Source organism: Bubalus bubalis, chromosome 6, assembly GCF_019923935.1.
Source record: "Bubalus bubalis isolate 160015118507 breed Murrah chromosome 6, NDDB_SH_1, whole genome shotgun sequence".
NCBI classification, from domain to species: domain Eukaryota; kingdom Metazoa; phylum Chordata; class Mammalia; order Artiodactyla; family Bovidae; genus Bubalus; species Bubalus bubalis.
The window spans coordinates 57,428,896-57,500,984 of NC_059162.1; the positions used below are offsets into that span (position 1 = coordinate 57,428,896).

Genomic DNA, 72,089 nt, shown 5'->3' on the forward strand with positions numbered 1-72,089 from the left:
GAATTATGCTTCTTGGGCTTCCCAGGAGAGGGCTTCCCAGTGGCTCAGTGGTAAAGAATCTGCTTGCTAATACAGGAGACACAGGAGACTCAGGTTCAACACCTGGGTTGGGAAGATCCCCTGGAGTAGGAAATGGCAATCCACTCCAGTATTCTTGCCTGGAAAATCCCATGGACAGACAAAACAGTCCATGTGGTGTTGCAAAGAGTTGGACAGGACTGATACGAACCATGATACAGCCTATAAGCCATGCCGCAACTAGAATGTATCCCCAGCTGCTAGAGAAAGCCACTCTGTTCTCATCCCAGCTCAGATAAGGTTCACCAAGGGGGTACATAGAATGCTGAATACGGATTCTATTGCTGAGATCTATAGCTGTACAGTCTGAAACAAAAGCTTGTGGCTCAGAAAGGGCTTCCCAGGTAGTGCTAGTGGTAAAGAACCTGCCTGCCAATGTAGGAGACATGAGACGGGGTTCAATACCTAGGTGGGGAAAATCCCCTAGAGTAGGGCATGGCAACCCACTCCAGTATTCTTCATGGACAGAGGAGCCTGACAGGCTACAGTCCACTGGGTTGTAAAGAGTTGGACATGACTGAGGGACTGAGCATGCACGCTTGCCTCAATTCTACTTTTCCTTTTTTTTTCCTCAGGTGAGAATACTAGCTAAGAGAAATTGACTTGCCAAAGGTCATGATACTACCACACAATTGCACTCATCTCACATGCTAGTAAAGTAATGCTCAAAATTCTCCAAGCCAGGCTTCAGCAATATGTGAACCGTGAACTTCCTGATGTTCAAGCTGGTTTTAGAAAAGGCAGAGGAACCAGAGATCAAATTGCCAACATCCGCTGGATCATGCAAAAAGCACGAGAGTTCCAGAAACACATCTATTTCTGCTTTATTGACTATGCCAAAGTCTTTGACTGTGTGGATCACAATAAACTGTGGAAAATTCTTCAAGAGATGGGAATACCAGACCACCTGATCTGCCTCTTGAGAAACCTGTATGCAGGTCAGGAAGCAACAGTTAGAACTGGACATGGAACAACAGACTGGTTCCAAATAGGAAAAGGAGTACGTCAAGGCTGTATATTGTCATCCTGTTTTTAACCTATATGCAGAGTACATCATGAGAAATGCTGGACTGGAAGAAACACAAGCTGGCATCAAGATTGCCGGGAGAAATATCAATAACCTCAGATATGCAGATGACACCACCCTTATGGCAGAAAGTGAAAAGGAACTAAAAAGCCTCTTGATGAAAGTGAAAGTGGAGAGTGAAAAAGTTGGCTTAAAGCTCAACATTCAGAAAACAAAGATCATGGCATCTGGTCCCATCACTGCATGGGAAATAGATGGGGAAACAGTGGAAACAGTGTCAGACTTTATTTTTCTGGGCTCCAAAATCACTGCAGATGGTGACTGCAGCCATGAAATTAAAAGACACTTACTCCTTGGAAGGAAAGTTATGACCAACCTAGATAGCATATTGCAAAGCAGAGACATTACTTTGCCAACAAAGGTTCGTCTAGTCAAGGCTATGGTTTTTCCAGTGGTCATGTATGGATGTGAGAGTTGGACTGTGAAGAAGGCTGAGCACCGAAGAATTGATGCTTTTGAACTGTGGTGTTGGAGAAGACTCTTGAGAGTCCCTTGGACTGCAAGGAGATCCAACCAGTCCATTCTGAAGGAGATCAGCCCTGGGATTTCTTTGGAAGGAATGATGCTAAAGCTGAAACTCCAGTTCTTTGGCCACCTCATGTGAAGAGTTGACTCATTGGAAAAGACTCTGATGCTGGGAGGAATTGGGGGCAGGAGGAGAAGGGGACGACAGAGGATGAGATGGCTGGATGGCATCACTGACTTGATGGACGTGAGTCTGAGTGAACTCTGGGAGTTGGTGATGGACAGGGAGGCCTGGTGTGCTGCGATTCATGGGGTCGAAAAGAGTTGGACACGACTGAGCGACTGATCTGATCTGATCTAAATGTGCAATTCCTAGTGCTTTTTAACATTTGCATATATGGAAGTTAGTGTATTGGGAACTTGTACTGGGGCTTTGGGTAGGGATGGGGGAGCATTGCTGGAAACATCAATGGAAATTGTTCTTTAGTGAAACTGATAAAAGGTAAGCCACGGTTACTGTTCAGTTGATAGTTTATTTATTTGTAAACCTAATGTGATACCCACGATTTTAAACGTTAGGTTGAAGCGTTGTATAACTTTTTTGTTTTTTAACTTTTCCAAGTAGAATTTTGCCTTGTTCAATTTATAAAAGTATCAGCTGGCTGTAGCACCGATACAAATAATCTGAGACCCGAAAGATGGCTGGGAGGTAGCCGTCCGGCTCTCTCATTTAACAGGACAAAACAGAGGCCCAGAGAATTACCTCGGATAAACGGCTTTTAGCTGTTTACATTTACAGCGAACTTTCTTCCAGTCGCGATTGCCTTGTGTTTTTTTCAAATTTCCCCCTTTAAAAAAACAGAAGGAGGGCACTTTTGATGATTCAAGCCTAGTGTCAGAAGATTTGGAATGCATCGGCCTTATTTCCCTTTTCGGGTGAACTCAACGGTTAAGACTTTTGGTAACTATACACAAGTGCTATCCTTCTCTTAAAACAAAAGGTTGGGGGTGGGGGAGTTTACCGGGAGAAGCAACTCAGAGACGGGACGCCTCCCCCGTGCCCCGCCCCTCACTCCTGACAACAGTAGCAGACGCCGGCGCTCGCTTTCCTGAGCTCGGCCAATTGGCTGCGCCGCTGCGGGCCCGATCGTAGGGGCGGGGCGGCCGTTGCCAGAGAAGCTGCTTGCTGGTTACCAACCCGGTTTTGTCTCGCTTGCTCCCCGTTGGGCATTCTTCCACTCAGGCCGTACGAGGAATTCGCCTGCTTCCAGAGTCACGTCCTTGCCTTCCTTCCTAGCTTTCATCCACTGCACTGCCCCCCGGATCCTGTTCCCTCCCTGCTGGCCCACCCAGGGCTGGAGAGCACAGGTATGCTCGCCAGGGTTTGCACCAACGTTCACCCAACGTCAGCCTTCTGCGGACCCGGCGGCGGCCTTACGTCACGGCGGCGTGATGACGCAGTGGGGGAAGCGACGGCCTGCTTTTGGAGAGGAAAATTTGGGCTTGCGCGGCGGAGGGTCGGTTACCGCGGGTGGCTTTAAGGGTCCCGGGTTGGGCCGTGGCCGTGGCCGTGGCCGTGGTGAGTTACAGAAGTGAAAGGCCCTCGCGTCCACCCAAAACTAACCTCAGCCCCTTTCTGCCTGCACTTCCCACTCGCAGCCTGGGCTTGGGAAAGGCGGCGAGGAAGGGTGTGGTCCCTGGAACAGCCTGGCAGATCGTAGTGAGGTGGGCTTGTCCAGGACGGAGACGTGATCCAGAAGGCCCTGGTAACGGCAGCGCTTCTTTAGGAAATACTGCCCGTTTACGTATTCGGCTGATTTTGAAGAGCCCGCTGTATAATAAGCCAGACTCTAGTAGGCTCCGGGGCTCCTTTAGTAAAGAATACTTCAGGCCTCGGGAAATCATTCCTTTTCCAGGGTCCTAGATTTCCAGCCTCTATTCTTTTAAGTGTGTGGTTTGGACAAGTCACTAACTTCTCTGGTTTCAGTTGCCTTATTCGTAAAATGAGGGATAAGTCACTTTCGAGTGGTTGTAATAAGATTTAAGTTAACCAATGTCAGGTTTTGAGTAGGTGGTCGGTAAGTGGTGCTTGTTTAGTGAGAAAACCATAGCCAGACTTTGGCTGGTGTTGGGGAGAAAGTATTGCAAAGACAAAGTTTCCCTATCACCTCACACACAGTTAGGTTTCATGTGTTTTTGGATGAATGAGGGCTTCCTTGATGGTTCAGTGAATGAGGTTCTTGGAGTAGTTTTAAGTGTCACTTGGTTATGGTTTAAGGAATAGACTGCAGAAAGCCTGTCTACTTTTAAAATGAGTTAAATATCCTCCTGCTTACAATAAGATTGTCAAGGTCATGTTTGTTATGGTCCTTAACAGCCAGGTATCCATTTTCTTGCTTCTCTTTTTCTTATTTCAAAATTGATGTGTATTAGTAAGGTAGTTTTTGCATCGGAAACTCCCAAAGGTATGAGAAAATGGCTTTGTTTATACCGCTGCTAATCACTGCTTAGTTTGTGCAAATGATTGAGACCCTAGAAGCTGGGTATAGCAATGAGGTTAACATAACATCTATTCCCTTGGGCACAGTTCTCTTGGAAGTCAATGATTGTTCCCCTGGGCCCTGGCTTAGTAGAACTCAGTCAGCTTTTTACAACACTGAAGATGATTTGTAATAATTCTGCAAGAATGATTTTTGAAAGAATTATTATGAAGTTGAGTTGAGTCTGTACAGATAACTCTGAGAAGGAAAAAATAATACGTTTATTTTTGAAAGGTTTTTTTGATATGGACAGTTTTTGAAGTTTTATTGAACTTGTTACAATGTAGCTTTTGTTTTATGGGTTTTTTTTTTTTTTTTTTTTTGGCCATGAGACATGTGGGATGTTAGCTCCCTGACCAGGAATTGAACCCATACTGCCTGCATTGGAAGGTGAAGTCTGAATCACTGGACAGCCAGGGAAGTTCTAATACACACTTTTAAACGATTTTCTTCCAACTGGTCTAAGTTAATTTTTGTATTTAACGGGATAAGCAGTCATTTTCTGCAACTTAAATGTTGAGCATCTATTCAGATGGTCATGAGTAAATGAGGGGTTACATTTGATCATTTCCATACTGATCTTTTGCTTTTCCTGTATTCTAATCCCTTCATTGTTTTCTGTGGGGTTTTGTTTGTTTGTTTTAATCACCAGCAGGAGCAACTTTTGATTTTTTTCAAAAATTTTTGTTGCAAAACATTGTTGAAACATTCATCTCTCTTGGGACCTATTTCTACTCTCCTCCATATGCCTAGTCTGTTTTCCAAAACACCACTGGGTTTATCTTTAAAAGATGCACTTCTGATCTGGCATTCTCCTGCTTAAAATTACTTAATGGTCTGTCTTAACCTTTTGGGGAAAAACTCAAGCTCTTGAACTTTGCATAGAGTTACTGCTTTCATATGTCCAGTCAGTCTCATCATTTGCCAAGTGCCCTTTCAAATCATGTTCTGTCATGATTCCTTGTTCTTGCTGGTACTTTACTCTCTATCTGAAATGCCTTTTTCTTTTCCCTTTTGCCAGCCTCAGATGTGTTCTGCTGGACTCTACTGCGGATTCACCTCTGGGAAGTCTCCCAGGATCCTGCTTGTTGCTTTCAGGGTACCCAGTGAGTCCCTTATAACCTTTAGCACACTGGATTTTAGTTGTCTGCTCTCTGTCTTCTCTGGGGCTTCCTAGGTGATGCTAGTGGTAAAGAACCTGACTGTCAATGCAGGAGACATGATACATGGGTTCGAGCCCTGGGCCAGGAAGATCCCCTGGAGAAGAGCCTGGCAACCCACTCCAGTATTCTTGCCTGGAGAATCCCATGGACAGAGGGACCTGGCAGGCTGGAGTCCATAGGTTCGCAAAGGGTCGGATACAACTGAAGTGATTTAGCACGCTCACAGTCTTCTCTCAATTTAGACTTGTCTGTGCCTTCAAGGAGCTCAGTCTTACTCATCCTTTATTTCCTTGTACAGAACAGTTTTCATTTTAAAAATATAAACAATTTATAAGAGTATTGTTAAAACACTTATAAAAGAGAAGTTTGTATGTTACTTTCAGCTGTGTAAATTCTTATATTTTAGTATCTGCTGGCTTTTGCTTCAAAACTGAGTTCCACCACTTCCTTACTTATAAACTCGAGCAAGCTATTTAACCTTTCTAAAACTTGGTTTCTTCATGTGTAGCTTTGGGATGTTAATAGAAACTGTGTAGGGTTTTTGTGAGGTGATGTTATAAGGTAAGTTAATGCTCTGTTGATAAATGGCAGCATGTCCTCATGCTGTTCATGTGTTGAAGGGAAAGAAAATGTTTTATTTTATCTGATAAAAGGATACTGATTATTTAGGGTGAAATGGTACTCTGAAGACTTTGGTCCAGTCTTCTGGGTAATTAAGTTCTCTATGAGGCCTGCTTGATCTCTTAACTGTTTCAGGTTGAATAATAAATTATTTGCTCACCATCACTTATATATTGGATCCTGACCTATGCCTCTCACTGTGTTATGTAATTTTTTGAGGGTAAAGAGTGACGAGTATATTGCCCTAACAGATTTAGTAGCCATTTTAAAATTTTACCCTTTATAGAGCAATTAAATTCTAAACAGTATAATTCTGAAAATATTATTAGATGTTTAGGATTCTTGGTGGACTGAATCAGTCAGAGGAATATTTTGAGAAGGAGGGAGGACTTGGGCCTTGAAAATATGTATGTATCCTTTATTTACAAATCAGACACTCTTCCTGTCAACTTTTTTCTTGATATTATCCAATCTGCAACCCTTTTATGTTTAAATTCCTTTATTCATTGGACAGAAGCATTAGCTAATTTTCAAAGTTAATCTCTCTATAATTAAAAAATGTTTTTTTTTTTTCAATTTTGATGGCTTTCACTCATAAGATCTGTTTTCCATCTCTGGCTATTTTTACCCTGCCTAATTCCAAATATCTTTTTTTTTTTTTTTTTTTTTGCTATGGAGTCCAAAAAGCTATACAATTACATCTCTAGTAAACTTTTGACTAGTGTTTAGTGAGGGAAATGAGTAGCATTTCTGTATCTACTTGGTGTTCTTTGCCAAATATTTCCTAGTGAATATTTCAAAATCTGCATGCTTTTGTTTGACGCTAATGGGAACTAGTTTTCCAAGGGTTAGTATTTGGCAAAACAAAATGAAATATGCAAGATTCATGTGCTTTTCTTTTCAAAGAGATTAGTTTTGAATGCATATTTGAAGCTGATAGAACAATATAGGTGCTATGGAAGGTCATGGACTGTGATCTTTCCTTTCTGTGATCATGGCAGCATCATGGTCCCTGAACAGCCATTGCTCAAATGCTTGTTATTGGCCAAAATGGAACATAGTTTAGTGAATGTAGCTGGGTTGCCAGAAACCCATGACCACTCCTGGAAAAGGCTTTAAATATATGCCTTTTGGATAGAAGGCTGAAAGTCATTTCTATATAAGAAATTTAATTCTTTAAACATTAAAAGTATTTTAAAATTGGTGTTCTTTAGGGATTTGATCATTAAAAGTGTGTGTGCAGAATATGTGTCTTTGTTTCACCATGAGCAAATTGGACAAAAGTTTAATACATTTGTAAATTGGCATTTATTCTACACAATTGATAACATTTCCTTGTGAAATATCTGCTTTTTTTCCATGCAAGAATACATTTGGTGCACCAAGATGATAGCCTTTTTTATAAAGGCAAGACTTTTTATGTTAAAGAAAATTATTACATTTTTCAGCATACAAATGTTTCTGCTCATAGTATTATCACAACACAAAAATAGTGGAGTACCTTGGAACCTCTCAACTTTATTTTGAGAAGTTCCTGTATTCCTATATATTATAAGTGAATAATCCTATATTCATTTCCCACAAAGCTAAGCAAGAACTCATTTAAAGTACTAATACCAAGCTGAATATTTTTTTTAACATTTCTTTTTCTTTATTTATTTGGCTGCATTGGGTCTTGGTTGCCACATGTAGGTCTTCGTTGCTGCATGCAGGATCTTTAATTGAGGCATTTGGGATCTGGTTCCCTGACCAGAGATTGAACCCAGGCCCCCTGCATTGAAAGTGTGGAATTTTAGCCACTGGACACAAGGGAGTTCTCAAACTGAATCTTAACTCATAGAATGTTTTCAATAAATTGAGGATCCTTATCCTCTTATACTGATTTGTAAACTTTTGTTTTAAATGTATGAACTATTGTTCTTTTAGTGATCCCCTAAAAGATGAATCAAAGGGTGAATAGTTATAAAAAGCATCAGTCTTAATTCATCATATTTGTAAATTATGCCAAGCCTTGAGCCCTCTCCTTCAGTTATTACTTAGCTTTTACAAGGCTTATAGGTGCTGAGGATTCTAGTAAAGAAGAAATTTTTCTTGAGATTCCATTGTACAGAGAGACAGATATTTAAACAAGTTAATGGACAAAAGATAAGTACCAAAACTGAGCAAATGAGCAGATGATAATTTCCTTGATTGCAGTGACTTATCCAAGCATATTCATTTTCATCTTTAGGTTTGGTTTTTCATTTGATTTTGTATATTCATGAAAGAAAGCGAAAGTGAAGTCTCTAAGTTGTGTCTGACTCTTTGCGACTCTGTGGACTGAGGCCCACGAGGCTCCTCCGTCCCTGGGATTCTCCAGGCAAGAATACTGGAGTGGGTTGCCATTTTCTTTTTCAGGGGATCTTCCCAACCCAGTGATCGAACTCTGGTCTCTCACATTGTGGGCAGACTCTTTACTGTCTGAGCCACCAGGGAATGCCTGTATATTTAAAAAATTTAAAAAAAATTTTTCTGGACTGCCAATAGCTCAAAATATTGTTATGTCCTAATAACAGATGTTGCATATTTGTAGCAGTCACGTAGATCATCTTAGACTATATGTATCTTATTCTGCATTTCCATTTGACATGAGTTGCTAGTGTTTAAAAAGTATGAGCATGCTTTCATTGGCCTATATCCTAAATATCTCTCTGATATATAGAACCTTCAGACAAAAAAGAGATACATTTTTTACAGACATTTTAAATGATTTCTGAATTGCTAATTAAATATTGTGAATACTTTTCAACCTTTAATTTCACATCTATCTAAAGATCTGAAAATTCTTGAACATATGTATTTTATGATACAGAAAATTAAAACGGATGCATGTTGATGTATGGCAAAACCAATACAATATTGTAAAGTAAAAAAAAATAATAATAAAAAAATTAAAAATAAATAAATGGCAACTTCAAAAAAAAATTACAAGGAGGTAAAGTATCTCTGCAAAATGCAGAAGACCTTAAGTATGATGTTTGATTTTGTATAAACAGAATCAGGGAGACACATTTCCATATATTAGAATTGTGAAAAACAGTCTTAATGATTGCCAAAGCACTAATTCATTAATTAAAATGGAATAGCTTTGAAGAAATTCATAAATGTCATAAATTTAAAATTCACATTTTAAAATGACATCTCCAAATTTGAGAGAAAACAATTAGATTATTTAGTAAGACTTTGATGTAACATCATCTGTCCATTCAGTATCACCAAAGAATATCCTAGATTGAACTTTTTTTAAAAAATAGGATTTATTTGTAGAAATAAGTGAATTTAATGTTGAAAAGTCTACTTAAAAAAAAAACCTTTATCTTTGCAGCTACTGTTGCCAAATACTTTCAAAAGTATCTTAAATTTTTACTGTTATAGGCATGAATAACATTCATTTCTTATTGACTAGATCTAATGAAAAAGGTCAGTTTTCATTCCAATCCCAAAGAAAGGCAATGCCAAAGAATGCTCAAACTACGGCACAATTGCACTCATCTCACACGCTAGTAAACTAATGCTCAAAATTCTCCAAGCCAGGCTTCAGCAGTACGTGAACCGTGAACTTCCAGATGTTCAAGCTGGTTTTAGGAAAGGCAGAGGAACCAGAGATCAAATTGCCAATATCTGCTGGATCATCAAAAAAGCAAGAGAGTTCCAGAAACACATCTATTTCTGCTTTATTGACTATGCCAAAGCCTTTGACTGTGTGGATCACAATAAACTGTGGAAAAGTCTGAAAGAGATGGGAATACCAGAACACCTGCCTGCCTCTTGAGAAACCTATATGCAGGTCAGGAAGCAACAGTTAGAACTGGACATGGAACAACAGACTGGTTCCAAATAGGAAAAGGAGTACATCAAGGCTGTATATTGTCACCCTGCTTTTTTAACTTATATGCAGAGTACATCATGAGAAACGCTGGGCTGGAAGAAGCACAAGCTGGAATCAAGATTGCCAGGAGAAACATCAATAACCTCAGATATGCAGATGACACCACCCTTATGGCAGAAAGTGAAGAGGAACTAAAAAGCCTCTTGATGAAAGTGAAAGAGGAGAGTGAAAAAGTTGGCTTAAAGCTCAACATTCAGAAAACGAAGATCAAAAAAAAAAAAAGCAAATGAAGATCATGGCATCTGGTCCCATCACTTCATGGGAAGTAGATGGGGAAACAGTAGAAACAGTGTCAGACTTTATTTTTTGGGGCTCCAAAATTACTGCAGGTGGTGACTGCAGCCATGAAATTAAAAGACACTTACTCCTTGGAAGAAAGTTATGACCAACCTAGATAGCATATTGCAAAGCAGAGACATTACTTTGCCAACAAAGGTCCATCTAGTTAAGGCTGTGGTTTTTCCAATGGTCATATAAGGATGTGAGAGTTGGACTGTGAAGAAAGCTGAGTGCCGAAGAATTGATGCGTTTGAACTGTGATGTTGGAGAAGACTCCTGAGAGTCCCTTGGCCTGCAAGGAGATCCAACCAGTCCATTCTGAAGGAGATCAGCCCTGGGTGTTCTTTGGAGGGAATGATGCTGAAGCTGAAACTCCAGTACTTTGGCCACCTCATGCAAAGAGTTGACTCACTGAAAAAGACACTGATGCTGGGAGGAATTGGGGGCAGGAGGAGAAGGGGACGACAGAGGATGAGATGGCTGGATGGCATCACCGACTCGATGGACGTGAGCTTGAGTGAACTCCAGGAGTTGGTGATGGACAGGGAGGCCTGGCGTGCTGCAGTTCATGGGGTCGCAAAGAGTCAGACACGACTGAGTGACTGAACTGAACAGAACTGAATGAAACTTAAATTGATAGTTATTCCATGACTTTTATGTCCATTTTCTAGTCTGTTTGGATCAAGATATTATTTTAATACTTCAAGAAATAGACTAATAGTAATTTATACATTCTTGTGAGCATGTAGAAAATAGTGACTTTTTGGAAACTGGCAGTTGGCAATTGTTGAATGATTGTGCTATGCAGTTTTGATATAACTTTAAATTAGTATCACAACAAGTAGCAGCTACAATTTGAGTTTTGCTGTGAAATATTTTTCTTTTAGGCATCTTTAGGATTTTTATCTTATAGGGTAATAACAGAAAAAAAGAATTACTGAAATGTTTAATAATGAAAATATTTCCTAGGTTTCAGCTTAAGTGGAGAACTTGCTGTGGAAGCCACCGATAAATCCATTTAATTTATGGAGGAGACTGCAAATGATGGAAGTCATTCAGAAGAACTCTTTTCCCATTTTGAAATTAGATCAGAGAAAGAACATTTACCACAGGATGCCAGTGAAAATCATCTCAGCTGGTATTCTCAACAATAGCAGGGGATAACTTAATTTTCTTTGTTTCAGGGTTTCATATTTTGTCCATATTGTAAACTATTTCAATTAAATGTAGCATTCTTTCAAGAATATCATCTAACAGTCTAGTAATTAATATTTAATTTGATTACAAAGTACTCATGTAGCAGAATGTGGCTGTTTTCAAATTTTAATGACAGCAATTAAAATTCAAAACATTACCTATAAAAATTTATAAAGTATATACCTTTTTACGTAAGATAAATGGAAATATAAATACCATGTAATATTGGAAATATAGTTAATGAGTACTAATTCACTGTCATTTGGTATATTGCTATCTAAAAGATACCTGTCATACTTTGCTTCTTTGGTATGGGGATGCACTTGTTTTTTGTATGACTCATTGCTCCCCAAAGTGACAGTCTTAAAAATACTGTGGTTGTTGCTATGGATGGTATAGTGCAGCTTTTAGTTATAAATGAAAATAATGTTTGGTCATATATAATTATTTTTTATTTTCTGTACATGGTTTTTAATAATGATAATTGTCTTTTGTAGCCAGCATCTTCCTTAGGCCCATCATTTTAAGCCAGTGGTGCTTAAGAATACGATGTATTTCTTAGAGACATAGCCTTTAAGATGCCTTTCATTGTTGTTGAGCCATTATATTATGTTCCATAGAAGAAAAGTGGTGTCAATTAAAGAAAGACACAGTGCTTTCTGGGAATGCTTGGAATTTTATTTATAAATACTGTAAAAGCCTCTTCAAACTTATACATAGATTTTTGTCCAAATGACTCTGCTCATATAAAGATTAAATGAAATAAATTAGTGAAAGTATTCTCAAAGCTTCTTTATACTCAAAATCCAACTTCTTTGAGTCACTTTTTAACTCAGAGTTCTCTCTGCTATTAGGAGTATTAGTGAAAGGGTATTTCTTAGGCACATCTATATCTGAGATGAAAATTATTGGTGATGGGCTCTTACTTACAGTATACAGAAAGCCTACCTTGGAATCTTGCTTCCAGAATGTTGCTTAACATTCTTACTTCAACAACTCCTTCAAGCCCTCTATGTGACCCTTCTTTGCTAGAGGTTTAAAAAGTGCTGTATCCCATCTCTGGGATATTCTTCATACTATTTGATGCTCATTCTATAAGTTTTGGACATGTACAGGAGAGACAGCTCAAGACGGCTTCCAGACTGACAAAGATTATTAAGAAGCATCCCTATTTGGGGATGTAAAAGTATGAACTTCTTGTCTCCCCCCCAAAAATGTATTTTATAGTGATACACAGTACTGTAGATAAAACATAACCAAGAAAGCAAATATTATCAGTTTCATTTTAAATGATAATGTTTTATAAAACTGAATGTGAAGAATTTTTAGGTGTCTGGAGCAGTGTTTTTTGTGTTTCATTTGTTTAGCTTACACATTCTTCTGGAGGAATTTTTTTGTGAAGAATAGATTTCAAGAAAGGATTGGGAATAAGGGCTAGAAAGTCAGATCTTTTGTTTTTGGACTAGGGAGAAGGGAGGGAAGAAAAAAAGACACACATTCACATAAATCATTTTACAAACTGGAGAAGAGATGTTGAATAATTATCAAATAGTAGAGTGATATATTGCTGTTGGTAGTCTTCATATTTTATATATCTTAACATTTTAGAAACTGTCTTACCATTTATAGTTGTGTAGAAAAAATATGGAAGTATAGAAAAAATGCATACATTTTCAGTGACAGTTTAGTGTTAAATTTTGCAGAGCAATTTATGGAATTGTAATACTTAATCAGGCTATGCTTAGTTTGCACAAAAAAGTAAAACAAATTTATGTAACAGTTTTAACTTAAATTTTCTTTGTGCATAGCCTAAAGCAGGACATCCAAAATGAGAAGACCGAATTGGAAGCATTGTTTAAGGAAGCCGAGTTAGCAACTTGTTCTGCAGAATTACTTCTGCCATTGTTTAAGGACACCATTGAAGAGATTAGTTTTGAAAATGTGAGTACTTGACTAGTGAACATTTAATAAAATGAGGAGCTAGGATAATACTCAGAATGCATTAACTGAGGTCTCATATCTTACAGTAATTATGCTCATACACTGGTATACTGGTATTTAATATTAAAAAAATGCAAGTTTATCAGTGTTCTTTTTTCCTATGTCATTAATTGCAATTCTTTCTGTCAAAGATAATCTCAGGAATGCACTTGATGAGAGGCCAGGCTAGAAATTGTGTACCTCAGTGCTTGACTTACCTGGAGTTGAACTAGAGCCAAGAACTAGAACAGGAGTGAATTTAAAATATTCTGAGAGATGAAATATATTTTCTATAGTACTATGTGGATTAAAAACCTCTATTCTAAAATTACAGTGTATTTAAGTTTCAGTTAAGGGCCAGTTGTATAATATTAGTTTTATTATAATAAATTCCTGAAATACTTTAGGGTTTAAGCCCTTATTTTGATTTCATTTTACTTTAGTATACCATGTAACAAATACTATTCACTGCTCCAGTACTCTTGCCTGGAAAATCCCATGGATGGAGGAGCCTGGAAGGCTTCAGTCCATGGGGTCGCTGAGGGTCGGACACGACTGAGCAACTTCACTTTCACTTTTCACTTTCATGCATTGGAGAAGGAAATGACAACCCACTCCAGTGTTCTTGTCTGGAGAATCCCAGGGATGGCGGAGCCTGGTGGGCTGCTGTCTATGGGGTCGCACAGAGTCGGACACGACTGAAGTGACTTAGCAGAAGCTATAAACTTGGCAAATTTTACTATTACTATGTGCAAAAGAGGGCCTCCCTGGAGGCTCAGTGGTAAAGAACCTACCTGCCAATACAGGAGACCTGTGTTCGATCCCTGGGTCAGGAAGATCCCCTGGAGTAGGAAATGGCAACCCACTCCAGTATTCTTGCCTGGGAAATTCCATGGACAAAGGAGCCTGGGGGGCTACAGTCCATGGGGTCACAAAGAGTTGGATATGACTTAGTGACTAAACAACAACAACAGCATAGGCAAAAGAATGATTTTCTTTACTGGGAAAAAGTATTCTTTGCTAATAGCATTACGTTTTAGAGTCTCTTAATGCAATGTCTTAAAATGTGTTTGTGGCTCTTATATTTTGTCAGGCTAATCTTTCTGCATCCAATTTGAAGATTTCTAAACAGACAGAAATATTAACAATAGAATTAGACGCTTAAACGTGTAAAACAAACTTTAGAACATCTTCTTAGAAAGACAGAATACCAACAAGTAAGAAATACTAAGCACTTCAATAAGCATTTCAATAGTGATATTTCTCACTTGAAGGGTATATTGGTTCTTGAACTGTAGAAATTAAAATATTGGTATATTTGAAATGGAAATGATTCTTGAATTTTTGTTTGAAATGGCAATCATTAACCCCCACTTTCAGTGTTTCATGAGTAGTTTTACGTGAAAGCAGCATATTTTATAGAAAACATTTTTATTTTCAATCTCAAGAACTTTCATTATTTGTTTTACTTGATTTCAGTTACTATAAAAAACTCTTGGAATTTAAGCTCTTGTATTCATTTTATTTATGCATTCATATATTCCTTTCTTAACGGTTTTATTGAGATCTAATTCACATACTATACAGTTCACTGGTACAAAGTGTGCAATTCAGTGATTTTTGGTATATTCACAGAATTGTGTAGTCATCACCGTCAGCTTTGGAGCATTTTCATAACTACAAATAGAAACCCTTAGCCCTTTAGAATTTTGCTTCTCATCCCCATCTACCCCTTCTTTGTCCATTATCTGCTTTTTCTGTATCTGTGGATTTGCTGATTTCACATACTTTTTATCAAGTGAGTGAAAATCACTCAGTTGTGTCCTGCTCTTTGCAACCCCATGGATTATATAGTCCATAGAATTCTCCAGGCCAGAATACTGGAGTGGGTAGCTTTTCCCTTCTCCAGGGGTCTTCCCAATCCAGGGATCAAACCCAGGTCTCCCACATTGCAGGCAGATTCTTTACCAGCTGAGCCACAGGGGAAGCCCAAGAATACTGGAGTGGGTAGCCTATCCCTTCTCCAGTGGATCTTCCTGACCCAAGAATCGAAGCAGGGTCTCCTGCATTGCAGGCAGATTCTTTACCAACTGAGCTATCAGGGAAGCCCTGATATTTTATATAAATAGAATCATATGGTATGTGTGACCCTCAAAGTGAATAAACATTTTCTGCATTCTCATTTAAAATATCTACATGGAATTCTTTTATTGATTTGCTATAATTCTTTAAAACATTTCTTTTTGGCAGACTTTAGGCTGCTTATAATTTTTAACCTGTTTATAAACAGCATTGTGAGCCTCCTTTGTATACAAGGTTCTTGTGATTTTTATGTCATTGGCTTGTACTTTATGAGGCATTATTTAATTTAGAAATTAATTTTATAAATTGTGGACAAAAATTGATTTGGAACACTTAAGCAAAAATCTTTCTGGTTTTTAACTTTAAAAAGCTGAACTGGGCATGGTAGTTGTCCATATTAATTTCTTTGGAAGGCAGCTGTGATCACCACTATATGTTGCACCACATTAATTTCTTAATTTTGATGCTTAATCCACTTTCTGCTATTGTGTAGAGAAATATAGCTTCTGAACACTGATTTATAACTTCTTTTTTCCACAGAGAAGGGAAAGTTTATCCAACTTGTTAGAGAAACTAACTGATAATGAAAGTGAAAACATTGTAAGTCTTTTATACTTGGGAGTCTAGTTTTCTGAATTTTTTTGTTTATATGCTGGTCAGTTTTATAAAATTAGCCAACATTACCCAAGTTGTGATATTTCTAACTTTAACATTTTATTTATTGAAGAATCTTAAGAACAAGGTACTTGAAAAGGAGACCTATATCCAAGAACTTTCTTCTTTGTTTCAGAATGAAAAGGTAAGCAAATTTTGAGCTTAATTCATCATATTTTCTTAATATTGACTCCTTCTTTCCCTTCTTTCCATGCTGGCCTCCTATTTATCCTTATAAATAGACACAAAGTTTTTTAGGTTATTTGGACATTTTCCCCAGTTTTATGTATCAAATATAACATCTTAATTTTTTAAAGTTTTTTCTTTTTAGATTTTTATGATGTTTCATTCAGGGTACTTGGCATAAGTCAGGGACCTATGTATAAATATATATTTCAGTTTTAGTATAAATTAAGGTATTTCTGTGTTTGTAGGATCATTTTAGACATATCCATGATTTTACTTAGGATGATAGATAGGAACTTGTAACAGGAGATAATTAGGAGTTATTAAATTAAAAAAGGGAGTAGAAAACATCCCCTTGATTTAATATAAAATCCATTCATAATGGGAGTGTTGTACTTTGCTCTTTAGTAAATTTTTAGATCACATCCACGTACTGTAAAGTTTAATAATGTAGAGAAGTACATCAAATAACACATTTTTGTTTTGTTTTTTCTTATAGGCAAATGCTTTGAAAGCAAGCCGTTTTTCACAATCAGTGAAAGTAGTACATGAACGACTGCAGTCCCAAATTCATAAAAAGGAAGCAGAGAATGAGAAATTAAAAGAACACATAAAGGTTATAAATACTCATCCATTTTTATAGTTTTAAGTGCTAAAAGTAATGAATGACAATATAGTCTTAATTCTGGAATTTAGTGGTTTTGAAAGAATTCAATTTAAGTGTTGCCATGGGAAATCCATATTTGAGGCAAATCTTAACATTTCTGATCTTTCTAAAGATTTGGCTCCAGATCCTAATATGAAAATGCTCTCTCTCTTTAGTACTGATCTAAGAAGGATTTGTATAAGATTGAATTACTTAAAAAAATCTCTCCTATTATTAAATTATATTTATTTGGAAAAGCTATTAAATATAAGAGAAAATTAAAATAACTTAAAAATACTGAAGCCATTAATATTTGGTATACAGTCATCCCTTTTATGTGCCTATAATATACTTAAATACTCTTGCACTTATTTAATGAGACAATAATGTTTATTATATTGATTTTGTTGCTAATGGTAATAACATTAAGATCAGGTAACCTAGCATTGGTGTTTAGATACTCAAATAACCTGTTACACAGCTTTTTAAGCAGGGTAATTAAGAGGAATTCTCTGGTGTAAACTGCATAGTTTAAATATTCTTGTGGAAGTCTCACAGTCACTTTGAGGTGAGAGTTTGAGGTTGCTGTGGTATGACACAAGCTGACTGCATCTACTGTCAAAGGAAAAGAAGCAGTGTGGCCACTTTTGAAATAGAAGTGTAGAAAGACAAACCCCATTGAGTGTGAGGACTTCTGTGCTGGATTTCTGTTTGCTTTTATCTTCCTGATCATGGCAGATGCCTGTAGCCCAGGCACTTGTTTTTCACGACTGCATATCAAGGTTGTTTTTTCTTTTTTCCTTCAGTGGCAAAAAGCTTTTGCCCATGAAAGAGACATTAAGCAGACTTATGTGAGACATAAACTTTGTCTTTTGTCTGCCTTTAGGTGCTTTTAGCACTTTCCCCCAGAGAGTCCCTGTGTTCTTTGCGTCCGTGTCTTAGGGCACTGGAGATGAACTAGAGTTGAAATTGTACTACTCTGTCATGGTAAATATAAGAGAATACATGTAATTTAACATCTCAGATTATCTACTACAATTTACCTTTTTTTTTTTTTAAATTATGTCCTTAAATAGCAGTTGGGGAAGTTCTTGAAAATATTTTCTTTAGTTTAAAAATGAAATAGTAAACATTTTTTTTGAGTTAAATTTGACAGTTCCTTTTTATATTCATGATATTTAGGAGAGCAAATATAAAGCTATAAAATCCTAAGATTTTGCCATCACATTCACCTGTCTAATACTTTGAGTTCACATTCTCTTATAAAATTCTATTATTTAGAAATAATTAGAAGAAGTTGAATTAGCTCATGGATTTTTTTTTTACATTCCTTCTAACACAGTTTTGGAATTTATTTAGGGTTGACAAGTTTTGTTTTTTTTTAATGAATGCATGCACAGTGAACTAACTCAGTTTGCCAACATAAATCTCATTTTTTTTAGTATTGTTGATGACTCAACAATTATATTGGGTCTTTTAAATTTTTTAGTTACATTATAATTCCTTGAGAACTACCTTAAAGATACTTTGAACTCATTTTTCTTTCTAGATCTTTAAAATATGTCAATTAGAGTTAGAAGATTTTCACATTTTAGAGGAGACAGGATAATTATCTTTATAATATACTGCAAGTATAATTCTTTGGAAAGAGGAAAAGGCATATAGTTGGTTTAAAATATATATCCATTCATTTGGCAAATGACTGTGACGGGGTTATTTTGAAACTATAAAAATAATTTCATAGTTTCAGCACACTTCCTAATAGTGGTTGAGCATGGGATTTGATAATCTAGTAAGAAAGTCTTGTGGATCCATGTTCAAAAAAAACCTATTTTACCCTTAGTGGTAAGTGTGCCTGTCATTCATGATGTGGTGATGACACCCTGTGGTTTCTTAGAGAAAGTACAGCTGTTTTTCTTGGGTTGGGAAGAGTTCTTCCTTTCTCTAAAGCTGACTTAACTATATTGCAGTTTATTTTCCCCAACTACTTGTTAAAATGCGGTTTTTTAGTTTATAGAGATTTTTAAAGACAATTTAAGAATGTTTTGCTTTTTCTCTTAGTTTGTGAAGTTACTTTTCAAAGAGATCAAGCCTTTGGATCTTGTTTAAGATGTATCTCTTAAACTCAGTTTTACTGAAAATTAAGTGTAGTTTTTTGTTGATCTTAGGTAGAAAAGCACCATCTTTTACTGTAACTCCTTTGTTTTTTTTTTTTTTTTTTTTAACTAAAATGATTGTCCAGGAAATGGAAGACTAAAACTTAAATTCTTCAATAATTTTGCATTCTTTTCTGAACCACACAACTTTTAAGAAACGTAGAAACGTTAAAACCTTAAGTCTTTAAGTTCTTAGTACTCAGATGCTTTAAAATACAAAGTAACAGAAAGTGAGCAATGTATTTTCTTAATGTTTGGTTATTTGGAACTGATTCCAGATTTCTTCCTGTTTCTAAAGTGTGTGATTTAAGGGCCATATGGGTATAAATTACGAAATAGGGAAGTCTCACAATTTTTGATTTATTCACAGCAGTGTGTTTCTTCTTGCTGTATCTGTGGTTCATTGTATTAAGCTTATGGCCTTCTAGGTGGACTAGGAATTCATTGATCCACTAAACAATAAAATCCATGTAAGCAAAAAAAAAATAAATAAAATACAAAGTTTTAAGATAATTTGAAATTAAAACTTGAGTTATCACACTAAATCATATTCATCATCGACCCAACCTAATATTCTGTGTTTAGTTATATCCCCAAGAGATATGTAAGGAAAGTTATGTCAATTAACATTATCAGACTCAGTGGATAAAAACATGCCTTACCTTTGGGTAAAAAGATAACCAAACATCTTTTTACCCTTAATGACTCTTACTGATCTGGTAGTCGTTTCTCGAACCCTGTGTGGTCTTAGAATAATAGCTTCACTAAACTTACTACTTACTGGGCAAAGTAGTACTTTTATTGTCTTGATGTAACTCTTTGAAGTGTCAAGACTTCCCCCTTAATTATAGTAAATTAAAATATAGCAAATATGTTTTTGTTTATCTCATCTATACTCTTCATAATCTGTAGATTTTGATTATATATCCTTTAAGCATTTATAATTTGAACTAGAGTCCTAATATATTTGGGGAGCTACTGATTCCTTTGAGCTTTATGTACCTACTGTTTGAATTGTCTCTGGCTTAATTACATTTTTTTTTTTTTGATTTGCAGTAACTAGTGAGTGCTATATATAATATTCTAGATGTGAAATTAAAAAAAATTCTAGTTAATCAAAAAGGTTTTAAGGGAATTAGTGTTTCTGCCATAATAATCACCAGTATTAGCTTCTTAGTGAGAGTAGTATTAGCTTTATAAAGGTTTATACATTTTAAATTTGTACTGTATAACTGGTTACAAATAAACATTGGTGAAATCACCTTTCTTCACTGTTTTGCTTTTTACTAAACTTATTAGTCTTTTTCATAAATTCTATGTGGGAGATTACTTACATATTTTAACAATGTTTATGTCAACATTGGCATTCTAAAATAACTACTGCTGGTATTTTTTAGAGCTTAGAAACCCAAATATCAGAATGGAATTTGCAGTTGAAAAAGAATAAGTATGAGGCTGTAGCAATGAAAGAATCAAGTAGGCAAAAAACTATTGCTCTGAAAAAGGCATCTAAAATTTACAAACAAAGGATTGAACATTTTACTGGAGACATGGAAAACCTTACTTCCAAAATTAGAGAGCAGGTGAGTTATATACATTCTTCCTTAAAGAATTGTTTTATGTACTTAGTTTATGTACTTAACTTCATAATGCTTAGTATAATTATCTTGTTAGAAAAACTTTACTCTACTAATTTTGCTTTCATCTTTATTTTGAAAGATTACATAAAGTGACAAATTTGCATTTTGAATTACATCAGCGTTTCCTTGGGACTTTAAAGGATATGTAAGTTCCAAAGCATCTGTGATTACATTGGCTTGTACCACTTCATACATATTCACCCTTGGAAATTTACATTGCATATTAACATTAAATTAAAGTACGTTAACAAAGGCTCTGAGAAGGCCTTCAACGTCAAGGAGGGTATTGAATTCAGAGTTTTCCACCACTTAGTTAGCTGCAGAATTCTTTTATTCACAAAGTAACTCTTGGAACTGATTCTGAGGAATGCTGCTGCTGCTGCTGCTAAGTTGCTTCAGTCGTGTCTGACTCTGTGCGACCCCACAGACGGCAGTCCACTAGGCTCCTCTGTTCCCGGGATTCTCCAGGCAAGAATACTGGAGTGGGTTGCCATTTCCTTGTCCAATGCATGAAAGTGAAAAGTGAAAGTGAAGTCGCTCAGTTGTGCCCGACTCTTAGCGACCCCATGGACTGGAGCCTACCACGCTCCTCTGTCCGTGGGAATCTGAGGAATACCAGTTTGGGAAATGCTGATTAGTATTATTAGACCATATGACTTTATTCAGTAATTCACTTCACTTAAACTCTATAATATATTTAAATACATGTGCTGATGTAAACCCACATGTGAAAGTTATCTTTGGGTTTATTAACAAAGTTGAAAATTGACTTAGTGCTTTGTTTTTGATGAATTGTGTTTATTCAATTACTAAGTAATAAAATATTTACTCTTTTTAAGTATCATTGGTATCCCAAATCTTAAGAACTTAGATACGAATGAAATGAAAACAGACTTGCATAAATGGTCTTATAAACAAAACAACCTAATGTTTTATAAGCTCAACTGTGAACATTTTAAAACTCTTAATATTTAACCTACATTCAGAAGAATTTAATTAGATAAAAGACTTGAGGACTAAGTGCAAAATCTGTAAGGCTGAAGGCCTAGTTGAATGCCTGAAAATATTCCTGTGTGTTAAAAACTAATTGAGTCATTAACATTCTTGGGATTTTCTTTTAACTAGCACCATGTCACTCATGCCCCAGATCATAGTATAGGAAAACTTTGCCACTTGTTAACCTGGTGACTTTGGGTAAGGTACTTAACTTCTCTAAGCTGTAGTCTCTTTAGCTATAAAATAGGGGATAATAATACTGCCTGTCTCATATAGGAATAAATGAGAAAATATATGTCGAAGCACAGTGTCTGTCAGACTGCATTTTTGCCACATTAACCTGCTTTCTGTTCCTCTGATGAGGGTAGTGTGTTTGTTTCACTGTTCTATGCTGTTGCCTCTGGCTGTAATGTTCTTCTCAGGTTCTATAATAGCTGATTCTTTTAAAACTCATTCTGCTATCTTTTTACTTGATATCTCTTCACAGCGGCCTTCCTTGACTGCTCCTTTTGAAATAGCCCCACAACAGTTAATCACATCAATGTCTTAAATTTTTTTCTTAGCGCTTATTTTATAGGCAAAATTTCTAAATATCTTAATTTATATTCTAATATAATTGCCCAACATATCCTTCATAATGCATATTAATATTCATTTACATGTAACATAAAAACAGAATACTAGTCTTTTTTAAATACATTAAAAAGATTACTGTAAAAATGTAAAAAAAAAAAAAAATGTCTTGCACATAGTAGATGTTGAATAAACACTTGTTCAGTGATAGGAAAGAAGGAAGCACCCAATAAATGTAAACTGCTCATATCACTACTTCTAAGTCTTCTGATTAGTAATTATTGGCACTGTTGTCATTCTAGTGAATTTGTCTTTCTTTAGAGAGGGGTACAATGGCTACAGCTCTTTAGGTGAATTTGTAAAGAGTAGATTCATTTGACAGTTATTTGTTGAGAGTCAGTAGGGTGATCTATACAGAATAGCTTGGCATAGAACTATCATATGACCCAGCAATTTCATTCCTGTATATTTATCCAAAAAGCCCAAAAAGCTAATTTAAAAAGGTATGCAGCCTAAAGTTCATAACAACATTATTTATAATAACCAAGATATGAAAACAACCTAAGTATCCATTAACAGATGACTGTATAGAGAAGATGTAGTGTATACACACACAGGAATATTACTCAGCCATAAAAATGAACTTTTGCCATTTGCAACAACATGGATGGACTTGAAGGGTATTCTAAATGAAAGAAGTCAGAGAAAGACAAGAGTTCAGTAAATATAAAGGGAATTATCTTCAGTAATTATGAAACATGTTTTTAAAATAACTCCGTTAACATCCTTAAAATGTTGTTAGAGCTGTTATTATATGCATATAAAGTAATAGTATTATAAAGTCATTATTAAAATTTACTTTTAAGTTTTCCTGTGTTCAGATTTGTACACTGAAATTTTCTGTAACAAAAGTTCAATAACTTATAGGATGAGTGTTTCCTTGTTAATAATGTATTCGTTTTTAGAACAAAACTAGTGTTATTAAATTACAAGATGAGTACTTTATGTATTTTTTAGGAAGCCAAGTTGTCTGAAACAGTTTCAGCTTCCAATGCCTGGAAAAGTCATTATGAGAAAATAGTAAGAGAGAAAACTGAGTTGGAAGTTCAGATCGAAACAATGAAAAAGTAAGAAAAGAGTCTTTTTACTATTTTATAAGAAATGTTTTCAGTTCTTTCCTCTTTGAGTAGTTTATATATGGTTCCCATGAATTACATATGGTAAAGCTATTGTCTGATTTGCTATGTTTACTATTTATAATTTATAAACTTTTCTTACTCTACTTTAAAAATACAATTAAAAATTATTACCCATTAAAATGCATTTTTATTCACAAATTATTGATCCTTAAGGTGTCTTAAATGCATAACAAAGAAAATCTGAGTAAAAATATGTGTTTTATATTTTGTAATTTATTATTAATAAGTTAATAATAAAGAACTATACATTTGCTTTTGAATGTTTCACTTTTTGTATATTTTCTTCAATTTTTTCATTGAAAAGTAGTGTGTAGTATTTGCTTCTAAAGATTATTTATTATCTCACTTGATACTTTTATTAACTCTTTAACTCTTTCCCAAAATTGTGTGTATGTGTGTATGCATGTATGAATGACAGAAAGATGGGCCTACCTGTGGATCATAGTTTAGATGTTTTACTGACTAGAGAAGAGAATATTGTATAATTTTTCATTAGTGTCATCAATGGATAATTATTTCTAATCAGTTACTCAGGTAGAAGTAACCTTATAGATTATGGTTTCCTATTTCCTTTGTTCTAAGTGTGATTAACTTTTGAAACTGTACTTTACAAAGAATAACTTCAGAAGCACACTTAAGATATATATTGTTTGAATGAAAATTTCTATGGCTTTTATAAAGGCAAATCATTAATCTTTTGGAAGATCTAAAGAAAATGGAAGAGCATGGAAAAATTTCATGTGAAGAAATTCTTAGAAAACTTCACTCAATTGAATATGAAAATGAAACTCTGAATCTTGAGAACACAAAATTAAAGGTATTATGTGTTTGTGTGTATGTATATCATGTTGTATAATGACAACTTAGTCCTTTGTAGAAGTAGCTTGAAGTAACAACACTTTCAGAAGTATGCTGTTGTATCATGTATCTTTTATGTTTCTCAGAGTTTTAGAATATCATTATAATAAGTAATTCTAAAACTGTATCTTTGTATCTTTACATACATATATATGGACAATGCTTATATATTTGAATGTTTACAGTTGTATACACAGATACATGTAAAAATTGTTTTCAGTAGTACTGAATAAGATTTATGAAGCTGAATAACTGTCTCTTTGTCTCAACCTAAGAGAATTTATTTATTCTCCAATTTTAGCAGTTTAGGTGCATCTCCAAAAATACATTAACTTTAATGCACATAAGATTATTTTTAGGTGTCATGGTTATGGTAGGGTATAGCCTCAGGCTTGGTCCATTTGAAACCAGAAAGTATATTTTTGGCTGCTTCATAACTGGAAAGAATTTTCCAACTTAATCAAATCTGAGGGACAATTGAGTTTTTATGTACCAGAGAAAAGATGTAGAAGCTTTTATACTTCCTGGGAAAAAGGATATTTGAGTTCCCACTCATAGATATGTGTAACCTGATGAGACCTGACTAAAGAGGATGACATCATTTTCAGTTCCTTAATACTGTTTTTGGAGGACAGTAAATAGAAGACAAAAAAATCTGGGAAAAAAAGGCAAAAATTGGCAGTTCAAAACCAGAGTGGCATCAGAGAACTGAGCTACTTTTTAGCTCTCTACCCTGCCATTCAAATGGGTGATGGGACTCCATCCATTATATATCCAAGATTCAAACAACAGGATGGAGGGAAACAAAAGATGAATTAAGATGATTTATCTCTCCCCTTTTCCCCATTTCCTCCTCTTTATGGAGACATCCTGAAAGTTCCATACCACTTGATTCTTCTCCTTATTTAGGTATTAATATATGGCTTCCTCTGGGCTTCCCTGGTGGCTCAGGTTAAAATGTCTGCCTGCAATGTGGAAGACCCGGGTTCGATCCCTGGGTTGGGAAGATCCCCTGGAGAAGGAAATGGCAACCTACTCCAGTACTTTTGCCTGGAGAATCCCACAGAGGGAGGAGCCTGGCAGGCTACAGTAAATAAGGTCATAAAGAGTGGGACACAACTGAGCTACTTCACTTTCACTTTCATATGGCTTCCTCCAGTTAAAAGGGAGACTAGATAATGGAGCCTTCTAGTGATCCTGCTGCTACTGCTGCTAAGTCGCTTCAGTCGTGTCTGACTCTGTGCGACCCCATAGATGGCAGCCCACCAGGTTCCCCCATCCCTGGGATTCTCCAGGCAAGAGTACTGGAGTGGGTTGCCATTTCCTTCTCCAATGCATGAAAGTGAAAAGTGAAAGTGAAGTCGCTCAGTCGTGTCCGACTCTTAGCGACCTCATGGACTGCAGCCTACCAGGTTCCTCTCTCCATGGGATTTTCCAGGCAAGAGTACTGGAATGGGGTGCCATTGCCTTCTCCAAGTGATCCTGAGCTCTAGTCAAATATGAATATTCCTTATTTTCTGCAGTTTGTTCATATTTTCCTCTATCCCTATAGTTTTACTGTTTTTACAGTTTGGAATTTTTTTTCTCAAGTATTTAAATCCTACCTTTTCTTTAAAGTTCAGTTTAAATGCTCCTTCCTCCCAAAATCTCCTCAATTAGGATAAATCTTTCCTCACAAACTCCCATCTTTTATGCAGAGGATGCGTAGGGGAGGTGTGACATATAGTTAGTTCTCATTCAATATTTATTGAACAATTCTTTTCCTATTAATTTATTTTGATTGGAAGATAATTACTTTACAATATTGTGATGGATTTTGCCATACATCAACATGAATCAGCCACAGGTATACATGTGTCCCCCTATCCAGAATCCCCTTCCCACCTCTCTTCCCACCCCATCCCTCTGGGTTGTCCAAGAACACCAGCTTTGGGTGCCCTGCTTCATGCCTTGAACTTGCACTGGTCATCTGTTTTACATATGGTAATGTATGTGCATGTTTCAATGGTATTCTCTCAAATCATCCCACCCTTGCCTTCTCCCACTTGAGTCCAAAAGTCTGTTCTTTACATCTTGTCTTCTTTGCTGCCATTCAGGTATGATCATTGGTACCATCTTTCTAAATTCCATATACATGTGTTAATATACATATATGTGTGTTAGTATAATTTGCCTTTCTCTTTCTGACTTGTTTCACTCTGTATAATAGGCTCTGGTTCATCCAGGTTCATCATTAGAACTGACTCAGATACGTTCCTTTTTATAGCTGAGTAATATTCCATTATGTATATGTACCACAACTTCCTTATCCATTCATCTACCATTGGACATCTAGGTTGCTTCCATGTCCTAGCTGTTGTACATAGTGCTGCAGTGAACATTGGGGTACTGAAATGTGTCTGAAATGTGTCTCTTTCAGTTCTTGTTTCCTCTGGGTATATGCCTAGCAGTGGAATTGCTGGGTTATATGGCAGTTCTGTTTGCAATTTTTTAAGAAATCTCCACACTGTTCTCCATAGTGGCTGTACTAGTTCACACTCCACCAACAGTGAAAGAGGGTTCGCTTTTCTCTATACCCTCTCCAGCATTTATTGTTTGTGGACTTTTTGATGATTCCATTCTGACCAGCATGAGATGATACCTCATTGTGGTTTTAATTTGCATTTTTCTAATAATGAGTGAGGTTGAGCATCTTTTCTTATGTTTATTAATCATCTGTATGTCTTCTTTAGAGAAATGTTTATTTAGGTTTTTTGCCCATTTTTTGATTGGGTTGTTCATTTTTCTGGTATTGAGCTGTATGAATTGCTTGTATATTTTGGAGATTAATTCTTTGTCAGTTGTTTTGTTTGCTATTATTTCTCCCATTCTGAGAGCTGTCTTTTCACCTTGCTTATAGTTTCCTTTGTTGTGCAAAAGCTTTTAAGTTTAATTAGGTCGCATTTGTTTATTTTTGTTTTTATTTCCATTACTCTGGGAGGTGGCTTATAGTGGTTCTTGCTGAGATTTATGTCGGAGAGTGTTGTGCCTATGTTTTCCTCTAAGAGTTTTATAGTCTCTGGTCTTACATTTAAGTCTTTAACCCATTTTGAATTTATTTTTTGTATGGTGTTAGAAAGTGTTCTAGTCTCATTCTTTTGTAGGTCAGTCACTCAGTCATGTCTGACTCTCTGTTACCCCATGAATTGCAGCACGCCAGGCCTCCCTGTCCATCACCAACTCCCGGAGTTAACTCAAACTCACGTCCATCGAGTCGGTGATGCCATCCAGCCATCTCATCCTCTGTCGTCCCCCTTCTCCTCCTGCCCCCAATCCCTCCCAGCATCAAAGTCTTTTCCAATGAGTCAACTCTTCGCATGAGGTGGCCAAAGTACTGGAGTTTCAGCTTCAGCATCATTCCTTCCAAAGAACACCCAGAGCTGATCTCCTTCAGAATGGACTGGTTGGATCTCCTTGCAATTCAAGCAACTCTCAAGAGTCTTCTCCAACACCACAGTTCAAAAGCATCAATTCTTTGGTGCTCAGCTTTCTTCACAGTCCAACTCTCACATCCATACATGACCACTGGAAAAACCATAGCCTTGACTAGACACACCTTTGTTGGCAAAGTAATGTCTCTGCTTTGCAATATGCTGTCTAGGTTGGTCATAACTTTCCTTTCAAGGAGTAAGCGTCTTTTAATTTCATGGCTGCGGTCACCATCTGCAGTGATTTTGGAGCCCAGAAAAATAAAGTCTGACGCTGTTTCCACTGTTTCCCCATCTATTTGCCATGAAGTGATGGGACCGGATGCCATGATCTTCGTTTTCTGAATGTTGAGCTTTAAGCCAACTTTTTCACTCTCCTCTTTCACTTTCATCAGGAGGCTTTTTAGTTCCTCTTCATTTTCTGCCATAAGGGTGGTGTTATCTGCATATCTGAGGTTATTGATATTTCTCCCGGCAATCTTGATTCCAGCTTGTGCTTCTTCCAGCCCAGCGTTTCTCTTGATGTACTCTGCATATAAGTTAAATAAGCAGGGTGACAATATACAGCCTTGACATACTCCTTTTCCTATTTGGAACCAGTCTGTTGTTCCATGTCCAGTTCTAACTGTTGCTTCCTGACCTGCATATAGGTTTCTCAAGAGGCAGGTCAGGTGGTCCAGTATTCCCATCTCTTTCAGAATTTTCCACAGTTTATTGTGATCCACACAGTCAAAGGCTTTGGCATAGTCAATAAAGCAGAAATAGATGTTTTTCTGGAACTCTATCACCTCCACTAGCTTTGTTCGTAGTGATAGTTGACCAGTTTTCCCAGCACCGCTTGTTAAAGAGACTGTCTTTTCTCCATTGAACATTTTTGCCTCTTTTGTCAATGATAATGTATCTATACATGCATGGATTTATCTCTGGACTTTCTATCTTGTTCCATAGATGTATATTTCTGTCTTTGTGCCAGAACTATACTGTCTTGATGTCTGTAGCTTTGTAGTATAGTCTGAAGTCAGGAAGGTTGACTCCTCCAATACCATTCTTCTTTCTCAAGATTGCTTTGGCTATTCAGGGTTTTTTGTGTTTCCATAGAAATTGTGAAATTATTTGTTCTAGTTCTGTGAAAATTACCGTTGGTAGTTTGATAGGGATTGCATTGAATCTACAGATTGCTTTGGGTAGTATACTCATGTTCACTATATTGACTCCTCCAATCCAAGAACATGGTATATTTCTCCATCTATTTGTGTCATCTTTGATTTCTTTCATCAGCGTTTTATAGTTTTCTATACACAGGACTTTTGTTTCTTTTGGTAAATTTATTCCTAAGTATATTATTCTTTTGAATGAATTCTTTAAATGTTTTATCCTAGAAGAGGAAGCAGCGTTATTGATTATGTTTATATTTTCTTAATTTCCTTAATATCCTTCAGAGAGGGAATTAGGATGTTTCATTAATTATGTCTGGTTTTTAATTACATATAAAAATCATTGAGTTAAAGTTTATATATTATCATATTCTATTAATAATTTAAAAATATGTATTTTTAACACATTATTCTCTGAATTTTATTCAAGGAAAAACATCCAGGTATATTTGGCATATGTTATATACAATATAAAATTGTCTAGATGTCGTATTTTGTTACTTTCTCTTATTTCAGAATAATTTTAGATTTTAGTTTCAAATGAAGATGATACTAGCTGATACTGTTTCCAAGGCCCAGTGACCTCCTCTATAAAAAACAACAACAATTATTTGGAGTTTTACAAAGTTCTATTTGTTCATTATAGACAGTTTGAAAAACAGAAAATCTAAAAATCACCTATGATCTCACAAATGAAAGAAATGAAGTTACTATTTTAGCACATATATAATTTGGGGGATTTTGGATTACTTTCATATTTTTTTGCTATTATAAATAAAAATGTAGATGGTTTTAGTCTTTTTTGCATATATATATATATTTTTGAGGATAAATTTGTGGAAGTAGAATTATATGGTCAAAAGAAAGACCCATTCTTAATTTTGGTATTATATATTTACAAATCACCCATCATAAATGGGTCCTTATACTTTTGGCAACATTTGACAATTTTAAAACAAATCTCTCCAAATTTGATAAGTAATCTTACCTAGTTTTGGGGATTTAGATACCATCTATATCCTGAGGGCTCTCAAATCTATATCTCTCTAGCCTAGAACTTGGCCCTGAATTCTAGACATATTATGTATTCTACTGCTTACTTGAAATCTCCTCTTGGATATTTCATAGATGTCTTAAAGTTGTCATGTTCAAAATAGAGCTCCTGTATTCTTCAGTATGGTTCATCCTACAAAATTTCCCTTGCCTCAGTTAATAGCAGTCATCCTTTCTATTACTTGACTCCTTTCTTTCATACCTACAATCCAGTTTGTCAGCAAATCTACTTCAAATACATCCAGAATTTAACCACTTCTCTCCAGCATCACTGTCATTGTCCTGGTTCAGCCCATCATCATATCTCATTATAGTGACTTCCTACCTGCTTATTTAACTTATATCCAAGAGTACATCATGAGAAATGCTGGACTGGAAGAAGCACAAGCTGGAATCAAGATTGCCGGGAGAAATATCAATAACTTCAGATATGCAGATGACACTGCCCTTATGGCAGAAAGTGAAGAGGAACTAAAAAGCCTCTTGATGAAAGTGAAAGAGGAGAGTGAAAAAGTTGGCTTAAAGCTCAACATTCAGAAATCGAAGATCATGGCATCCGGTCCCATCACTTCATGGGAAATAGATGGGGAAACAGTGGAAACAGTGTCAGACTTTATTTTTCTGGGCTCCAAAATCACTGCAGATGGTGACCGCAGCTATGAAATTAAAAGACGCTTACTCCTTGGAAGGAAAGTTATGTCCAACCTAGATAGCATATTCAAAAGCAGAGACATTACTTTGCCAACAAAGGTGTGTCTAGTCAAGGCTATGGTTTTTCCTGTGGTCATGTATGGATGTGAGAGTTGGACTGTGAAGAAGGCTGAGCGCCGAAGAATTGATGCTTTTGAACTGTGGTGTTGGAGAAGACTCTTGAGAGTCCCTTGGACTGCAAGGAGATCCAACCAGTCCATTCTGAAGGAGATCAGCCCTGGGATTTCTTTGGAGGGAATGATGCTGAAGCTGAAACTCCAGTACTTTGGCCACCTCATGCGAAGAGTTGACCCATTGGAAAAGACTCTGATGCTGGGAGGGATTGGGGGCAAGAGGAGAAGGGGACGACAGAGGATGAGATGGCTGGATGGCATCACTGACTCGATGGACGTGAGTCTGAGTGAACTCTGGGAGTTGGTGATGGACAGGGAGGCCTGGAGTGCTGCGATTCATGGGGTCGCAAAGAGTCGGACACGACTGAGCGACTGAACTGAACTCAACTTCTTCTCTGCTTCTGCCATTCCCTCTGCAGTCAGCATTCAGTGTAGTAGTAGAGTAGTTCCTATAAAAATCTAAGTCATCTTCAGACCATGCCACTGCTCTTGGTTAACAGAGTAAACATCTATAAGACATTATACTATCTGACCTCTGACATTACCTCTCTGACCTATCTTCTTCCACACTTTGCTTTTTCTTGCTTTCTGCTACATTGGCCTTCTTTCTGTTTTCCTCTAACTGACCAGGTTTTCTCCCACTATGGCCTCTTCCCTCAATGGGCAACACATCCTTTTGGTGTTTACTCCAGAGTCTCTTTTTCAGGAGGCCTTCCTGGTAGCCCATTCTCAACTTGTCCTTACTATCTTGCTATCATGTATGATATATCTTGCATCTTGTTCTTGTTTTCTTTGTCTGTATACTCCTTGTTTTTGTCTGTCTATACATGGAATACATTAAGCTCATGATGGAAGGGGTTTTTGCTTTTTATGTTCACTACTAAAAGACTATATCCAGTGCTTAGGGCATTTTGTAATAACTGGTAAGGATATTTTTTTCATGTATTTTTCATCATTTACATTTCTGCCTTTGGGAATTAACTACTAATTATCCTTTACATGTCTTTTTTTTTTTTCAAAATTATTATATAAGGGTTCTCTCTATATTAAGGGTATTAATCTTTTGTCATAATCCTTTACTTTTTTTCACATTTTGTTAGCCTGTTTAATACTTTGAGGGGCTCTGAAATTTTGGAGATACACATGAACCTATGTATGTATATGAGTATGTGTATAATATATATATATATTTATATATATATATATATATATTTTTTTTTTTTTTCCCTTTACGGCTTCCTTTGGGAGTCTCTCACATTTCTGCACATCTTGGGAGCAACGTACTGACTATGATCTAGAAACAGACTTATCTTTTCAAGGATGTTTGTATAGTGAACATCCTTGGAAGATAGTAGTGTTTCCTTCTACCAAAAGGCATGCCTACTGCCTGTTATAAGAGATTTGGGTTCCCTAAATTTGGAGTTGCATCTCTGTATGTCTCAGTATGTGTACAGGTGTCATTGGCCCTCTTGGTATTGCTTTGGAGGAAGTAAGGCTTGGGAAACTAACACAAACACTGATATAAGACTCACCCAGGAATCTTGTGTCTTCTGCTAGTATCCATGAGACTATGCTAGGCTAACTGGTAGTCTTGGGGGGTAAAAATTTCAGACTTTTACAGTTCTTGATATCGTCTTTTGATTTTATGCTTAGTTAGGTTTTTACTATTCTAAAATTAAATCAAATTTTACCTGAATCTTCTGTGAAAAAAAGTGTAAGCTTAATTTTTTAAAATATTTAACACATTAAAATAAATGTATGATTGACCAATGTAAAAATCATGTTTGCTGAAAGTGTATTGTTAACCTGTTTTTTCCTAGTGAATGATTGTCTTATTACCATTATAGTGATCCATATTTTCCCCATTTATTTAAAAATCCAATCTTTGTCATATAATAAATATAATCTTAATGTATTTTTTTTCTATTCCATAGACCCCTGTATTATATAGAGAGGGGTCAGACACAACTTGGTGACTGAACAACAACATACATTTTAATATCTAATAAGTACTGAGATTCTCTACTTAGTATCCTTTAAAATTTTTATTAGTCTCTTCTGTTTTTCCATATGAATTTTAAATTAATTTTCTCATATTGGTCTTCCCCTCAACTGTTTTGGTTGTAATTATAGTAAAGTTGTATTGATTTGTAAAAAACTGATATGTCAATAGTATTGAGTCCCCCTTCCAAATGTGGTCTTTCTATTGTTCAAGTCTTTTATGTCAATAAATTTTTAAAGTTAAAAAATATGTTTTTAATAAATAACTTTTTGAAATTCTTAATTTTAATGGTAATTATATGCAGTCAGAAATAAGCTAATTTTATTAGCTTCGTTGATAAATGAGTTAATTTTTAATGCATCGAAATACAAATGAATTCTAATGATTTATAAAATCTATTTATATATTCCTTAATAGACTACACTTGCTGCTTTGAAGGATGAGATTGCCTCTGTTGAAAATGAACTCTTAGAATTGCAAGAAGTAGAAAAACAACAGAAAACCCTTATTGAAGTTTATAAAACTCAGGTAACCATTGCATTTATTTTAATGTTTGTTAAACTTGGTAGATAATTTAAACACTGTATTTGTTTATGGTTTAAAAAAGCAGAATTGAGGAAAGGTGGAGTTATTGTGATAAAATATGATTTATCTCAAAATATTTCTTAAGGTTCCAAATTCATAAATTGATTCTTCTTATTCCTAATTTGAATGCTCTGTTTATATTGGATATTCCTAAAAGTGATCTAAAATTAATTGCATAGGTGTAATGGAACTTATAGTAATCTTGTTAGTAAATTTTAGTTATATTTGTCATCTTGTATTTTTAATGGTATTGATTTAGAATAATGACTCCATTCAAGGGTCATTAAAGCACAATATTTCCTCCTTGCATCTTAATAAAGTATAATTCAGATTTATTCTCATGAAAGACCTGGAAAAGAACATATGTATTGAATAGAGCATGTGTTAATTGGTAATTTATAGAAAAGCTTATGATTTAGAAATACAGTATTTAAGAAAAACTTCATTTGAAAGATGAGACATATGCAGGTCCTTGAATGATGGGTAACAAATTGGTCAACAAGGACCTTATTTTCATGAAAGAGAGTGTTTGAATTGAAGGATAATGAACTAAAGGTTAAAGCTGAAGGAGGGAAATAATGTAGGTAAGTAGGAAGGACTCCATTCCCATGGATTAGATGGGAAACTGGAGTTGAGACTAAAATTCAGTTAGAATATTCCAGTTATCCCTGCTGGAGCTAAGAGTGGAGGCTGTGATGGACTGTGTGATGCCTCACTGAAAATATCATCTGGGTCTTCCAGCTGGTGGTTCTGATTTAACCCTCCATGAAGAATACTGTGAATGAGTATATTCTTGGCTCTGGGTCTTGTATAAAGTGCTTAGGTTTTTTGTTTTTTATTTAACAGATTTTGATGTGTAGAGTGAAATAGTTGCTTTGGGAGCTAGTTTGGACCAGAGACCAATTCTTTAAAGTGACATTGACCTGCTAATGAAGGTCTCTCTCTAATATTCAGAGCTCAGGTGAAGATTCTAGAAGTATTATGGGAAAAGACAGGTAAATCACAAAAGGATTGTGAATCAGAGTAGAGCACTGAGTGGTTCTTGTATTTAAAGAAGGAATAACATTAGATAAACATACTGATGGTACTAATAGGGTAATGATAATGGGTTTAAAATAGAAATTTTAAAATTTAAATTCACATTTTTAGCTTTTTATTTCATATAATGGTCCTAATAAGAAAATAATGCGTATTACTGTAATATTTTTTATTTTCAGATACAAAAGCTGCAAGAAGCAGCTGAAATGGTAAAAAGCAGATGCAAAAATTTGCTACAAGAAAATAGCCTAATAACAAAAAACAAAAATAAAAAATTAAAAAAGGTTAGCTTGACATTTTAAATAATGAAATGTTTTATTTATGTTTTGTACTGTATGAATTTTATATGAATTCTTTTATATAAATTTTATATAAATTCTTTGATTTTCTTTAGTTTAGACTTAGGAATTACCTGTTCTCGATTTCTGTGGCAATTTGTTTTCTAAGTAAGTAATGTGTCTTCTAGACCTGAAATATGTTAATATATTTTTTTAATTGTTCCTAAATATTTAAAAAATAACATAAATATTTAATTTTTCTGATACAAGAGGAGACTTAAGTAGCATCAAAAAATGGTTATCACTGAGCTTTGTGCAAATCTTTCATTTTTAATCTCACCTTTTTTATTCTGATACTAAATATTTTGTGTAAAAAAACAAAGAAAATATTCTCTTCTAAATGCTTTTTTGGAAGAAAAGTAACATTAAAAGCAAAAAGAACCCTTTTTTTTTTTTTTCAAAAACAAAATCATTTCCTTTTTTTTTTCCACCCTATTGCAAAAGAATGAGGGGAAGGTCAGTGTTGGCAAGTTATGATGTTTTTGTGAATATTTTTAAGTTTTAAATGGAACCGCATCCTTTTTTGGGTCTTCTCACATTGCTTTTGGTAAGGAAGCAGTGAAACTTGTAGGACGCTGACACCCCTGACTCCTGGCTGGGGAGGTCATGAGATGTTACTGGTTAGTTGAGTGTAATAAGGTGACTGTCTCTGGGTTGTCCCCACATCTTGGAATTGAGAAGTCTGAGTAAGACACCAGTGTGAAGAAGAGGTCAGTCAGAGCAGGCTTCTCTGCTGGTTAAAAGAGGGAAAGGTAGCCCATTAGATGTGCAACTTACTACTTTTCACCTATTTTTAGCAGCCCAGAGAAGAAATCATTTCATACCTCTTGGTTACTTTTTCTCATGAGACATACCAATGCAAATGCCTCCTCTTTTATAGGCAACACTATAAATAAAAATCTATTTTAGAAAACCTGTTCAAAAGGCTGAAGAGGCTGGAGCCTGTGCAGGGTTTTCAGATACTATGAGGTCACAGTGTTTTGTTACTGGTATTAAACCAGATAAGCTATTTTTTAAAGTGAAACGCTTCCTTTTTCTTGTCCACTGTTTTAAGTCTCTTGTCTTTCTCATGGGCTCTTAGATGTTTGGGGACCCAGAGGCAGGCATTTTTCTAATTTTATCATTTGTCATCCAGAAGGCCTGATGTTGCATAGTAGCTCTCGGTATTCCCTGTCTTGGGGAAACGTCTAGCTTTTGTTTTTCTTCCCTGTGAACATCCTAGGTGCCCTATGTCTTGTTATTTCCTCTTAATTATTAGTTCAAGCAATTTTTATGGTTGCTTCTTGTCACATCTCTACAAAAGTGCCACCGTGAGGAATTGTAGCAGCCCAGAGATAATATAGGTACAATTAGATTTGTTCTTAGTAATATAGTAACATTAATGATCAAATTATAGTCTCCTGAATACTACTGATATTAGGTATTTTGAATTTACATACAGCAAACCTCACTAATTCCAACTAAGCTGAGTGCAGCAAGGCTGCTTTATTCAAAATATCTTGAGTTACCAAATTTTGGACAAAATTCTATAGTTACTTCAGACTGATGGCTGGACAGCAGAAGACTACTGTACTAGCCTTCTTAGTAATGTCTGTGCTTGCATATAAATGACAGGACAGAGTCAAAAGTTTACTTTCCTAAGGAATTTAAACATTTGACCTGTAAGCTAATATCACCATATTCATTTACTCAACAAACTTTTTGTACACTAATTAAAGTCCAACCTACTTTTGTGTTCTATATTCTTATTTAACGGGTGGGCTTCCCTGGTGGCTCAGATGGTAAAGAATTAACCTATCATGCAGGAGACTCAGGTTCAATCCCTGGGTCGAGAAGATCCCCTGGGGAAGGGATTGGCAGAATGTGCCTGGAGAATTCCATGGGCAGAGGAGCCTGGCGGCAGTCCGTGGGGTCATAAAAAGTCAGATATGACTGAGAAAGTTTCACTTTTCATTCTTATTTAGCATAGTCAAACTTAAAGTTTATTCTTATTTATTTGGTTAAATCTCTTTTTATAAACTCTTATACCTAAAATATTTATTATATTACAGGCATATCTAGTATTTAAGATAGTAAAAACATGAATGCTGAATGTGTGATCTTGCACTTATTTCCCTAATGCTACAACTCAGATGAGAGGCCAGATGGAGTCTCATCTGAAGGAGTTAGAACGTGTCCGCGATTCCTTGACGGCGGTGGAACAGAGGCTTCAGGAGTGTCAGGAGAGTCTGCAGCACCACAAAGGGAAGTGTGCAGACCAGGCACACACCGTTAGGGAGCTTCAGGGCCAGGTGTCCAGCCATCATTTTGATTTTCGTTAGATGTGTCAAATGCTTTGGAATAATTTCGCCAGTTGAGGGCATTCCTGTCAGGGGCTGATTATTTTACTCTTATCTAAATAAGTTGATAAAATGTCAGTTTCTTGTGAATACTGTGATTATTTTGTAAGCTCTTCTTGTTAGTATTTTATAATGAAAAATGGTAGTTAAAATTGCTAATTTAGTTTATTCATACAAATCTATATTTAGACATTTGAGGACAGTAATAGCATGAGAGAAGGAGCAAAGCTTTGTTTACACGTATATTTTTGATGTCAGGATAAGATAAATTATTGAAATTTACCATATAAAAATTAGAATTTATTTCTGTTAGAATTATGTGCAAGTTTATTTGGGTTATTCTCAATTATTTTTTTAAAGATATACTTTTTCACTGCATCTGAAGAGAGAGATCATGGGTTTCATATAGCCATCTCTTAATTAAATGCCTAACACATAGTAAACACTTAATAAATATTTTTTAATCTTTTTTTTTCAAAGAAGCATGTCCAAAGGTGGTGGCACATCTCTTTTTTTGCAAAATAATTTTAGGAAGAATTCCCTATCTTCCAGATTAACCCGGGTTTAATATTGAAGATCATCCTCTTTTTAAAAGAACGCAAACAAAACTTTGCTTAGTCTATCTCCTGAGAAGAAATCTTTCTAGGAAAGTGTCAAATCACACTAACTGAAATATGAGAAAAAAATTTTTTTTCAAAACTGCATTATTTAAAGCTTTTAAAGCAGTGGAAAAAATATTCTTTTTTGGTGTAGGCAAGTGTATCTTTGGTTGATTTGCTTATCTGTTTTGTTTTGCTTCTCACAAATATGTTTTTTATTCAATAGTTACAACTTCACAGATATTCAATTATTAATCACTGCCTATAGGTGAATCAGAAAACTGTAAGAGTAATCCTAAGTATCCAACAATAGGAGGTTACTGTATAAAATCTTCACATTTACTTAACAAAATACATGTTCTTTTTCAATAAAACATTACTCAGAATGTTTTATTTGCCATCTTACAGTAAAAATTTTAGTAAATAATTTTCCATGAGGCAGCAATAATTTTTTAAAAAAATCCAGGAATTTAAGAATTTGTTTTTTAACAATGTAATATTTCTTGGTGTCTCTCTGTGTAGGGGTAATAATATTTATACCATCTTCTTTTTTATAATTGTTCTAGCAGTAAACTATGTAGATTTCTCTGGAAGTCACTTATAAAGAAAATAACCAAGAAAACTTTTTTCTCTTTTAGGTTGACGAAAATCATAATCTTCTGACAAAGCTTTCTCTGGAAGAGGAAAATTATCTTATTCAGTTAAAGTGTGAAAACCTTAAACAGTAAGTATTAAATTGACTTAAAGTTGGTATTACATTTTTTTCTACACACTATAATTTTAAAATATATGTCTTCTGTAAAAAGAAAATTAGAACAGATGGATGCAGAAAATAAAGAACTTGAAAAGAAGCTGGCAAACCAAGAAGAATGTCTTAAGCACAGCAATCTTAAGTTTAAAGAGAAATCTGCAGAATATACAGCACTGGCCAGGCAGCTGGAAGCTGCTTTAGAAGAAGGAAGACAAAAGGTACAGATGGGCTTTATTTAGAAACATTTTAATTAGATTACCAAAGAGTCATCTTTTTAAACAGACGATATCTCATCTTGCCAAACCTACAGTTATTGTTTTTATCCTGATGACAGGGTGAAGGGAGCAATTACATTTTTGTTTTTTATCTACTTTTCCCTTTTGGAGCTAAACAGATATGTTACTGGTCCGGAGTTACTTCACTAAATAAATGGTGATGTGGCAGGGTAAAGGGCAGGAATGGAAAACACTTTATAGGAATCGCCCTTCTTCTTTTTTTTAAATGAAACCAGAGCAGATATGCAAGTTACTGAACCTTTTGGTTTTGATTGAGATTCAGTGAGCTATAAAGCTCAACTCCCTTTTGGCAAATGTTGTAAAAATAAATATGGGCAAGAATTAATTTCCAGTTAAATCCATATGATTAGCATTTAATAAATATCTCACTGTCTGTTGAGACGCATTCTGTTAGTGCTTCTGATACAAAGATGAGTAAGAACTGGCCTCAGCTCTCAGGACACTCAAGTTCAGTAGGGAAACAACATGTGAACAGACAGTATCATCCAGCAAGTAGTTGCTGTAATGTAGGGAAGACACAAGGGACACTGCCAGGTGGATTAGTTCAATCTGGAGATGTGGAGAAATGATTCAGGAAGATCTCAAAGAAGAGGTAAATTTATCAAATAATTTGAAAATGTAATCTTGAAAGACACGAGGTGGGCTTTGGAATTCACAAGAGGTGGCTTTGAATTCTGGCCCTGACACATTATATCCCAACCCAAGGCAAGCTACTTTCCAAACTTTAGTTTCTTAATTGGTAAAACGGGGAAGATGAGTTTCCTCATAGGATTGAATGACACTGGAAAGAGATTGTCTATACCCTGATGACTCTCAGAAGTATATCTCTACCACAGACTTCTTTCTTTCCTGACATCTAAATTCGTATGCTCTGCTATTTATTTATCTCCTCTTAACATTTTTAGGCAACTCAGACTTTACATGTCCAACACCAGACTTTGAATGTCTCTCTGAACTCTTCTACCTGTGGTCTTTCGCAATCCTGTTAAAGGCAATTCCACAAGAGTCAGAGAACTTCTGATACCCTTGAACTCTTTAAGTGTCACATAGATATATTTTGATATTTTTTAACCTCTGGGAAAGCTATTTAAGTTGACTTTGAAAGACATATCATTGAATGAAAGCTAAGTAGTAAAATGTACTGCCAATGATAGAAATGTAATCCAGGTTTCTCAGTCCCAGCCTGTGGGAGGAGAAGTGACTTTAGCCTGGGTTCAGACTACATGAACCTTGGAAATGCTGGATGCTCTCAGATTTCTTCTCAAAAGTATTCAGAGTCCTCAGAGATGTGTCTGCCCTCTGCTTTCCTTCCTGCTGCGGTGAAATGTGGAGCTGTCTCTACTGCCGCGTGAAGAGTGCCGTCACTGCCCTGTCACTGTTGTCCATACCGCAGGGCATTGTAAAGGACACGGATACTTGTCCTGGGGGCTCTTTCTCCCAAAGCTTCAAATGCTGTTAGAATTCTTCTCTCACAATCACCCTTGGAATTTGTGCACTAGAAATCTTTGTAAATAACTTTATAACAACTTAGAACTTAGTCCGTGGGAGTTAGGTTAGAGGACAGTCCTTCCTACTAGCTCCTTGCTCCTCAACTAGTCTCTGCCTCCACTTTCATTCTTGTGGTTCCAACCCACCTTTCCTGCAAATAGGTTCCCATGTATCTGAATCCTTGGATAACATCGCTAAGCTAGACTTTCTGCTGAAATAAACCATCAGAGAAATACGAAAACTCAAATTCAGACCATTTTGGAAGTGAATGAATGAAAAACCAATCTAGTGTGTGTGTGTGTGTGTGTGTGTGTGTGTGGTGTGAATATCATCTCTCCTGCCCCCAGTTCTCTCCATCCAAGTCTATAATCAGCATTGATAGTGGACTTTCTATGTCCCACCACCACTTTGGATGCCATGATAAATATAAATTCTGTAAAAACATGGCAGTTAATCTCAGCAGATTGTGGAAATACAGTATTGGGGAAAACCTGCCTACGTCGCATCTGTGGTAATATATACACCTCTTCCACTTCAAGCTACTTTTTCAGATACTTCCATACCAAACAGGAGAATGCATGCTTATACTATATGTGTTTCTCAAGGTACAACACCTTTAAACACTTTGTAGTTAAGTTGTCTAATATCCAAATAATATCTATTTGGAAAGAAGAGATACAGTATAATTATTCAAGGCTTTAAATTATATCTTAAAGAAAGCACATTTAGCTCTTCTATTCTTTCAACTAAAATTACAGGTTTCTGAAGAAATAGAGAAAATGTCATCTAGAGAAAGGGCTTTACAAGTCAAAATAGTAGATCTGGAAAATGAGCTTAGAAAGAAAAATGAAGAACAAAATCAACTTGTTTGCAAAATGAACAGTGTAAGTATTAGTATGGCTTAATGTATTTTCATTAAAAATAAGTGAGCATTTAACATTCTTACCATGGAGTTTTAGTTAAACAGTTAACATACAAAGTGAAGGGAATCAAGGCTATTACTTTACTGATAGTACTAAAAGTAACAAATAATATAAATCATAAAAATAAAAATGTCAGCATTTGGCCAAAGAATTATTATCCTGCATCCTTGGTAGCTTCTATTACATTTCCCCCAAAGTCTCATCAGGCCCTTTCTCTGCATATTATTTTTACATGACATATGCTTAATGAAAGTTACAGATATCATTTACTTGTTTTCTTTCTATTATGAATTTTTCATTTTTAAGATAAACACTATGATTAGATTTTGATAGTATTAAATAATGAATATTTTAGGAAGTTATAAGTTGATGATTTAGATGTTTAGTTATATCTGCATATGAGGTGGATGCTTGGGTCTACTCAGTCATAAAATGAGAATACCAAATTGGCTGTGTTTAGTTAGTCTTCTGTTTTTTCTCCTAACTATTCATGAAATAGTTGGTGTAATATACTATGAAAACTAGCACGAATTGTGATTGACTTAGTTGAAAATTATTTACTAAACAGTGACATAGGAAATAATAACTTTTATTTTTTCCAGGAGCCAGACTCCATTTTAACTATTTTTTCATTCCCAAGCATGTAAACCATTGAAAACCTGAAAGGTTCAAAAGTTAAATATTTTAGCCATCATTATTAGTTTAATTTTATTACCATCAAAAGTTTCATGGCAATTTAATCAGAACAAAACATTTCTCATCTTTAGTTTAGCACAGGCCTTTGCTTTATTTCACAATATTTTTTAGTCACTGTCAGAGTTTCTGTTATATTGTAAAATGTGCAATATTCTGTGTGTAATTGAAACTTCTAAAAAATGAGTATATTAAAATAAGGTATGTGTGTTATAATATTCCTAGTACTTGGTTAAAGCTGCTAAAATAAGTAAATTTAAGATCTGATGTTTTGTTAAGCTTGATGATTTTTACAGTAGTAAAAATTTAGAATTTTTTAGAAATTCTGACCCTGGATTTGGACATTGCTGAAAAATGGGTTTATTTGTGTCCCTTCCCGGGAGCAGTTCAGTTGGCAGTTTCAGATATTTGTTTTATATACACGCCTTAGCTCCATCTGAATTGTAAGCACCCTGAGAGGCTGTCTCATAGTTAATTGTATGCTGCTGTCTTCCATCGTGCCTGCCCCATAGCAGCAGGCCTCTACAGATTTTCTGCCCAGTGCTTCAGAGGGAGAGAGAGGGAATAGATACACAGACCCAAGGGTGACCCTCAGCGGCCTACTCTAGATCAAGAAGCCTGAAATGTCTTTGGAATATATATTAAATCTATGTACATTTTGCATTCTACCTTATGTGTATTTGTATTAATATTTTTCCCTCCAAGGTGTTGAGTAAAATCAATGTTTCTCAAAGATCCGTTATAGTCATTCTATGACTTTGTAGACTTCAGCCTGGCGAGTTGTTTTATACCACCCACTATACTTTCCTTGGGGGCATTGCTCAGTTTCAGAAGGTATCTGGTGTCATTGAACACCTGGTAGGAAGGATATAAAAGATTTTTCTTCTCGTGGTTCCTACACTTTAGTTGGAAGCTAGGTGATATTTGTAGCCTGTCTGTCTAAAATATTTTCAGTGAACAGATCTATTTGGGAATTTACACACAACTGAATATTTTAAAAATACATTACATTTTAAATGTTTTCCTCAAAGACCACATATGAAATTGAGTTCATTTTGTTTTTAAAAGATTCTAAAAATAAAATGTCCATATTATCAAAACTAGAATTCTGTCTAGTTTATAGATAGCAAAAATAGTTTTGCTATTTTAAGATAGCAAGAGTAGTCAGCCTTTTAGGCAAAGAAAATGACAAAAACTAGTATTAAAATATGCCATGTTAAATGTAATAGAAATTGTGACAGTTTTAAGTAAAATCTATTTAAGTTAATCATATTAAATATATAATAATTTGGGGCTAAGGGGTGTGTATTACAATAAACTGTCACAGAGAGATCAACCATGTATGAACTCTATTTATTCTACATTTTAAAGAAAAGTCAGCTCTAAAATTTTTTCTTTTAAAAAATTAAAAACCATGTATTCAATTATTGTGTATATAAATTTTTATATTATGACTATCCTTTGATATTAATGTCATTATTAACTATTTTTCTTTTTTTTATTTAGAAAGCACAACATCAGGAAGTATGTTTGAAAGAAATACAACATAGTCTTGAAAAGTCAGAGAATCAAAATGAGAGTATTAAGAATTATTTACAGTTTCTTAAAACCTCTTATGTAACAATGTTTGGATAAATTTTTGGCTTTACTTTCTATAAACAATAGATTTTTACTATGAGTAAAAAGTAATTAGGTAAAAATTAAATAAATATGTTATCTGTTGCTATACTTTATGATTTATGAGTGGTGCTATTAGGCTTTTATGTAAAGATTTTTGAAACATAATTTATTATCCAGTTGAAATTTTAAAACAAGATATATGTTAGTATTCCTTTTTTGCTGGATAGTCTTCACTTAACTCTGGATTAATATCTATTTAATTTATTTTGGTTTCTAGAATATTTTATACACAGAAAAGAAGCTAGAATCATTCTTTGTGACTATAGCCACCATTCAAATGAATTTGTAATAAACCTCAGCCAATTATAAGCCAAATACATGATTTTAAATAATGTATGTAATTGTTTTACATTATATAGTGCTATATGTGTATATATTAATATAATAAAAGAAAATACTCTGAATATTATTTTTAATAATGATATAATTGCATACTTTCTAAAGTTGCCAAATGTCTCAGTGTACTTAATATTGTTTCAAATATATGCTAAAATGCCATTATAATTTCTGTCAGGTTTTAAATATAGAATTTTAAGTCATGGCTTTATTAAATGCCAACTGACAGTGACAGATGAAAACACGGCGGCATGCATTCTTTATAAAGAATAGGTCTTTAGTCTCTCCTGTGAATTTATAGTCTCTTTTTGTTCATCTTATGTTAGTGATTGATATTATTAGTGTAGACATTCTGAAACCCCTGAGTTAACTGAGAGATTAAAGAGGAGTGATTTTTCCTACCCCTTCCCATGGCCAACTCACATGGGATGATCAAAATAAACACTCTTAATACCAAGAAGCTTTAGCGTGAGATCTTTGTTATTGGGATGGAGTAGAAGAGACACCAAGAAGATGTTCTCTGTAATCTCCTACCCTATGTGTCAAGTCAGGATACTCTACAAGGGGACAGATATAATTGACAAAGAATCAAGTAATAGTGACTCCTCTCAGAGAATGACTTGAGAGGTGTTTATTCAAAGGACACTCAGGTTTCAAATGATCATTCAAAGCAGCAAGTTGTATACTACACAGTCCAGCCTGTGAACTGAGCTCAGTCCCTCCAAGATGTTTTATCTACTTCTCTGACCAGAAATGAGGGCCTGCTTTTCTCTGATCCCCTCACTCCTAAGACTACTGTTATCATCTACAGGGGCTTACTTCCCAGTGACCCAATTGCTTCATAGTATTTTTCAAAAATACAATCATTTCAGAAACGGGCCACATTTTTTGCCTAACAATTGCTAACAATATTAGTGTTGCCTTTTAATTTTAAATCATAGTACTTGTGTTACATGCTTGACCCTTGTGATTCTTTCTTCATCTCCTTAAGCAAAGGCAGCCTTAAGAAATACTCTCATGAAATAAAAAAAAATATTCTCAAGAAAGAAAACTAAGGTTCTTGAGTATTTTTCACTAGACTTTGAACTCTGTAAGAACAGAACTGTATCTTATTGACGTTTTCTCATTTCTATTTCAGCTACAACACAAGACCTGGTATATAGACACTTGGATGATGTTTGTGGATAGGTAGATGGATGTTAAAAGAGGGAGGTATTCATATTCCTGTTTTAAATATGAAAAGTGTAAGAGGAATTACTGCTGTGGCTGTGGTATAAAACTCCTTGAGTTTAAAAGTCTTCTGACTCCAGAATCTCTGTACAATACTTTTTTCCTGTTGTAAGCCGTGACAGCAGCATTAGCCCAGGGGCATCATTGCTCTTATTTATTGAGCACTAGTCTATGCCAAAGTCCTGACTCTGATACTTGTATTAATTCATTAACCCTTTATCTAATGAGATAGGTGCTATTAAGTACATTTACTTTTCAGGAAACCAAAACACAGAAAAGTAACTCACTCAAGGTCACACAGCTAGTAAGTAGCAGGTATCCAGAATCTCTTCTCTTGGCTATGACCATACTATCTTCATGTATATTTCATAAGTAAAGGTAATGGTTTCTTGTAACAATCATGCATTACTTCATCTATGAATACTTTCTCTTTTAAACATTTTTAATTTTATCAAAGAAATTTGTGCATATGGTATTTAAAAGTTGGTCCCCACCATATTTTGGCTAGACTATGGAAGGAAAAGACCCTAAGGTTGGTACTTGGATGTACTGACACAGAATAACAAAGGAAATTTACCAGAACTAGAACTTCAGCAATCTCCCTGCTTAACGTTTCCATGTGAAGCATTAAGCACAGACATTGGGTTTTTCTGGCATGTGAACCAAACTCAGTGTCAGGGAGGCTCACAGTCAGTCCCTGGGAATCTCCAAGTGGTGTCTGCTTCCAGCTTCTCATCATCCCAGATGGGGAAAGAAAGCCCTTGTTCCCACAGTACTAATAGGCTGGCAAGATTTTCTGTTTATCCTTGATATTCAGGATCTCATGACTCTTAAGTTCTAAATGTTTCCTTCCATTATTTGTGTGGTTATTACCTCTCTACATATTCCTCCCCTCTTCCTTATTTTGTCTGCTGGATCTGACCTCCACACCACTTGCCTTTTCCCTCAGGGTATCTGTTACAGGACTTCTTGTGAGGCATTTCTTCCATCTGATGTTTCTAACCGCTTATATGGTTCTCAGGGGCAGTCATTCTCTTTTGCTGTTGGATACTGAATTTCTAAATAAGAAGTCTTGAGTTTTAGTTCCTAAAAATTTTGGAGGTTTTTTTTTGTATTTTGCACTGTAATTCCATTCTATTTTCATTAAAATTCTCTTGTTTCTTCCATTGGTCCTACTGCAGTAGGCATCTCCTGTTTCTGTTCTGTTGGCCATCTTTCTTTCAGAGCGCTGTGAGTGAGTTTTAATTTTCCTTGCCCACTCATGGTTGTGGTGTCTGCCATGCTTGCCAGCAGCCTGTCTTGCATATTTCTGGGGAAGCAGGAAACTAAGTGGTGGAAGGTGCCATGGCTTCGTGCTCGTGGCCTGCAGTGCGGTGCTGTGAGAAACCATCCTGCTCCCAGACTTTTCCAGTCCCAAGCATCAGTGCTTTCCCAGCTACCAGCATTGGAAGCACAGCGCTCCACTGAAGAGTCTGCTTCAAGGTTTTCTGGGGTCAGCAAGTTTGTTGCAGAAACAATGAATGAAGTTCCCTTTGGAGGAGAACCACGGGCAGCGTCTCTACCAGGAACAATGTGCAGCACTTTAAAGAAGGAATTCAGCCTGTATGTGAGATTTGTTCATGATTTTTATAAAATACCCAATATTTTGTATTGGGTATGATTAACTTTTCATAATCAAAACAAGCATTTATGTACACAAATGTCTCTACATTTGTGTATATAAGTTCACATATGTTGGTATGAGCATGGAGGAAGGTGTAGAAAAGCCTACATGCCTTGGTAGGGTTGGAGGAAATAGTAATAACTTTTCACTTAACTCCAGTACTTTGGCCACCTCATGTGATGAGTTGACTCATTGGAAAAGACTCTGATGCTGGGAGGGATTGGGGGCAGGAGGAGAAGGGGACGACAGAGGATGAGATGGCTGGATGGCATCACTGACTCGATGGACATGAGTCTGAGTGAACTCTGGGAGTTGGTGATGGACAGGGAGGCCTGGCGTGCTGTGATTCATGGGGTCAAAAAGAGTTGGACACGACTGAGCAACTGATCTGATCTGATCTATTCTGATAAGATTATATTTCAATTGTTTTTTTCTAATCAGATTAAAAAAAATTCAAACAGAGGACAGGCTTGATAGGTATAAAGTGGAAGAAAAGTAGACCTGATAAGAGGTTATGGTCTGACATTGAATCCTGGAATTTGATTTTCAGAGGTGGACTAATTTTAGACAAGGAGAAAGTAGAGAGAAGCCTGATTGAGGAGGAGCTGGGGGGAGTCACTGGAGTCCCGAGTGTTGAGCTGAGAGGTCTTGAGTGTTTAGCTATCTGGGATGTGGAGAGCTTTGGAATAGAGCTGAAGGATAAGCAACTAACCCGGTTAAATGGGAGCAGATGTGTAATGACTCTGGTAAGGATTGAAGTTTCTGGTTGCATTTAGAATATAATCCAAAGTCCTCAATGTGACTTTTGAGACCCAGCCCCCCTCCTCAACCCCTCAGACCACTCTCCTAACCCATTTGCCCAGTTATACTTGGTTTCCTTGAAAGCTGAGTTCTTTCCTTCTCATCCTTAAATGCTGTCTGTCACTCTTGGCCTGACCAAATCCTACTGATTCTCTCATATACCTTCTTATTATTTTCTTTGATAATTGACAATTATTTGCATAATTATATGTTTCATATTTGTCTTACTAGATTTTAAACTTCATGAGGATTTACTGTTCTATAGTCTACAGCTAACAAGGTGCCTGGTACATGGCAGGCACTAAGTACATATTTATTGGATGGATAGATAGATTATGGGGTAATGATATTGCTCCTAGTTCTGAGCTTCAAAGTAGGGACAGAGGATTTGGCTCCTAAAGGGAAACTGTATGGAGTCTAGGAGAATGAGTAGCTTTCACTTCTGAGAGCTGCCAGGGAAGCGGTTTCCTGGGTGAGGGGTCAAGTTATCTTTCAGGCAGAGGTAGAGACAGAAGAGATTTAGGATGTAGAGACCTTGTTTATAATCTGACACGCATGTGTCCCAGAGGCCACAGTGGAAAATGGGAGGGAGCAGGTACTGGAAGTCAGGAAGACAGAATGGGTTCTACTTACAGCTGTTTGCTTCAGATAATTTAACAGGAATTTCTTTTTTTCTTGTCTAAGAATTAATAAAAATCCCATACATTGTCTTCTTTTCTTTTGATGTTACTGAACTGGGAAGTTGGTTAAATCCCAAGTGTATCTTAGTATTTTGATTTATTTAACATTATAACCAGTTGCAGTACTTTTAGATAACACATACACACACATGCACACACTTGCACAAATATTTAAAAATAAATAACATTTTCCTTAAAATTTAAGATTTCTTTAAAATAAAAAAGTTTAGTCTTATTTTTAAAAATAACTTTAGTATATTCTTATATAGGTTTAGTTTGGAGTCAGCACTGGAGGTAAGAACAACTGTTAGGAATCCTCTATATCTAGTTTGTTATTAGATAAAGTTAACATTGACAGTTGTTTATGGCCAAAGCTAAAAAAATTAAACCTATAATTAACTGTCATACATTACTGACTAGAAACATTTAAATTATATACTATGAATGCTTTTGGCAAGCTTAAAGTTTATTTTTTTCAGCTTTTTTTGTAAAATAGGTATCTTTCCCTATCATTCAAAACAATTAACTCAATTAAAAAAAAGAATTAACTACAGAGGGCATGTAAAGCCAGGGCAAGAAGACATGGTCCTTAAAATAATGATTTCATTTTAATAATTAAATTTCTTGAGTAATAAAATAACAAAACCTCTTGACTGTTACCTGACTGTAATACTGGCTAAACCTATTCTTATTTTTAAAAGGTTTGTTTTCACCTCTACAGATAAAACAATTACCTTAAAATTTCATAAATTTTCATTTCTATTCTAGAAGTTTAACTTTTACTATTTTGAACTTATTTGAAAAAAAATATTTTTTCACCTTATCAATAGTACCCATGGAGTTGAACACTATCAGAAGTTAAAGCATTTCAAGAAATAATTTGAATTACAAATGAGGTGATTTACGCTAAAACTCTAAGCATAACACTTGAGGGTAAAATAGACAAAGGATTTTTATACTTTATCTGCCCAACAATTAAAGAGCTGTTACCAATTAATAAAATATAAGTGCCTGTCAGATGAAATAGCCACAGGAAAAAAACAACTCAGAAGAATCACTAATGACCAATAAACATGTTTATAGGATGTTCAGATTTTATTAGTAAAGAAATATAAATGAAAATTAATCTTTTATTCCCCTCAGTTCAGTTCAGTTCAGTCGCTCAGTCATGTCCAACTCTTTGCGACCCCATGAATCGTAGCACTCCAGGCCTACTTCTCCATCACCAACTCCCGGACTTTATTCAAACTCATAGCCATCGAGTCGGTGATGCCATTCAGCCATCTCATCCTCTGTCGTCCCCTTCTCCTCCTGCCCCCAATCCCTCCCAGCATCAGGATCTTTTCCAGTGAGTCAACTCTTAGCATGAGGTGGCCAAAGTATTGGAGTTTCAGCTTCAACATCAGTCCTTCCAATGAACACCCAACACTGATCTCCTTTAAAATGGACTGGTTGGACCTCCTTGCAGTCCAAGGGACTCTCAAGAGTCTTCTCCAACACCACAGTTCAAAAGCATCAATTCTTCGGCGCTCAGCTTTCTTCACAGTCCAACTCTCAAATCCATACATGACCACTGGAAAAACCATAGCCTTGACTAGATGGACCTTTGTTGGCAAAGTAATGTCTGCTTTTTAATATGCTATCTAGGTTGGTCATAACTTTCCTTCCAAGGAGTAAGTGTCTTTTATTTCGTGGCTGCAATCACCATCTGCAGTGATTTTGGAGCCCCCCAAAATAAAATCTGACACTGTTTCTGCTGTTTTCCCATCTATTTGCCATGAAGTGATGGGACGAGATACTATGATCTTAAGTTTTCTGAACGTTGAGTTAGGCCAACTTTTTCATTCTCCTCTTTCATCAAGAAGCTCTTTAGTTCCTCTTCACTTTCTGCCATAAGGATGCTTTCATCTGCATATCTGAGGTTATTGATATTTCTCCTGGCAATCTGGATTCCAGCTTGTGCTTCTTCCAGCCCAGCTTTTCTCTTGATGTACTCTGCATATAAGTTAAATAAGCAGGGTGACAATATACAGCCTTGACATACTCCTTTTCCTATTTTCGGTTGTTCCATGTCCAGTTCTAACTGTTGCTTCCTGACCTGCATATAGGTTTCTCAAGAGGCAGCTCAGGTGGTCTGGTGTTCCCATCTCTTTCAGAATTTTCCACAGTTTATTGTGATCCACACAGTCAAAGGCTTTGGCATAGTTAATAAAGCAGAAATAGATGTTTTTCTGGAACTCTCTTGCTTTTTCCATGATCCATCGGATATTGGCAATTTGCTCTCTGGTTCCTCTGCATTTTCTAAAGCTAGCTTGAACGTCTGGAAGTTCACAGTTCATGTATTGCTGAAGCCTGGCTTGGAGAATTTTGAGCATTACTTTACTAGCATGTGAGATGAATGCAATTGTGTGGTAATTTGAGCATTCTTTGACATTGCCTTTCTTTGGGATTGGCATGAAAACTGACCTTTACTAATCCTGTGGCCACTGCTGAGTTTTCCAACTTTGCTGGCATATTGAGTGCAGCACTTTCACAGCATCATCTTTCAGGATTTGAAATAGCTCCACTGGAATTCCATCACCTCCACTAGCTTTGTTCGTAGTGATGCTTTCTAAGGCCCACTTGACTTCACATTCCAGGATGTCTGGCTCTAGGTCAGTGATCACACCATCGTGATTATCTGGGTCGTGAAGATCTTTTTTGTACAGTTCTGTGTATTCTTGCCATCTCTTCTTAATATCTTCTGCTTCTGTTAGGTCCCTACTATTTCTGTCCTTTATCGAGCCCATCTTTGCATGAGATATTCCCTTAGTATCTTTAATTTTCTTGAAGAGATCTCTAGTCTTTCCCATTCTGTTGTTTTCCTCTCTTTCTTTGCATTGATCACTGAAGAAGACTTTCTTATCTCTTCTTGCTATTCTTTATAACTCTGCATTCAGATGCTTATATATTTCCTTTTACTCCTTTGCTTTTTGCTTCTCTTCTTTTCACAGCTATTTGTAAGGCCTCCTCAGACAGCCATTTTGCTTTTTGCATTTCTTTTCCATGGGGATGCTCTTGATCCCTGTCTCCTGTACAATGTCACAAACCTCCGGCCATAGTTCATCAGGCACTCTATCTATCAGATCTAGGCCTTTAAATCTATTTCTCACTTCCACTGTATGATCATAAGGGATTTGATTTAGGTCATACCTGAATGGTCTAGTGTTTTTCCCTACTTTCTTCAGTTTAAGTCTGAATTTGGCAATAAGAAGTTCATGATCTGAGCCACAGTCAGCTCCCGGTCTTGTTTTTGCTGACTGTATAGAGCTTCTCCATCTTTGGCTGCAAAGAATATAATCAATCTGATTTCGGTGTTGACCTTCTGGTGATGTCCATGTGTCGAGTCTTCTCTTGTGTTGTTGGAAGAGGGTGTTTGCTATGACCAGTTTGATCTCTTGAAAAAACTCTATTAGCCTTTGCCCTGCTTCATTCCGTACTCCAAGGCCAAATTTGCCTGTTATTCCAGGTGTTTCTTGACTTCCTACTTTTGCATTCCAGTCCCCTGTAATGAAAAGGACATCTTTTTGGGGTGTTAGTTCTAAAAGATCTTGTAGGTCTTCATAGAACCGTTCAACTTCAGCTTCTTCAGCGTTACTGTTTGGGGCATAGGCTTGGATTACCATGATACTGAATGGTTTGCCTTGGAAACGAAGAGAGATCATTCTGTTGTTTTTAAGATTGCACCCAAGTACTGCATTTTGGACTCTTTTGTTGACCATGAGGGCTACTCCATTTCTTCTAAGGGATTCCTGCCCACAGTAGTAGATATAATGGTCATCTGAGTCAAATTCACCCATTCCAGTCCATTTTAGTTCACTGATTCCTAGAATGTCAATGTTCACTCTTGCCATCTCCTGTTTGACCACTTCCAATTTGCCTTGATTCATGGACTTGACATTTCAGGTTCCTATGCAATATTGCTCTTTACAGCATCTGACCTTGCTTCAATCACAGAAGCACACCCACAGCTGGGTATTGTTTTTGCTTTGGCTCCATCACTTAATTCTTTCTGGAGTTATTTCTCCACTGATCTCCAGTAGCATATTGGGCACCTACTGACCTGGGGAGTTCCTCTTTCAGTATCCTATCATGTTGCCTTTTCATACTGTTCATGGGGTTCTCAAGGCAAGAATACTGAAGTGGTTTGCCATTCCCTTCTCCAGTGGACCACATTCTGTCAGACCTCTCCACCATGTCCTGTCCATCTTGGATGGCCCCACATGGCATGGCTTAGTTTCATTGAGTTAGACGAAGCTGTGGTCCATGTGATCATATTGGCTAGTTTTCTGTGATTATGGTTTCAGTGTGTCTGCCCTCTGATCCCCTCTCACAACACCTACTGTCTTACTTGGGTTTCTCTTATCTTGGTTGTGGGGTATCTCTTCATGGCTGCTCCAGCAAAGCACAGCTGCTGCTCCTTACCTTGGACGAGGGGTATCTCCTCAGGGCCACCCCTCCTGACCTTGAACGTGGAGCAGCTCTTCTTGGCCCTCTTGCGCCTGCGTACCTGCTGCTCCTTGGATGTGGGGTTTAGGTTGGGTAAAATGAGAATGATCATACACTACCAATAGCTTACTGTTCCCTATCCCTGGCTATATCATAATATATTACTTATTGCTCCATTGTTGGATAGTTATGTTGTTTCCACATTTCTGTGGTGAATATCATTCATTATGTACAATTCGTTGTCTGCATCAAGTTATTACTTTAAGATAAATGCCTATATATGAATTGTTGTATCAAATGCCATGGAAAATTTCAGGGTTCTTGAAACACAGAATTGTTCATGCCATTTGGTACAATAATTTGCAATTTAGCCATTTATCATGAAGTATAGTTAAGTGCTGGGAGAACTGTTAAATGGCATTCCATTGCTCAGCCATTGCCTGGTACCTAGTGAAAACAGTTCTGTCATTCAGTATCGAAATGAGTATGAATTTGGTCATCTCTCAGTTTAGTTATGTCTGTCAAGTAAGAATGTGATTATGCCTTGAAAATTTATAGAGTTCTGAAACTAAATATTAGTATTTGTTACTAATTTGAGAAGTGCTGTATTTTTTATTTCTCATTAATATTTAGTTGTTAGCAGTTTAGTAATACCTGAAGCTGGTGTTTATTCTCCCATATCTCTATTTATTTTACTATCCATCTGTGTTAAAATTTTTTTACATCATTAAAAGTCAGTTGTAGATAGTATGAAATTAATTCCAGATATTAATTTTCACTGAAGATAGTTATATAAAACATTTTCTACTTTGTGAATTGTTTTTGCCTGTCACTTTTTAAAATTGTGACTTGCTGATCAGGATTTGTGGTTTTTGAATTCTTCATTAGGTTTATTAAGATGTGAATTAATAAATATTTTTAAATAAATATCAATAATACTTGTGGTTATGAGCAGTTCAGTCATATTTCAACTTTCAGTCATATTTCAGTTTCCCCACTTATTTTGAAACTGCCTAATTAACAATTTTTTTTAATTGAAGTGTAATTGACCTAAAATACTGTGTCAGTTCCAAGCATACAACTTAGTGTTTTCTATTTCTATACATGATTATCAAAATAAATCCAGTTACCATCTGTCACCCTACAGAATTATTACCGTATTATTAACTATATTCCCCATGTTGTATATTTCATCCCTGTGACTCACTTATTTTGTAACTGGAAGTTTATCCATCTTAATCAATGTTGTTGTTTTTTTTTTAACTTTACAATATTGTATTGGTTGTTGTGTTAGGATTATACAGAGAAACAATATATATGGCATTGGCTTATGTGATTATGGAGTCTGAGACATTCCATGATCTGATGTCTGTAAGTTGGAGTCCTGGGAATACTGGTGGCATTCCTCAAAAGGCCTGAGAGCCAGTGTATAGTTTATAGTCTTGAGTATAAAGGCCTGAAATCCAGGAGTGCTGAGGGCAAAGAAGATTGATGTCCCCACTCATTGTAGTCAGGCAAAGAGCCAGTGAATCCTACCTTCCTCCACCTTTCTTCTATACCAGCCCACAGTGGATTGGATGAAACCCACCTGCATTGGGAATCTGCTTTATACATGCTTTGTATATGAAATTTCCCTCTAAGCCCTTGTTATATGTATTCAACAATGTTTGGTATATTTTTTCATTATCATTCAGTTAAAATGACTATAGATGTCTATTTTGATTTAATATTTAATCCATGGATGGCTATGAATATAGTTCTAATTTTTAGGCAGTTGGTTATTTTCTAATTATCTAATTTCCTAATACATGGAAATGTTTCAGATATCTTTCTGTAACTGGTTTCCAGTTAAAGTCTTTTATGATGAGAGACTATACCATGAACAGTTTCAGTCTTTTGATGTTCATTTAGATTTGTTTTAGGTCAACTTAATTGATAGCATTTTTCAGGTCTTCTTACTGATTTTTGTCTACTTGTTTCATTACTGAAAGAGTTGTATTAAAGTTCCCAACTATACTTTGAAATTTGCCTGTTTTTCCTTTCAGTTTATCAGTTTTTGCTTTATACATTTTGAAGCTCTATTATTAAGTTAGGACAGTTATGTCTTGGTGAATTGACACTTAGTACCATATAATGTCTCTCTTTATCTAGGATAATATTCCTTATTCTAAAGTCTACCTTGTTTCATATTAATAGAACCACTTCAGTTTTCTTTTTATTTGTTATTGAATGCTATATTTACTTTTAATACTTTTATTTTAGGCCATCTATCAGATCAGATCAGTCGCTCAGTCGTATCCGACTCTTTGTGACCCCATGAATCGCAGCACGCCAGGCCGCCCTGTCCATCACCAACTCCCGGAGTTCACTCAGACTCACATCCATCGAGTCAGTGATGTCATCCAGCCATCTCATCCTCTGTCGTCCCCTTCTCCTCTTGCCCCCAATCCCTCCCAGCATCAGAGTCTTTTCCAATGAGTCAGCTCTTCGCATGAGGTGGCCAAAGTACTGGAGTTTCAGCTTTAGCATCATTCCTTCCAAAGAAATCCCAGGGCTGATGTCCTTCTGAATGGACTGGTTGGATCTCCTTGCAGTCCAAGGGACTCTCAAGAGTCTTCTCCAACACCACAGTTCAAAAGCATCAATTCTTCAGCGCTCAGCCTTCTTCACAGTCCAACTCTCACATCCATGCAAGACCACAGAAAAAACCATAGCCTTGACTAGATAGACCTTTGTTGGCAAAGTAATGTCTCTGCTTTTGAATATGCTATCTAGGTTGGTCATAACTTTCCTTCCAAGGAGTAAGCGCCTTTTAATTTCATGGCTGCAGTCACCATCTGTAGTGATTTTGGAGCCCAGAAAAGTAAAGTCTGACACTGTTTCCCCATCTATTTCCCATGAAGTGATGGGACCGGATGCCATGTTCTTTGTTTTCTGAATGTTGAGCTTTAAGCCTACTTTTTCACTCTCCACTTTCACTTTCAACAAGAGGCTTTTTAGTTCCTCTTCACTTTCTGCCATAAGGGTGGTGTCATCTGCATATCTGAGGTTATTGATATTTCTCCCGGCAATCTTCATTCCAGTTTGTGTTTCTTCCAGTTCAACATTTCTCATGATGTACTCTTGCATATAAGTTAAATAAACAGGGTGACAATATACAGCCTTGACGAATTCCTTTTCCTATTTGGAACCAGTCTGTTGTTCCATGTCCAGTTCTAACTGTTGCTTCCTGACCTGCATACGAATTTCTCAAGAGGTGGATCAGGTGGTCTGGTAGTCCCATCTCTTTCAGAATTTTCCACAGTTTATTCTGATCCACACAGTCAAAGGCTTTGGCATAGTCAATAAAGCAGAAATAGATGTTTTTCTGGAACTCTCTTGCTTTTTCCATGATCCAGCAGATGTTGGCAATTTGATCTCTGGTTCCTCTGCCTTTTCTAAATCCAGCTAGAACATCAGGAAGTTCACGGTTCACATATTGCTGAAGCCTGGCTTGGAGAATTTTGAGCATTACTTTACTAGCGTGTGAGATGAGTGCAATTGTGTGGTAGTTTGAGCATTCTTTGGCATTGCCTTTCTTTGGGATTGGCATGAAAACTGGCCTTTTCCGGTCCTGTGGCCACCGCTGAGTTTTCCAACTTTGCTGGCATATTGAGTGCAGCACTTTCACAGCATCATCTTTCAGGATTTGAAATAGCTCCACTGGAATTCCATCACCTCCACTGGCTTTGTTTGTAGTGATGCTTTCTAAGGCCCACTTGACTTCACATTCCAGGATGTCTGGCTCTAGGTCAGTGATCACACCATCGTGATTATCGGGGTCGTGAAGATCTTCTTTGTACAGTTCTTCTGTGTATTCTTGCCATCTCTTCTTAATATCTTCTGCTTCTGTTAGGTCCATACCATTTCTGTCCTTTATCGAGCTGATCTTTGCATGAAATGTTCCTTTGGTATCTCTCATTTTCTTGAAGAGATCTCTAGTCTTTCCCATTCTGTTGTTTTCCTCTATTTCTTTGCATGGATCGCTAAGGAAGGCTTTCTTATCTCTTCTTGCTATTCTTTGGAACTCTGCATTCAGATGTTTATATCTTTCCTTTTCTCCTTTGCTTTTTGCTTCTCTTCTTTTCACAGCTATTTGTAAGGCCTCCCCAGACAGCCACTTTGCTTTTATACATTTCTTTTCCATGGGGATGGTCTTGATCCCTGTCTCCTGTACAATGTCACGAACCTCATTCCATAGCTCATCAGGCAGTCTATCTATCAGATCTAGGCCCTTAAATCTATTTCTCACTTCCACTGTATGATCATAAGGGATTTGATTTAGGTCATACCTGAATGGTCTAGTGGTTTTCCCTACTTTCTTCAATTTAAGTCTGAATTTGGCAATAAGGAGTTCATGATCTGAGCCACAGTCAGCTCCCGGTCTTGTTTTTGCTGGACTGTATAGAGCTTCTCCATCTTTGGCTGCAAAGAATATAATCAATCTGATTTCGGTGTTGACCATCTGGTGATGTCCATGTATAGAGTCTTCTCTTGTGTTGTTGGAAGAGGGTGTTTGTTATGACCAGTGCATTTTCTTGGCAAAACTCGATTAGTCTTTGCCCTGCTTCATTCTGTATTCCAAGGCCAAATTTGCCTGTTACTCCAAGTGTTTCTTGACTTCCTACTTTTGCATTCCAGTCCCCTATAATGAAAAGGACATCTTTTTTGGGTGTTAGTTCTAAAAGGTCTTGTAGATCTTCATAGAACTGTTCAACTTCAGCGTTTTCAGCCTTACTGGTTGGGGCATAGACTTGGATTACTGTGATATTGAATGGTTTGCCTTGGAAATGAACAGAGATCATTCTGTCGTTTTTGAGACTGCATCCAAGTACTGCCTTCAGACTCTTTTGTTGACCATGATGGCTACTCCATTTCTTCTGAGGGATTCCTGCCCGCAGTAGTAGATATAATGGTCATCTGAGTTAAATTCACCCATTCCAGACTATTTCAGTTCGCTGATTCCTAGAATGTCACATTCACTCTTGCCATCTCTTGTTTGACCACTTCCAATTTGCCTTGATTCATGGACCTGACATTCCAGGTCCTATGCAATATTGCTCTTTACAGCATCGGACCTTGCTTCTATTACCAGACACATCCACAGCTGGGTATTCTTTTTGCTTTGGCTCCATCCCTTCATTCTTTCTGGAGTTATTTCTCCACTGATCTCCAGTAGCATATTGGGCACCTACTGACCTGGGGAGTTCCTCTTTCAGTATCCTATCATTTTGCCTTTTCATACTGTTCATGGGGTTCTCAAGGCCATGAGATTTCCCTACAATTTCTTTTATATTTAAAGAAATTTCCTTATACACAGAATGCTTTTTAATTGAGGTGTTTAGACAATTTTCATTTACTACAATTAATAATATGATTGAATTTAAATCTACCATCTTGCTAATTGTTTTCTAATTGTACCATTTGTTATTTTAGTTTCCTTTTCCCTCATTTGGATTAATAAAATATCATTATTCATTGTATCTATACTATTGGGTTATTAATTATATTTCCCTTTTCATTTTTAGCATGTTTAAGACATACATCTTTAAGTCCTCACAGTCTACTTATGTGTAATAACACAGCACTTCACATATAATGTAAGAACTTTAACACTGTATAATTTCATTGGCTCTCTCCCATCTGTGTTGCTATTATTATCATATCACATTTTACTCCTATATTTGCTATAAACCTCATAATATATTGTTATTATATTTTCTTTAACAATTATCTTTCAAAGTGATTAAAAAGAAGAAAAACTGTGTTTTATGTTTACCCTCATTCTTACCATGTATGGCATTTTTTGCTTCTTTTTGATCCATTTTTTCCAGTTACTATCATATTGCTTATGTCTGCAAAACCCTTTAATGTGTTTTGCTGTGGAAGTCTGTTGGAAATAAATTCTCCCACTTTATCTTTTTCTGGAAAAAACTATTCTTCATTTTGAAAGGTATTTTCACTTTCATAGAATTTTAGATTGACTTTTAAACAAAAGTTTAAAAAGTTCATTTCTCTAACAAAATTCATTGTCTTCTGACTTCCATAACTCCTGACAAGAAGTACATTGTCAACCCTATCTTTATCTCTGTTTTGATTCTTTCCTTGTTTTTTTCCCCCACCCTATTACTTTCAACATTTTGTCTTTGATTTCCTATAATTTAACTATGATATGTCTAGGTTTTTCCTTTTTATTTTATTTTTCTTATCCTCCTTAGAGTTCTCTGAGCATCTTAGATCTTGGAGAGTTTTGTCTTTCATTAGTTTTAGCCACTGCATTTTCAAATGTTTCTCCTGCTTTGTTCTCTCTCCTCATTCTAGGACTCTAATTTCTTATATGTTAGACTTTGGATATTGTCTCACAGCTCTTGGATACTCTGTCCTCTCTTTCTCTCCCTTTCGTTCCCCTTTTCTTTCTTTCTCTCTCTCTTTCCCTCTCTCTTTGTTCTATCTCTTTCCCTTTTTGTTTCAGTCTGGATAATTTCTGTTGATCCTTTCACTTCACTGATTGTTTTCCTTGGTTAGGTCTAGTCTGTTATAAACCTTTTGAAGAAGTTCTTTATCTCTGATATCAGGCTTTTTATTTACAACATATCTATTTAACTTTTATAGTTTCTATTTTTCTGCTGAAATTTCCCATTTGTTTATACATATTGTCTACGATTTTCATTAGTTCCTTTAACACAGTAACCTTTCATTAGTTCCTTTAACACTGTATAATTATAAAAGTTGCTTTCTAATAATGTGAACGTTTGTGTGTATGTGTTAGTTGCTCAGTTGTGTCTGTCTGACTCTTTGTGAGTTTATACTTATTTATAATTTTATTAACTTTTACAATTCTAAAATCTATGGATAACTTTTTTTTAGTATTTTCAGTTCAGTTCAGATGCTCAGTTGTGTACAACTCTTTGTGACCCCATGATTGCAGCGTGCCAGGCCTCCTTGTCCATCACCAACTCCCGGAGTTTACTCAAACTCACGTCCGTCGAGTCAGTGATGCCATCCAGCCATCTCATCCTCTGTCGTCCACTTGTCCTCCTGCCCCCAATTCTACCCAGCATCAGTCTTTGCCAATGCGTCAACTCTTTACATGAAGTGGCCAAAGTATTGGAGTTTCAGCTTTAGCATCATTCCTTCCAAAGAACACCCAGGACTGATCTCTTTTAGAATGGACTGGTTGGATCTCCTTGCAGTCCAAGGCACTCTGAAGAGTCTTCTCCAACACCACAGTTCAAAAGCATCAATTCTTCGGCACTCAGCTTTCTTCATGGTCCAACTCTCATATCCATACATGACCACTGGAAAAACCATAGCCTTGAATAGACAGACCTTAGTTGGCAAAGTAATGTCTCTACTTTTGAATATGCTATCTAGGTTGGTCATAACTTTCCCTCTAAGGACTAAGCGTCTTTTAATTTCATGGCTGCAATAACCATCTGCAGTGATTTTGGAGCCCCCAGAAATAAAGTCTGACACTGTTTCCACTGTTTCCCCATCTATTTGCCATGAAGTGATGGGACCAGATGCCATGATCTTTGTTTTCTGAATGTTGAGCTTTAAGCCAACTTTTTCACTCTCCTCTTTCACTTTCATCAAGAGGCTTTTTAGTTCCTCTTCACTTTCTGCCATAAGGGTGGTGTCATCTACATATCTGAGGTTATTGGTATTTCTCCCAGCAATCTTGATTCCAGTTGTGCTTCTTCCAGTCCAGTGTTTCTCATGATGTACTCTGCACAGAAGTTAAATAAACAGGGTGACAATATAGAGCCTTGACGTACTCCTTTTCCTATTTGGAACCAGTCGTTGTTTCATGTCCAGTTCTAGCTGTTGCTTCCTGACCTGCATATAGGTTTCTCAAGAGGCAGGTCAGGTGGTCTGGTGTTCCCATCTCTTTCAGAATTTTCCACAGTTTATTGTGATCCACACAGTCAAAGGCTTTGGCATAGTCAATAAAGCAGAAATAGATGTTTTTCTGGAACTCCTTGCTTTTTCGATGATTCAGCTGATGTTGGCAATTTGATCTCTGGTTCCTCTGCCTTTTCTAAAACCAGCTGGAACATCAGGAAGTTCACAGTTCATGTATTGCTGAAGCCTGGCTTGGAGAATTTTGAGCATTACTTTACTAGTGTGTGAGATGAGTGCAATTGTGCAGTAGTTTGAGCATTCTTTGGCATTGCCTTTCTTTGGGATTGGCATGAAAACTGATCTTTTCCAGTCCTGTGGCCACTGCTGAGTTTTCCACATTTGCTGGCATATTGAGTGCAGCACTTTAACAGCATCATTTTTCAGGATTTGAAATAACTGGAATTCCATCACCTCCACTAGCTTTGTTCGTAGTGATGCTTTCTAAGGCCCACTTGATTTCACATTCCAGGATGTCTGGCTCTAGGTGAGTGATCACACTATCGTGATTATCTGGGTCTTGAAGATCTTTTTTTGTACAGTTCTTCTGTGTATTTTTGCCACCTCTTCTTAATATCTTCTGCTTCTGTTAGGTCCCTACCATTTCTGTCCTTTATTGAGCCCATCTTTGCATGAAATGTTCCCTTGGTATCTCTAATTTTCTTGAAGAGATCTCTAGTCTTTCCCCTTCTGTTTTAGTATTTTACAGATGATAAATGCAGATTCTTTATACAGTTCTCAGAAAACCTCTTGCTTTATTTAAAATGTAAACTTTTATCTAGTTCACAAATGTTTTATTTAATTTATAAATAATTAATCCAGTAATAAATTGAGAGTTTACTGTGATAGCTGGCGATGTGAAAGACTATTAGAATGTATTTACACATTAGAGTTTTATTGATTCAGTGTGATGTCCTTTTATGGGATGATAAATATGTAAAGAAAGCAGTAGCCTATGATAATGGCATTAATTCCTGAAAGAAGTAGATTATAATTAGATAGTGTAATCACTATAATCCTCAGTTGGGGGTAACTGGAATGGCTGGGGAAATAAGATTCTCTAAGCTAATTTATAGTCATCAGGTTGGTACTGATGGTGGAAATGTTATAAATGATGGGCTGCTGTGTGTGTTAGTGAGCATCAGCCAAGAAGGACTGTGTTTACTATGCTGCTGCTGCTGCCAAGTTGCTTCAGTCGTGTCCGACTCTGTGCGACCCCAGAGACGGCAGCCTACCAGGCTCCTCCATCCATAGGATTCTCCAGGCAAGAACACTGGAGTGGGTTGCCATTTCCTTTTCCAAATCATGAAAGTGAAAAGTGAAAAGTGAAAGTGAAGTCACTCAGTTGTGTTTGACTCTTCGCGACCCCATGGACTGCAGCCTACCAGGCTCCTCCATCCATAGGATTCTCCAGGCAAGAGTACTGGAGTGGGGTGCCATTGTTTACTATAGGAAATGGTAAAGGCTGTGCCACCATGATAAAGCTTTATGAGGCTGCAGTAACTTTCTAATCCTAAATGGTTCAGAAGTAAATTAAGAAAATCATTAAAGGCAAAAGGATCCAGTTATGATCCTTGATTATTATTATTATTATTATGATCCAGTTATTATTTGCAGTGTTCAACTGCCAATAATGAGGCAATTCTGTAACCATATACTTCAGTTCATGATTTTGTATTCCCAAGTAAAGGGAGACATTTTTACTAAAAGAAAAATAATAAAGTTACCTATCACATGTTATTGGATTGATAAGAGTAAAGAGTGAGGTGTATTGTAAGATGGAGTGCATTTAATGTTTAACTATTATTAAGGTAATGGGGACAGTTAAAATAGAGTTTCTTAACTCTCAGTTCAGTTCAGTTCAATTACTTAGTCGTGTCCAACTTTTTGCGACCCCATGAACTGCAGCATGCCAGACTCCCCTGTCCATCACCAACTCCCAGAGCTTGATCAAACTCATGTCCATCGACTCAGTGATGCCATCCAGCCATCTCATCCTCTGTCATCCCTTTCTCCTCCTGCCTTCAGTCTTTCCTAGCATCAGGGTCTTTTCCAATGAGTCAGTTCTTCACATCAGGTGGCCAAAGTGTTGGAGCTTCAGCTTTAGTTTCAGTCCTTTCAATGAATATTCAGGACTGATTTCCTTTAGGATTGACTGATTTGATCTCCTTTCAGTCCAAGGGACTCTCAAGAGTCTTCTCCAACACCACAGTTCAAAAGCATCGTTTTTTTAGTGCATTTTTTACAGCTTTCTTTATGGTCCAACTCTCATTCTTAACCCTAGTTCCCAATTAATTTAAGTATTTATATCTGTCAGTATAAGTTTTGTTTTCTTCAGACTGCTTATACATATTTCTTTGTAAAATTATTTCTAAGTATTTTGGAGTTTTTGTGTAGAATCAGAATTGTTAGCTTCTAACTACTAACTAATAATATATATGAATACTATAATTTTTTCTTGTTTTCAGTTATATTACAAATTAATTCTGTTTTCCAATGGATACTCTGGCCTTTTCTAAATAGACAGTAAAAGATTATAATTAGCAGTATTAGTATTAACACTGTACTTTAGTTAAGTATCACTTGTGTTTAAAATGTCTTTTTACAAATGATTTATTTATAGCAGGATACAAACAAAATCCACATATTGCATTTGGTGGATGTGTCTCCTGAGTCTTTAACAGTTCTATTCCTTAATTTTTCATTTATTTATGGAACATTTACATTTATTTATGGAATACATGGATCATTTACACTAGAGAATTTCTTACAGTCTGTACTTGGCTGATTATATTCTCATGACATTATTTAATATGTTTCTTCATCTCCTGTCTTTCCCGTAAACCAGTATTTTGGTCCAAAATCTTGACTGCATTAAGTTTTAAATCTTTCTGGCAAAAATACTTTGTTGTTGGTGCTGTATGCTTTCAACTGCATCACATTAGGAGCAATGCAATGTCTGGGTGTCCTACTATTATTAACGTTAAAATGGACCAGTAGATTCAGATGATGTCAGACTAAGTCATTCGCTAAAAAAGAATTACATCAACTTTTTACCAAATGCTTTTAAGCAGCCATTGATGATCGTGACCAAGTCTGTTATTTTATTAAGAAATTTTAATATGATGATTTTCAAATTCTATTATTCCTCTGCATTTATTCATTATTCATTTTCTATTAAAAAATCTTTAGCTTCTCAACTGTTTAATTATCCTGAAGGAAAGCTGAAATGCTTGATTCAATTTTTAGAGTAATGAGTGAGTGCCTGCTGCTGCTGCTAAGTCGCTTCAGTCGTGTCCGACTCTGTGCGACCCCATAGATGACAGCCCACCAGGCTCCCCCGTCCCTGGGATTCTCCAGACAAGAACACTGGAGTGGGTTGCCATTTCCTTCTCCAATGCATGAAAGTGAAAAGTGAAAGTGAAGTCGCTCAGTCGTGTCCGACTCTTCGCGACCCCATGGACTGCAGCCTACCAGGCTCTTCCATCCATGGGATTTTCCAGGCCAAGAGTACTGAAGTGGGGTGCCATTGCCTTCTCCATATTAGTGAGTGCCTAGTAGCCTCAAAAAGTGACAAATAAGGTTTTGTTTTAGTATATTCTTAACAGATTTTATGTATGTGTGTGTGTGTGTATATATATATATATATATGCTAAGTTGTTTCAGTTATGTCTGACTCTTTGCGACTCTATGGACCATAGCCCACCAGGCTCCTCTGTCCAGGGGATTCTCCAGGCAAGAATACTGGAGTGGATGCTGTGCCCTCCTCCAGGGGATCTTTCTGACTCAGGGGTCGAACCCCATATCTTTTATGTATCCTGAGTTGGCAGGTGGAATTTTTACCACTAGTGCCACTTGGGAAGCCCATCGAGATATATATATATATGTGTGTGTGTGTGTGTGCGTGTGTGTCTATATATATATATATGTTCATATATATGTATGTTTATATGTCTATATGTATATATATAATATGTCTATGTATGTCTCTCTCTGTATCCCTCCCTCCCTCTCTCTCTCTCTCTCTCTCTATATATATATATATATATATATATATACACACACACACTGAGCCACCAGGGGTTCCCCTGGTGGCTCAGTGGTAATTAATCCACCTGCTAATGCAGGAGATTCGATCCTTGGATCAGGAAGATCTTTTGGAGAAGCAAATGGCAACCCACTCCAGTATTCTTGCCTCAGAAATCCCATGGACAGAGGAGCCTGGTGGGCTACCGTCCATGGGGGTCACAAAAGTGTCAGATACAATTTAGCAACTAAACTACAATGTCTATTTTAATCCATCAGAGTAACTTATTTTTATTTTGTTTAAAAAAATACAAACAACAAACCTCTTTTCCCTATAATAGTGAGTGAGGTCTGGGTAGGTATGTGTGTGCCTGGTTTGCATTTTTTAGTTTGTATTTTTCTTATTTCATATATGTGTTCTTAAAAGATTTTCTTGCTTTTACTTTTATGTATAATAAAATATGGTCTTTGTGATTTCTGATATTGAGAATTTATTATCTTTTTTTTTTACTTCATTAATAATTTTTCCAAATCTTCATTATTTTGTCCATTTTATCTGTCATGGAGTAATTCTGATATATATTAAAGTCTCTTACTCCATGTGTGTTGCTGTCCATTTTTCCTTCTACATGAAATACTTTTTTCTACATAATTTAATGTTGTTATTTAATGTTATCCCTTTTCCTTTATAGGTATCAAATTGTGCCTATTTCATTGTTTTTTTTGTTTCAATGACTCTTCATGGAAACAAGGAATTTGCTTCTTTTTCCATCCTCTCCCTTTCTCAGTCCTTGATAATTTAGTCTGGGGTTGTAAATTCCATCATTTACTGGTTTTTAATAGAGTAATATAAAATTACTTTAAAAATAAAAATTAATGTTATAAAATAATCATTTGAATTTATATTTTTATCTTTTAACTGATTTCATAGGAATCCACAGCTAGCCTGGAAACCCTGAGGCTGGCAATAAAACCATGTTAAAGAGACTTTTAAATTGCTATGAAAAAGATGAGAGAAATGCTCTCTCCTTTTGTTAACAAGTAAACTGACATTCAATAAGGAATTTGAGGCTTCTTGATTTTTAAGATAGATTACAAAAAAACTAACTCAGAATAACATGCAATCATTTCAGTTTTTGTTTGTTTTTAAGACATTAATTCTAGATCTACATTGGGCCTTACTCTTTTGAAACTTGTTCTTATCATATATGAGGCTACTTTTCAAGTTTCAGTCAGGGTAATTCAGGGTAATTGTTCAATGATTGTTGATCTCACACATTTTTAAACTTAATTTTATCATTAATAATTTAATTATGAAGATAACAAATGTTTAATTAAAAATAGAGGGTACTGAAGAATATGATGTGAAAAGTATTATTTCAGCTGATTCTCATCCCAAATTCCACTCCCCAAAGCAGCCACTGATAATAGTTGCCTAATCATACCATTTAACCTTCAAAAGATAGCCTAATTCTCAAGTAGTTTAGTCTAAGAAAGAAAAAGAATCTGGTTCTTTTACATAGCAAGAATTAATTTTCAATATTTTAAAATTTTAGTAACCCACAAAGCTAGAGATTACTGAATAATATTTAACATGTTTGTTAATGCTGAAGTGGCTAAGTAAAAAGTTTTCTGCAATTTATTTCCTTTATCTCTTTTGAGTAAGAGCATAAGCTACCCTTTTAAAAAAGATGTTTTTCAATATTTCTAATATATATAGAAAGTTTTACTTGGTATTACTATCAACATAAAATCACTGTAAAATTGTAGTAACCTAAGTTCTATTTTAAAAAATGAAAGTATAATTTAGCAGTGGCCTTTTATATGTTTTTCACTTAATGCAGTCATTTTAAGGCCATATATTCCAGTATCCAAGTTTTAAAGTAGTTTGTATACACCCAAGAGGCAAAGCCATGACTTTAATCATTTCCTCACCAGAACTTCAATTATGCCAAGCACTTTTTAATTATGCTGCAGCCCACAGTCTATTCTTAGTCAAAAGCCTGACTTGTACACAGGCAGTATATTCCTCTGTGGCAAGATTCAACTCACCACTTTGCAACCCCACCCATGAAAAAGATCTGTGAATTAAAAGCTACTAAATTAAGTGTGTATTTTTAACAGCCTCAATTTTAAAGTCAATTTTGGCATGACAGTAGAAGATATTTTTTTGAAGTACAAAAATGCTATGTTGGCATTTCATGGTATTTTCAGAATGCAGTTTGTTTTTCAGGTTGTCTCTTTACAAAGTTAGTTTCTTCTAACTTTTTTTCTTTTTCTAAAGGGAATATATATGGTCATCTTGTCCCATCACTTTTATTTTTTCATTATTTAAGAAAGAAGACTTTGAACACGAAAGAACAATTATAGAAAAGGGACTTCCATGTGAGGACAGGGCTGTAGGGTAGCAGGAAAGATCTGGAGGCCCAGGGATCTGCAGGGGAAGCCCAGAACTGACATGTAGCTGGACTTAGCATTTCATGCACAGATCAAATCCTGAAATAAGTCCAAAATTAAGAGAAAAGTAAACTACATAGAATTATTGTGATTTTTTCACTCCTTAGTAATGGAAAATCTATTTTTCCCAGTGAGTGTAAATAGAACACAAAGTCATTTCAGGACAAGCTTGTATAGTATTTATATAACATAATCATTTAAAAAATAGTTAATGAGGATCTGTTCCATGTAAGACCCTGTGCTGCTTTTGTCATAATGTAGTTTCAATAATTTACTGCTTCCATTTCCCTTAAAGTCAGGAACAAGACAAGGGTGCCCACTTTCACCACTATTATTCAACATAGTTTTGTTGGAAGTTTTGGCCACAGCAATCAGAGCAGAAAAAGAAATAAAGGAATCCAAATTGGAAAAGAAGAAGTAAAACTCTCACTGTTTGCAGATGGCATGATCCTCTACATAGAAAACCCTAAAGACTCCACCAGAAAATTACTGGAGCTAATCAATGAACATAGTAAAGTTGCAGGATATAAAATCAACACACAGAAATCCCTTGCATTCCTATATACTAATAATGAGAAAATAGAGAAATTAAGGAAACAAATCCATTCACCATTGCAACGAAAAGAATAAAATACTTAGGAATATATCTACCTAAAGAAACAAAAGACCTATATATAGAAAACTATAAAACACTGGTGAAAGAAATCAAAGAGGACACTAGTAGATGGAGAAATATACCATGTTCATGGATCGGAAGAATTAATATAGTGAAAATGAGTATACTACCCAAAGCAACCTATAGATTCAATGCAATCCCTATCAAGCTTCCAAGGTATTTTTCACAGAGCTAGAACAAATAACTTCACAATTTGTATGGAAATACAAAAAACCTTGAATAGCCAAAGCAACCTTGAGAAGAATGGAATGGGAGGAATCATCCTGCCTGACTTCAGGCTCTACTACAAAGCCACAGTCATCAAGACAGTATGGTACTGACACAAAGACAGAAATATAGATCAATGGAACAAAATAGAAAGCCCAGAGATAAATCCATGCACCTATGGACACCTTATCTTTGACAAAGGAGACAAGAATATACAATAGAGAAAAGACAATCTGTTTAACAAGTGGTGCTGGGAAAACTGGTCAACCACTTGTAAAAGAATGAAACTAGAACACTTTCTAACACCATACATAAAAATAAACTCAAAATGGATTAAAGATCTAAACGTAAGACCAGAAACTATAAAACTCCTAGAGGAGAACATAGGCAAAACACACTCTGACATAAATCACAGCAGGATCCTCTATGACCCACCTCCCAGATTACTGGAAATAAAAGCAAAAATAAACAAATGCGACCTAATTAAAATTAAAAGCTTTTGCACAACAAAGGAAGCTATAAGCAAGGTGAAAAGACAGCCTTCAGAATGGGAGAAAATAATAGCAAATGAAGTAACTGACAAACAACTAATCTCAAAAATATACAAGCAACTCCTACAGCTCAATTCCAGAAAAACAAACGACCCAATCAAAAAATGGACCAAAAAACTAAACAGACATTTCTTCAAAGAAGACATACAGATGGCTAACAAACACATGAAAAGATGCTCAACATCACTCATTATCAGAGAAATGCAAATCAAAGCTACAATGAGATACCATTTCACACCAGTCAGAATGGCTGCGATCCAAAAGTCTACAAGCAATAAATGCTGGAGAGGGTGTGGAGAAAAGGGAACCCTCTTCCACTGTTGGTGGGAATGCAAACTAGTACAACTACTATGGAGAACAGTGTGGAGATTCCTTAAAAAACTGGAAATAGACCTGCCTTATGATCCAGCAATCCCACTGCTGGGCATACACACCGCAGAAACCAGAATTGAAAGAGACACGTGTACCCCAATGTCCATCGTAGCACTGTTTATAATAGCCAGGACATGGAAGCAACCTAGATGTCCATCAGCAGACGAATGGATAAGAAAGCTGTGGTACATATACACAATGGAGTATTACTCAGCCATTAAAAAGAATACATTTGAATCAGTTCGAATGAGGTGGATGAAACTGGAGCCTATTATACAGAGTGAAGTAAGCCAGAAAGAAAAACACCAATACAGTATACTAATGCATATATATGGAATTTAGAAAGATGGTAACGATAACCATGTATGTGAGATAGCAAAAGAGACATAGATGTATAGAACAGTCTTTTGGACTCTGTGGGAGAGGGTGAGGGCAGGATGATTTGGGAGAATGGCATTGAAACATGTATAACATCATATATGAAACGAATCGCCAGTCAGGGTTCTATGTATGATACAGGATGCTTGGGGCTGGTGCACTGGGATGACCCAGAGGGATGGTATAGGGAAGGAGGTTGGAAGGGAGTTAAGGATGGGGAACACATGTACACCCATGGTGGATTTATGTTGATGTATGGCAAAACCAATACAATATTGTAAAGTAATTAGCCTCCAATTAAAATAAATAAATTCATATTTAAAAGAAAGAAGTGCCCTTAAGCACTTCTCCATTATTTCTATTAAAAAAATATATATATACTCCTTCATGATCTAAAGAAAATGCAGTGTTCAAAATCTGAACTTGAGAAACATACCAGAAACTTGTGGGCTCCATAAACACAGTCTTCCTTGTTTTTTCTTGCCTTCATCCACCACAAAGGCAGGAATATCTAAAAACTCAATTACCCAGCCTGCCTTTCAGCTAGAAGCTGCCTGATGGGATTCTGGCCACTGCGGTGTAAAGGGAAGGCTGTTGGTGCCACATGGTTTCTTTCTGCCAAAGGGCACTGGAAATGCTACTGTTGTCACTAAGGGCAACAGAACTGAAAGCTAGGAGGCTGGGTCCTTAGAGGTATCCTGGGCCACTATACTAGCTGTGGACTGCCTGCTCTGTGACTTCTTGTGATGTGACATGAAGGAAGCCCAGTTCAGTTCAGTCGCTCAGTCGTGTCCGACTCTTTGTGACCCCATGAATTGCAGCACGCCAGGCCTCCCTGTCCATCACCAACTCCTGGAGTTAACTCAAACTCCTGTCCATCGAGTCGGTGATGCCATCCAGCCATCTCATCCTCTGTCATCCCCTTTTCCTCTTGCCCCCAATCCTTCCCAGCATCAGAGTCTTTTCTTTCTTTTTTTTTTTAAGGTAATAAAACATTTTTAATAAATTGCATTTAAGAACTTATAAATTGAATTACAAAGTGAAATTCAAGAGTTACTTTTTGTATTTTTGGCCTACTACTTGCAGAGTAGCCAGGTATATTGAAATTTTAGTTGCCTACAGATTCTTAATTGAAAAATTTCAGAATATGGAAAAATTAAGAATAGTACATGAATACTCATGTACCTTTATCTGCATTCACCAATTTTTAACTTCTGCCACGTGTATTTTTGCAGAATCATTTTGAAAGGAAGTTGTGGATACCATGACACTTTACCCCTTAATAGTTTAGCAAGTATCAGTATTTCCCCCCAAATGAGGACATTTGCTACTTAGCCTAATGCATAAAAGCATCTCCAAAATATAGATACACTGTTATCTACTATGTAATCAATATGCAAATATGCCCAGTTGTCTCAAAATTTTTTTTAACTCCAGTATCCATTGTATCATTTGTTTTTATGTCTCTAAGGCTTCTCTAATCTTTAATGTCCACGTTTTTTAAGTCATTTCCATTTTGTGGAGTCTAAGCCAGTTGTCTTAGGGAATATCACCTGTATGTGTTTATTGCTTCCTCCAGATTAGTTTGAGGTTAAATATTTTAGCAAGAGGATAGTTGATGTGTCTATATCCTATGTATCATGTCCTGAAGGCACATGGCAGTTTGGCTTATTTTGAGTTCTGGCACTTGGTTAAAGTGGTGTTAGTCATATGTCTCTATTACAAAAGTACCTTTACCTTTTATTTATTTTTTTAAATTTTATTTTATTTTTAAACTTTACAAAATTGTATTAGTTTTGCCAAATATCAAAATGAATCTGCCACAGGTATACATGTGTTCCCCATCCTGAACCCTCCTCCCTCCTCCCTCCCCATACCATCCCTCTGGGTCGTCCCAGTGCACCAGCCCCAAGCATCCAGTATCGTGGATTGAACCTGGACTGGCAACCCATTTCATACATGATATTTTACATGTTTCAATGCCATTCTCCCAAATCTTCCCACCCTCTCCCTCTCCCACAGAGTCCATAAGACTGTTCTTTTCTAATGAATCAACTCTTCGCATGAGGTGGCCAAAGTACTGGAGTTTCAGCTTTAGCATCATTCCTTCCAAAGAACACCCAGGGCTGATCTCCTTTAGAATGGACTGGTTGGATCTCCTTGCAGTCCAAGGGACTCTCAAGAGTCTTCTCCAACACCACAGTTCAAAAGCATCAATTCTTCAGTGCTCAGCTTTCTTCACAGTCCAACTCTCACATCCATACATGACTACTGGAAAAACCATAGCCTTGACTAGATGGACCTTTGTTGGCAAAGTAATGTCTCTGCTTTTGAATATGCTATCTAGGTTGGTCATAACTTTCCTTCCAAGGAGTAAGTGTCTTTTAATTTCATGGCTGCAATCACCATCTGCAGTGATTTTGGAGCCCAAAAAATTAAAGGCTGACACTGTTTCCACTGAAGCCCATCCTCGTTTAAATCACCATTGGTTGGGATTCCTATTACTCTTAGCTGTATGCATACTCTTGAAAGTGAAAGTGAAAGCGAAGTCTCTCAGTCGTGTTCAACTCTTTGGGACCCCATGGACTATAGCCCACCAGGTTCCTCCATCCATGGGATTCTCCAGGTAAGAATACTGGAGTGGGTTGCCATTTCCTTCTCCAGGGTATCTTCCTGACCGAGGGATCCAACCCAGTTTTCCTGCATCGCAGGCAGATGCTTCAAC

The 72,089-nt window shown here is 36.2% G+C and overlaps 1 protein-coding gene across 13 annotated transcripts; it reads left to right on the forward strand.

Moving 5' to 3' along the window:
• The first annotated feature begins 2,862 nt into the window (after window positions 1-2,862).
• Window positions 2,863-45,192, forward strand: ODF2L (outer dense fiber of sperm tails 2 like). Of its 13 annotated transcripts, none has more exons than XM_025288351.3 (18): window positions 3,092-3,209; window positions 4,503-4,560; window positions 5,192-5,276; window positions 11,131-11,299; window positions 13,167-13,299; window positions 15,961-16,020; window positions 16,148-16,219; window positions 16,760-16,876; window positions 20,460-20,645; window positions 23,289-23,398; window positions 24,152-24,287; window positions 33,246-33,356; window positions 34,631-34,735; window positions 36,922-37,080; window positions 38,366-38,451; window positions 38,534-38,696; window positions 41,021-41,146; window positions 43,385-44,354. In XM_025288351.3, the coding sequence occupies exons 4-18, from the start codon at window positions 11,187-11,189 to the stop codon at window positions 43,511-43,513; spliced, it is 1,806 nt and encodes a 601-aa protein (XP_025144136.2). In that variant the 5' UTR covers window positions 3,092-3,209; window positions 4,503-4,560; window positions 5,192-5,276; window positions 11,131-11,186; the 3' UTR covers window positions 43,514-44,354. The 13 variants fall into 13 exon arrangements, with proteins under 13 accessions (XP_025144138.2, XP_044800685.2, XP_045022042.1 ...); XM_045166108.1 differs by having other exon boundaries at window positions 5,192-5,269; XM_044944750.2 differs by lacking the exons at window positions 3,092-3,209; window positions 4,503-4,560 and adding an exon at window positions 2,971-2,998.
• The last annotated feature ends 26,897 nt before the right edge of the window (window positions 45,193-72,089 follow it).

Excerpts from the sequence above, each read along its gene's own strand:
- ODF2L (XM_045166106.1), top strand. The coding sequence starts at position 3,083 with ATGACGCAGTGGGGGAAGCGACGGCCTGCTTTTGGAGAGGAAAATTTG. Across the intron at positions 16,021-16,147 it reads ATAATGAAAGTGAAAACATT|AATCTTAAGAACAAGGTACT; the intron begins GTAAGTCTTTTA and ends TATTTATTGAAG. Across the intron at positions 33,357-34,630 it reads TTGAAGTTTATAAAACTCAG|ATACAAAAGCTGCAAGAAGC; the intron begins GTAACCATTGCA and ends TTTTATTTTCAG.